We start from the raw sequence: 70730 nt of genomic DNA on the forward strand, positions 1-70730 counted from the left end.
GCTGATAAAATATCCAAAGTGGGCTGTGATGATGAGTGTGCAGCTCTGTACATCCACAAAGCCCCACTGAAGAGCAGCCTTTTAGTGAATGCATGGTAAGGCATCTGAACCATATCCTATATTTAAGAGAAGCAAGAGAGAAGTGAAAAGATAAAGGCTCGTGAGGAGTAGGAATGTTACTCATAAGGAACCTGGGCAGGGGTTCAGGGATGAGAGTGTTTGATGTTCAAATCCCCAGCACCCAAATAAAGAACCGGGTGTGACTGTCTGGCAGCCTGTAACCCAAGGCTGTGAGCAGCAGCTAGGGGATCGTGTGGGTATTTTAGCTGTCAGCTTAGCTCTAGGTTCGGGGAGACTCTGTCTCGAGGGGATAAGGTGGAGAGTGATGGAACAGGACACTCGGCATCCTCCTCTGGCTTCCATGCATGTGGATGACTGTACCCTGCCGTGTGCTCACCCCCACATTATCACATATCACACACACTCACAACTATTCCACTAACATATATATTTAGGGGTACCTAGCTTATTTCAAGAGGGACTTTTGTCAGGTAAATTGTGACCAGGGCAAGTGATGGTTAATAATGAGAAACAGTGGTTTTCATCCTTGGATGTGGGCCTAAGCACTAAACTGTTTTATTTTTTTTTTCTGAGTATTTTAATGTAGTTTTGAAGCCCAGGCAACCCGTTGGTCTGTTTTCTCGGCTCCGTTTGTTTGTTTGGCTGGTTTGAGTTAGTAATGAGAGTGCATATGGCCAGGGACACTCATGACATCAGTACTAGCAGAACTACCAAAATTCTGCCAAGTTCCAGTGTCTTGCCCTAGGACTTGAAAAACCAAAATTGCAAAATAGCAGGAGTGGAAGACTTGCTAGCTGGTGTGAAGTGGGGAGGAAGTTTGTTCGGGTGCCAAAGCTGACAACATCCTGGCAAGGAGCTGCTTACTTCTATTGCAAGGACGATTTCAGTGGGGTTGAAACCCGGGCCATGCTTTGTTAGGTTCTCTGGGAAGAGGGGTCACAAATCAGATACTGGACAGGTAAAGAACGGCAGACAGAGGGCTGCCGACCTCATCCTTGTGGGGAGGGGCTGCTCCCTGGGAGCTGTCCGCTACTGAGGAGAAGGAAGGGCAAAGTCTCCAAAGCAGCGTGAGTTTTCAAAGGAAACCGAACATAGCAATGCTTACATACTGAAGTCTTCCTTTTAAAGTGCTGCCATTTAACTAGAATTTCAAGATTTATTATTGATTTTATTTTATGTGTATGTACATATGTGCTCCATGTGCGTGCAGGTGTCTGTGAGGCCAGAAGGGGGCGTTAGATTCCCTGGAACTGGAGTTGTAGGTAGCTATGCATGAGCCATCTCAGGTGGGTGCTGGGAGCCACACCCGAGAAGAGCAAGTGCTATGAACCATTGAGTCATCTTCAGCTCCTCTAATCTGAATTTGAAGTGCAAAAACCTACAGCAATTGATGGGAGCTAATTATTTGCATCACACACTTGATAAGAGATTTGCATCTAGAATATATAAAGCAACAATAAAATTGTTGCTTGTAGTTCAACAATACGGACGACAATAGCAATGATAAAGAATCAGAATTTAAAATTGGAAAAGGGTCTGAAAAGACACATCATCCTGCAGAGACACACATTAGTGTCAGGAAAAGAGAAACACAGTGAGATGCGACTTCACACTCACTAGGATGACTAGAAAAGACAATAACGAGTGTGGTAAGAGCCCTCGTGGTGATGCTGGCAACGTGAAATGACTTAGTCTTCCTTGAAAACAGAGTAGCAGTTCCGTGAAGGGCTAAATGGAACGGCATGTGATTAACACTTTACCTCCTAGCTATCTACCCTGAACAATCAAAATATATGTGCAAAGAAGAAGCCGTAAATGAATTTCAGTACCAACCTTGTTCGTTGTGGTAGTTCCTTTTCTATTGCTGTGTTAAAACACCACGCCCATGGCAACTGATAGAAGAAAGAGTTTATTTGGGGTAAGGGTATCAGATGGATTGGAGTCCATCGTGGCAGGGAAGTGGCAGCCATGGTGGCTGGAAGCAGGAAGCTGAGAGCTCACATCTTAAACTGCAAGCAGGAAGCAGAGGGGAAGCACTGGAAATGGGGTGAGGCTTTGAGATTCTAAAGCCTGCCCCCCCTCCCCGCCCCCCCCCCCCCCGCCATCCCCAATGACATTTCCTCTGGCACGGTCATACCTCCCTAACCTATCTAAACAGCTCCACCAATTGGGTATGGAAACCTTCAAACATCTGAGCTTATGGGGAAATGTGCTCATCCAAACCACTACATTCAGGTGCCCCATCCACTGGTGAAAGGTAATCCCCCATTAAATGGAATATTATTTAGTGCATTTGGAAATAAGGAGGACTCAAGTACTGGTCCATGCTGCAGCGTGGATAAACTTTAAAATGCCACTTTAGGGTGTTTCCCTGAAAGTCCAGCTCCAGGGGATCTGATGCCCTCTGCTGGCTTTCGGGGACACTTACACTCATAGATACATACCGCACCACAGACTCACAACACAAGCAATGAAAAATAAAAACCTAGCTGTGCCTGGTGGTGCACACCTTTAATCCCAGCACTCAGGAGGCAGAGGCAGGCGGATCTCTGAGTTTGAGGCCAGCCTGTTCTACAGAGTGAGTTCCAAGATAGTCAGAGCTACACAGAGAAACCCTGTCATGAAAAACCAAACAACAAACAAACAAAATCCCAAAACAACAAAAAACCAAACTACAACAACAACAAAAACCACACAAAACAAAACAAAACTCCCCAAATCTTAAAAATGACATATTAAATTATAAGGACCAGTCAAATATTATTTATCTACAGTACCTAGAAAAGACAAATTTACGCAGATAGATTTAGCAGTTCTTTAGGGTGTGGAAGATGCGGGTATAGTGGAGAGTGAGCACAAAGGGTATGGATTTCTTTCTGAGATGAAGAAAATTGCCTAAAATTGATTGTGGTGATGGCTGTGAATATCCCAAACCCAACAAGCTGCACACTGTAAACAGGCTAACTGCATGGTATGTGACTATTTCCCCAATAAAACTGTTACAAAAGAATCCAGTGAAGGCCACACATAGCCTATCTCCCAACTTCAGATTCTCTCCTCAGAAGGTCTAGAAGGGTTCCAGGAACAGACTGCTTAGGGAATCGGGGAAGAGAAGGGTTATGCCTGCTTCAAAGCTCTCCTTCCGTTTAGCGGCAGAACCAGGGCTGGAGATCATCTCCTGACCTCCGCTCTTGCCGGACTAACTGTGCACAGCCATGTGTGTAAGGGTAACCAGGAAGGGACTGTGAGAATTCAGCATCACGAACAGATGGACATGCTCGATTCCCTCTCTATTTGGCAAAGGCTTTCCTCCCTCCACTCAAAGGCTTCTTGAGAAGAGGATAAAATATTGTAAAGAAGGACACCCCTTAGAGGGAAGAGACAGCATACCTCCCCCAGCCTTACCCACCAGCAGCATAGGAGGGTCTGTGTGCTGCAGAAAACACTTACTCTGAATGTTTGGGATTCAGTCACACTTAGCTCATCAAAATGCTGTTTTCGCAACAGCCATTTGATGTCCAAGAAACCCTGTGGGCCTCATAAGGTTTAAGAGAATTTTTTTTTTTATTTGAACCAGAGTACTGAACTTTGCCAAGAGCAAATGGAACTCAGATATCAAAAGGTCCGAGTTCAGTTTTCACTGAAGACAAAGGGTGAGCAGATTGCGAACTGAGCCAAATGTGCTCTCCCACCCTTAATTTACAGTACATTGTTTTGGCAGACTCTACCATTCTGAAAGTTGGCTTTTCTTCTCCCATTCCTCTCTAGGGTGTAACCATAAGCCTATCTTTTAGTTAAGTTTCCAACAAAAAAGAGCATATTATATCAATTTGCGAGGGCCTTGCTCATCCCAGTTCCTATGACTATCAATTTCACGAGAGCACATAGAAACATTTGGAAAAGTTGAAAATCTTCTCAGAAGCTGTATTTTCGTTCCATCTACTGCAGGGATTTCATTTTCAAAGTCCTTTCATGTGGGAGTTTATTGAAGGAATTTTGCCGTAGCCCCCATTGTCAGGATACTGACCTCTTAGCAACTGGACACCTGGAGAATCACTATTGGAATGCTTAAGTTTGGAAGACGCAACTCTCTCCCACTTTGCTTTCCAAAGAGAAAGGCAGATGAGGAATTCTTATATTTTCTTCTTCTTCTGGCATCACTGGAGATTGAACTCAGGGTCACCAATGAGATAAACTCCCAAGCTTTTACTTTCCAAAAAAAAAAAAAAAAAGGAGGAAGAAGAAGAGGAGTAAGAAGAAAAGAAAAGTCTATGTATGTGTGAGCATGTGCATTTGTCACTGGGTATGCGTAGAGGTCAGAGAACAGCTAAGAAGGGGTCATTTTTTCCCTTCCATCAGGTTGGGCCTTGGGCTCAAACACAAGCGTCTGGCTTTAAAGTAGATTTCTTCATTCTTTGAACTCTTTCTCTCTAGCCAGATATAAGGGGAAGAAAGAGGAAACAAAAGAAACAAATAACAACAAAACAAACAAAAAAGAAAGAAAACATGGAAAATAGAAACTGCTTCAGTTGCTGTCCCCCCCACGACAAGCTCCAAGACGCTATCCACCATTCTGCGTTGATTCTGAAAAACCATTGACACTATAGCAGTTTGTATTTAAATCTACAGCTATGTGTTGTAAAAATGGGACACTATGTTTTGTAATCTTTCTTAATTTGTTATTTCATGATTATTAATAAAGCTGAAACTACTCATGCATAAAATCCAACTGTGCAAGTGATTATTTACATGATTCAGTAAGGAGTCTTAATTAAAAGTGACAGAAAACCCATGTCAAAATGACTTAAGATCAAAGAAAAAATTTTGGCTGACATCTGAAAGGTGAAATGGGAGACGTGGTCCAAGGCCCAGCAAGAAGCAGGGCTCAGGTGTTGTTGTGAGGTCTGTTTCTTTCCTCTGTCCTTGCTTCCTTCTGCTGCCTTTGTACCTTTGGAAGGTCGCATGCAGAGCCAGCAGCTCAGAAGTACAGCCTCTGCTGATGCCTGGCAGAGGAGAGCAAGGTCCCGTTCCAGCCTTATCATGCAAACCTTACTAGGTTGCCCAGGGCCCTTAGCAATCTCTGCGCCTATTATTGTGGGTTCTGGGTCTGGGTTACATAGTGCTCCCTGGGATTCAATTTCTCACCTGGACCACACAGACTGAAAACTAGAGGGAGGCAAGGGAGACAGATGGGCTCCATGAACGGCATGGTTATGGAGCGAATGCTGGGCTGCCAAAACAACATGCAAAACACACAATTGGATTTTTAGAACTTGCTTTATGTTAGTTTTCTAGATCTTTTACAACAGACTACCATAAACGGATGGCTCAAAACCCAGAAGCTTATTGTCTCCAAGTTTTGGAATCTGGACATGTAAGGTCAAGGTATTGCCAGGTGGTGGTGCACACCTTTAATCCTGCACTTGGGAAGCAGAGGCAGGTGGATACCTGTGAGTTCAAGGCCAGCCTGGTCTACAGAGGGAGTTCCAGGACAGCCAAAGCTACATAGAGAAACTCTGTTTTGAAAAACAAACACAAACACAAACACAAACAAACAAGCTAAAAAGATCAAGGTCTCTATGGGGTCACTTAATTTTTTCTTAGGGAGAATCTGGCCGCACGCACGTCTCTCTTGGTTCTGTGCAGCTCCTGGCAATCTCCATACTAGGCTTTCCGAGCTTGACTCTGATTCCCCTTCATGTTCACATGACATTCTGCCTGTAGGAACCGTGTGTCCAGATTCCTATTTTAATCAGTCCTATCAGAGTAGGAACCTGTCTGTTCTGAAAGGATTCATTTTAATTAATCACAGACCCAAATAAGATCAGAAGAACTGGAAATAATCTATGATTTCTTTTGGGGTGGAGGTGGGCACAATTCAGTTTACAATGGTTCCACGCCCTTAGTGTTTCTCTTGTATCTAATGCCCATCTGCTCTGTACTCAAATGCTACAACCAGTGACTTCCCTCTTTCCACCGAGTACACTAGTGGTTTGCATGAGGTCACTTTAAGGGCCTCTTACTTAGAAACTGTTGGTTTTGTGTGTGGGAGCTAAGAACATCCTACTGCCAGTATGCACACTGTAATTTTCATCATGTATGAGCTCAAGGACTTTAGGCAATGAACTTGACCGCTGAAAACCTCCGTCTTTGAAAACAGTAAAAGGAACATGGATGGTCCTCCTGGTTCATAGGGTTGCCGTGGGCCAGACAGATAGCGATCAGTTTCTGGTCGCGTGTCTACCTACAAAGATGTGAGGTCTACAGACCCAAGCCACACTTAACCCTTCCTGCTCTCATCCTCTGGCACTTATTCTCAGAATCTTCTTCCTGGGATTTCCCCAGACCACGAAGAAAGACCACGAAGGTGGCTTTGTTGTCTTACAAACAAGAATTCAAGTCTAGTTCAGGGAATAGTGCTTTCTCTTGCCTCGAAAGCCAACGGCATAAATTCTGAGCCAGCTCCTTTCTCCTTGGCAATATGACTACGAAACTGCTCACTGCTTTGGGGTTTCACTTACAACCCCTACCGGTACCTCTGGTTTTCTCTCTAGCTACTCTTTTCGGTGTGGGCAGGAGCCAGTCACTCTGTTTACAATCTTTTTTGGCTCCATAAACTTGAGGAAACGAACAGACAGGCTCTACCACATACATCCTTTTCTGGCTTGTCCAGGTGCTTGCTCAGCCTGGGCTGGAACCTTCAGTACTGGAGGAGAGCAGAACCTATTCGACACAGGTGTATTAGGACTTGGGGGTACTGATCAGCTTTGAAAAAATGTGGCCAATTTCATTTAGTGCCCAGTGTTGTTATAAGCACTAGGGACATAACAACAAAGAAGAGAGCCACTGTCCCTGCTCCTGAGAAGTGTGCAATCGGGGGACATTCATTTCTGCAGAAAACATGAGAATTTACTCAATGCCAGCTATTGCTCATTTTTAAAGAACAGAAACAGCTCCTGCGTTGATGGCTGTGGCATCTGTGTAGGGTAGAGAGAAAGGGGGCAGAATATACTTTTAAAAGATAAAGTCATGTGAGCCAGGCGGTGGTGGCGCATGCCTTTAATCCCAGCACTCAGGAGGCAGAGGCAGGCGGATCTCTGTGAGTTCGAGGTCAGCCTGGTCTACAAGAGCTAGTTCCAAAGCCACAGAGAAACCCTATCTCCAAAAACCAAACCAACCAAACAAACAAAAATAAATGATAAAGTCATGTGAACAATGGTAAAAGCTGTGGGAAAAATATCAGGCGTTGGGAGACTGGATGTGTCAGAGGACTTTACAGCTTTCAGTAGGCTTCATTGAGGAGGTGACACTTGGAGGAAGGGGTCCTGATTGTGTTCAGCCTTTCCAAGGATGGCGAAGGCCAGCAGTGAGCCAGGTGCGAGCTGTGATTTCATCCTGAACGGAATGGGGAAATGTCTTACTTTCTTGTTGCTGCGAGAAAAATATTCTGACAAAGGAATTTGAGGGATAGAGCGTTTATTTGGCTTTCAGTCCCAGGTTATAGTTCATCATGGCAGGGATGTCACAGTGGACAGAAGCAAGAGAGAACAGATGGGTGCCATTACATCCGTAGTCAAGAGCAGAGAGCTTGCTCCCACCAATTTATATTTGTCTGGGATACCTTGCTTAGAGAGTGGTTCTGCCCACAATTAAGATGGGTCGTCACTTATTAATTAACACATTAATTAACAACCCAAAACAATCCTCATAGTCAGGCTTGGAGGTGTTTCTCCCAGTAAATTCTAGAGCATGACAAGTTGACTACAGTAAAAACCGCAGTGAACCTCGGGATAGGATCGCTCTGGCTGCTGTGCAGTGTCACACAGGTGCGCTGGAAGTGACATCATCAGATAGGGGACAGGAAGAGATGATGAAAAGTGGGTGGTTTGGGATCTAATTTTGAAACCAGGACCAAGCGGATTTTGGGCAGATGGGATATGGGCTGGTTAGAAGGCAGACATCACTTCAAGATTTTAGCCCCTTGAGGGCATGGAATAGCTACTGATTGAGATAAAAAAGCTCTTTGGAGAACGCTTTTGTGTATGGGGTTAAGGGCTAGGTTTGGACGCTTTAACGTTGAAGGGCTCAGTAGTTACCCAAGTGAAGTGAGCAGCAGGACTTGAAGCTGTCCGAAAAAAATCATTTGGGTGACATCTCTAAGGTCTCAGCAAATTATATTCTGATCCAGTGTCTTCAGGCCTCTAAAATAGGTTCTTGCAGAGCTGGCCACGACCCACTCGTCTTAGCTGACCTGAGGGTTGGACCACACCCGGGAAGCACTACAGCCTCTTTAGCAGGAAAACTCTTCTTCTTCCTCTTAGGGGGAGGTATGCGACGCGCAGGAGAACGGCGCCCTCTTCCCAACTGGTTGCACAGGGCACCACCCTCTCCAAGCAACAGCCTGCAGGGGTTCTGACTTCTGAAATGTGGCCACGCCTCCTCCCGCAAATAGGCGGAGCCTACAGCTGGGCGGGGTCCTGCGTGAGCACGCCACAGAGGGGGGCGTGGCCTTTCCGGTGCGCGCGCCTGGTCGCCGGTGATCAGCTGGTCTGCGCTCCCCTGACGTGGGCTGGGGCACGTCACCGCCGAATGGCAGCCTCCAGAAAGCCACCGCGAGTAAGGTGAGGGGACTGTGCCGGCTGGCCGGGCGCGCGAGCTGCACACCCGGGAGGGTAGGGAAGAGAGGGCGAGGAGCGGCGGGCCCGTGGCCGTCGGGGGATGGCCGAGACTGGCGGGAGCCTTCCGAACTGGAGCCGGGGATCGATCCGTGCAGCCCGGCTGGACTCAGCTCGCTTCCGGCGGGGCCGCGGGCACCTCCGGGTGGCCGGAGTCCGTCCCGGGACCAGTGTGCAGGACGAAGTGCCTCGCCCGACTCAGGCGGGCCGCGATCTTCACCAACCCCGACCCGGGGGAAGGCCCTGCTGTTGCAGGAAGTTGGTCCCTCTTGAATCTACGCCGGGTACCCAGAGGTGGTTCTGTCCCTTTTCGTATCTTTCCCCCCCCAGCAGCAGTCTAAAGTTACAATCCTGATCATTCTGATGTCTGCATTTTTACCTCTCGATTCAATCCCATCACAGTGATAGGCAGCCGTGGGGCCCTCCCCACACAAATGATCTCTGGGGCTGTATCAGGAAATAGATTAGCATAACCTTCCGGAAAATCCCACCAGGAACCTGCTCTGGATTCTCCTTGGACATAGGAAGTGCGAAAATATTTCTCAGCCTCCTCATGTTGAACATGCTTTAGTTATCCTCCCCCCAAACCAGGCACACTTAGCTATTAAAAGTGGGACATGATAAGTACACAAAGGCCAGAATGAAAACTGTGGCGATCCCCATAGGGTTACCCATCCTCTAAGACCAGCTGAGGCTAGAGCGAACTCATGAGACACCGCAGCCTGACTTATTCGTGGAATTCTGACCATATTATGCTTGTTTTTTGTGAGTAGACAGATCTCAATTCTACCTTGAGCTGGACCTGGTCTTGTGGCAGCATGCTAAGTGTGACCAGAAATTCACATGTGCCTGGTGGGCAACTGTCCACATGGATAGACCTTCTGGACGTTTTCTGCTGGAAATAAGGTCAGGCAGGTAGATAATGATGTAATACCAGAGGCTGAGAGGACCATTGAGGACCAGACCATAATCATTACTCGATCCATAGAGTGACAGTGTTGGGGGGTGGCGTTTGAACCTCAGTTGGCAGACTGAGAGAGGAGGCCTTTTGTTCCAGGGTGCTGTCCTGAAGTGGTAGCCTTCCAGTGCCATCCAGTGTACAAACGAGGACTCCTTTCAGTTTAGAAGCTAAAACTGAACTCATAGAAGGAGGTAAATAGAGCTGGACTAGTGTTAGTGAAGCTAAAGTCAGAAGAGCCAATACTGGCGTCACACTTAGCCAGAAGAGCTGACACTGGCATCACACTTAGCCAGAAGAGCCGACACTGGCATCACACTTAGCCAGAAGAGCCAACAGTGGCGTCACACTTAGCCAGAAGAGCCAACAGTGGCGTCACACTTAGCCAGAAGAGCTGATACTGGCATCACACTTAGCCAGAAGAGCTGACACTGGCATCACACTTAGCCAGAAGAGCCGACACTGGCATCACACTTAGCCAGAAGAGCCAACAGTGGCGTCACACTTAGCCAGAAGAGCCAACAGTGGCGTCACACTTAGCCAGAAGAGCCAACAGTGGCGTCACACTTAGCCAGAAGAGCCAACAGTGGCGTCACACTTAGCCAGAAGAGCTGACACTGGCATCACACTTAGCCAGAAGAGCCGACACTGGCATCACACTTAGCCAGAAGAGCCGACACTGGCATCACACTTAGCCAGAAGAGCCGACACTGGCATCACACTTAGCCAGAAGAGCCAACAGTGGCATCACACTTAGCCAGAAGAGCTGATACTGGCATCACACTTAGCCAGAAGAGCTGATACTGGCATCACACTTAGCCAGAAGGGCTGACACTGGCATCACACTTAGCCAGAAGAGCCAACAGTGGCGTCACACTTGTCCTCCCCCTTTCACTTCCATCTCCAGTTTGCCCAGCTCTTGCCTGGGCAGACCTTTTCCTTATTGCAGGCGATGAGGCTTATAGGCTGACAGTCACGTAGAGAGTCTTATTTCAGCATGGTGAGATGTCTAGGCTGACAGTCACGTAGAAGCAGTCTTATTTCGGCATGGTGAGCTGTGTAGGCTGACAGTCATGTAGAGAGAGTCTTATTTCGGCATGGTTGGAGCGGGACCTTAGGTCTTATTCTCTCCAGATTCCCTTGATTTTCACTGTTATCTGAACGAGCCATCATGACCAGAGACCTGTACTAACCAAGCCTGCATCCAGGATATGGCGCATTAGTGAACTATTCCAAACGTTGGACTGAAATGGAGAAGGCGGCCCTCAAATCAAGAGGGTGGGCTGTGTGTGGCGGAGGACAGCGTTGTCCCGTTTGTTTCATTTCACTGGGTAAACTGAGCACTTGGTTATTTGGCCTCAGCACCAGCATTAGAGCTGTGTTATTCTTCTCACAGATTGGGAATGGAGTTTGGATGCGTCCCTAGAACTCTGTTGGGATTTCTTAGCAGGAGAGGGAGAAAGGGAGGCAGATGTATAGTTTTAAGTGGTCCTGGCCGTAACCACCGTCTACGAAGATGCAGCAGGGAGCACTCTGCACACTGTTTCCCATGTAGGCCCTTTTTGGCTCATGATCTGTGGAAGGTCTGGGCTTCATGAGTTCTTAGCTGGATAGACACCGAGGAGGGAGGTGTTGAGAGCCTGGACTCTGATTCTGTACTACTTTGACTGAATAGTTGGACGGCTTTAGTAATCACTGAGTTGTGTAACTGCCACTGATGTTTGGGACATTTTTACCCACAAATAAATGTTTTTTAGGTTTACTTTTTTTTTTTTTAAATTTTGTGTATGTGTGTGCTTGCATGAGTTTTCTGTGCACCGCATGTGTGCAGGAGCCCTTGGAGGCCAGGAGAAGGTGCCAGATCCCCCTGGAACTGAAATAACAGACAGTTGTGAGCTGCCATGTCAATCCGGGTCCTCTGCAAAGAGCAGCCAATGGCTCCCAGTCTAAGCATGTCCTCAGGACTCCGTCAATCCAGGTCCTCTGCAAAGAGCAGCCAATGGCTCCCAGTCTAAGCATGTCCTCAGGGCTCAGTCCTCATTTCCCCCAGCTTCCCATTCCCTTCAGCCCTTGGCAACTAAAAGTTTACTTTGTCTTTGTAGGTTGCCCATTCTGTCATTCATATAAACAGAGTCATACACTTATTTTTTTAGGTACCTGTGACAGCTTTTCCCTTAGCATAATTTTGTCTTCATTTTTTTTTTTTTTTTAACAGCACCGGGGGTTGAATCCAGTGTCTTCCCTATACTGCATGCAGGACAAGTACTCTACCCCTGAGCTATACATATAGTTCTGTGAACATGTTTTTATGACGCTGTGTTTTCAGTTCGCTTGAGTATATGCCTACCAGTGGAATTGCTTGGGTTGGATAACCATGTTTAATTTTTTTCTTTACTTTTTTTTTTTTTTTTTTTTTTTTTTTTCCTGTGTAGCTCTGGCTGTTCTGGAACTCATTCTATAGTACAGGCTGGCCTTGAACTCACAGAGACCCAGCCACCTCTGCCTCCTGAGTGCTGGAATCAAAGGCGTGTACCACTATCGTCCTGTTCATATTTAATTTTAAAAGGAGCTAGCAAACTGTTTCCAAAGCCACAGCACCAGTTTACATGTCCACTAGCGATGCTCGGTGGGTCCAGCTTTCTACATCCACATCCATACTTGTTCTGTTGGTGTTTTTAGTGGCCTGTCCTTTAATCCCATCCCAGCACTCAGGCCACGTAGACAGGTGGATCCTGTGAGTTTGAGATCAGCCTGGTCTATGCAGTGAGTTCCAGGCCAATCAGCTACCTAGGGAAACCCTGTCTCAGACAAAGTATATTTTATATGTGTGTTTGCATGTGTGCAAAGTATATTTTGGTGTGTGTGTGTGTGTGTGTGTGTGTAAGTGTATGTATGTGTAGGAGCTGGCAGAGACCAAAAGAGGGTGTTGAACCTTCTGGAACTGGAATTCCAGGCAGTTGTGAGCCTCTGTGTGGGTGCTGGGACTAAACCTGGGTCCTCTGCAAGAGCAGTAAGCACTCTGCACTGTGTGGGTGAGAAGTGACATCCTGAGGCCTCGTCTTCCTTTCTTTCTCTGATGCTAGGGGTGAAACCAGGTCCTCAAGCATGCTGGGAGAGTCACTTGCTTTTCCTGAGCTCCAGTCCGCCATCATTGTTCTGCAGACTTACGGTGCTGAGTGAGGTTGAGTTGCACACTTGAGTCCAGGCTGGGCTCCAATTCATGGTGGCCTCCCTCAGCCTCCTGAGTGCTGGGACCTCGTGTGTGAGCCACCACATTTAGTAGTGTTCAACATCGTGTGTGATCCACCACAGTCAGTAGTGTTCAGCATCGTGTGTGAGCCACCACATTCAGTAGTGTTGAACATCGTGTGTATCTTTGACCGTTTGAAGAAAAGTCTCTTCAGATTCTTTGACTTTCAAATTATGATTATCTTTTTATTGATGAGTTGAGATAATTGGGGCCCTTTTGTCTAATCTTGGTCCCTTGTATTCCTATATTTTAGGATATGCTTATCAAAATCAGCCTGCTGAGATTTTGATAGAGAATGTTCAATCTTATATTAACATTTTTTTTTTTTCTTTTTGAGACAGGGATTCTGCGTGTAGCCCTGACTGTCCTGGGACTTGCTGTGTAGACAAGGCTGGCCTCTAACTCACGGAGATTGACTGGGCTCTGCCTCTGAGTGTATCACTACACCCAGCGAGTATTATCTTAATGATAAGTAAGTCTTCAAATCCATAAATCTATATATTCAGATTTTATAGACTCATGTCATCAATCTTGTGTATATTTTACAGTAGACATTGTACACTTCATTTGCTAAGTGTATTAAATATTTTATTGTTTTTGATGCTATTGAACATGGATTTTTCTTTATTTTTTCATGTTGAGAGCAAGGGTATGGAAGTATAATTAATTTTTACATAGTATGTCTTTGGTGAGTTTAGTTACTCTATTTTTTTTGTGTGTGTGAATTCTTTAGGGTTTTGTCTATTCAAAGCAATGGCATTGCAAATAGAATTTTACATGTTTTCTGATCTGGAGACATTTGTTTCACTTTCTTGCTTAGTTGCTCAGGCCAGAATCACAAATGCAGCATAGAGAGCAGTAATTTCTAGTTGTTAGGTTGGGAAGTTTTTACTTATTTGTCTGTGTGTGTGCATATATGGAGGTCAGAGGACAACTTAAAGAGCTATGCCTATCCTTCCACTGAGTGAGCCGTGGAGAGCTAGCTAGCTGTAGGCTCTTTGACCTGCTGAGCCATCTTGTCTCCAGCTCATGGAATTTCTTTCTAGGTTCATTGGGGGTTGCATTTGTCAGATGATTTTCCATGTCTTGAAATGTTGATTTTGCTCTTTATTCTACTGACCTGGTGTCTTCCATTACATTTCCTCTGTTGGCCAGCCTTATATTTCTGGAATGAGACCTGTGTTTGCTCTTTTCTGGCGTTTTGTTGGGTCATCCACTCTAACGCCTGTGAGATCTCTGACACGGTTTACTTTGGACAGCAAATTCAAGGCCTCATTCTGTCCTAGTAGAGGTTTCATGGCTTTGTATATGCTAGACTCCCTTTCTGGAATGTTCCTCCTCTAGAACTGCCCATAGCTTGCTTTGTCACTTTTTCTTTTTAAACTCATCTTTGGCTAAAATGGCGAGTGTTATCAGAAAGACCCCCTGAGCGGTCTCACATGGAAGCCGCCTTCCTCCTACCTCCCGGAGGCCATTTCTGCCTTGCCTGACCTTCCTTTCCCCGCTTGCAGAACAGCGTCTATTGCTTTCTCTCCCCTGTCTGCCTCCCCTGCCCCACCTCACAAGTCAGATGTCTCATCCACTGCATGGTCTACACTAACATCTAGGTACTGGGAGGTTCTCAGCCAATCCTGGAGCGAACGTGATAGAGAATTCTCAGGTGCCACAGATTTAGAGGGACCTAAAGCTTGCCTGGGATGCTGGTAAACTTAGCCTGGGAAAGTATCAGATCCAAATGGAGACCTTTATGCCTGAGAATCCAGGGTCCCCATGGAGGACTTGTCTAAGAAGTTAATGTGAAAATTGGCAAACTGTGGCAGAAGTGCTTGTATGAACCAGGACCTAGCTTTTTTAGACAGTTTCTGTTCAAGAAAAGTTTACACCCCCTCCTTTTTTTTTTTTTTTTTTTGAGATAAGTGTTCACTTTGTAGGCCAGGGTGTACTCGAACTCTCCCCTCCTGCTTCAGCCTCCTACGGAGAGCTGGAATCACAGGATCAGGTGGGTACCACATGCCTGGCTGAAGATAAACTTCCTTGAGACAGACTCTCACACATCCCAAGCTGACCTTGAACTAAGTAGTATAGGACAACTTTGAAGTTCCAGTTTTGAGCATGTTCTTCCGTGCCTGGTTTGTGCAATGCTGGGGATTGAGCCCGTGACTTCCTGCATGCTTGGCAAGGATTCTGCCACCTGAATTCTATCCCTAGCCCATGAAGGTAACTCTCCAGGGCCACCAACAGGGAGGGAGAAGCATCACAGCCAGCGAACGAGAGTCACTGTCCTAGGTGGGAAGTGAGGTAAATGCCTGAAATGATCACAGAAAAGGGGAACGGAGCTAAGCAGAACCTTGTACAAGTGAGAAATCGTCATTGAGGGCCTAGTAACGGGAAGGAAATCTTCGTCTAGTATGGGATTAGATGGAATTGAAGAGAATTCACGAATTGGTGGTGAGCTGAGGAGGTCAGGCTGCCGTGGGTGTTTGACAGTGGCAATCTGACATGCCCTGTGGGAAGTGCTCCCTGCTCTGGGGTGCACAGAGCGGAGGGTGGTTTATCCGAAACTGGTGTGCCATCACTGATACCAGGGTAAGAGTTGTGACTCACACGGGAAGAGTGCTCAGCCAAGCTGACGCCGCCTTTGACTGAGCCTTGCCACGTTTCCTGGGGCCAAAGTCTGCAGCATTCTGCTCTTTCTCTTTAAGGGCGATTCACCAGGATTTCCAGCTGAGGAATTTAAGAATAATTGAACCTAACGAGGCAACACCCTCAGGAGACAAGAGTGTGGAAAGAGGTAACAACAATTTTGCTTATAAATTAGAGGGAATATCATAAGAGTTTCTGTCCTATCCTCAGGTTGATTGGGAAGAGAGGTCAAGAATTTGTCACTGAGTGAGGCTAAGATGAGGGTCTGGAAGTTGAAAATCGTGGTGTCCTCTGGCTTCCTGGGTGGTCAGTTACAGTTTCTATACACTTATCACTTACATTTATCGTACCGTATTTGTTTATTGTTTATATGTAAGACTGTACTTGTCATGGCACATGTATGGAGGTCAAGGGACAACTGGTGGGGTTGATTTTTCTTTTTCTACCATGTGGATCCTGGGACTGGAACTCAAGTCAGGCTTGGTGGCAAGCACCCACCCCCTGGGCCATCTTCCTGACTCCATTTTTTTTTAAAACTTGGTAAACCAGAAAATGATGGTGGTGGGTGGAGGAGACTGCTTTTGAAATGTTTTTGATTTTTCTAGTATCAACCTTTGTCTCTAATATAGTCCCTATTGATGGTCTTAGAAATTAGCTTTCAGCCTTTCGCCAGATTCTAAGGTGAGAAAATATATTACTGTGCTGTATAAATTGAGTATGCAATTAGGAAAAGTTTTTTATTTCTTTGAAAATTTCCAAGGTCAGCCTTTTTCTCTTAGGACTTGTTAGTTACTCATCCAATGGTTGCTAGGACGCGGAATTCTGACAAGGAGTTTCTCACCGTACCCCTGTCTAGGGCAGCCTCACTTTGCTGTGCCTGCCCGAGCAGCGCTGCAGTGTGCCCTCCACCCTGAAGTGGCTATGGGAATCATGTGTGATTTCACATCTAAAAATACAGATTGTCCAGCTCCTTTTGAGCTCTATTAGGAAGAAGAGAGGAAAGAAGACGACGAGAAAGGAGGGCATAAGGGGCTCAAACAATTGAATTTGTAGTTGGGAGAAAGCTTCCAACTGTATGAGGGAACTAGAGTTCCTGGGAGCTAAGGTGGTAGGTTCCAGCCGGAGATCAGCCCAGGTATCTACTAGTTCTACTAGTCCGAGGCCCATTTAGTCCTCCAGTAAGTCTCCTGGCTGTGTTGGTAATGGAGCATTAACTAGAGAATCGCATAGACATTGAATTCTGGCTCTCGGTGGTTCATCTTGGCAACTCGGGCCACTTCTTAACTGCTTTTCACCCCCGTTCCTTTAAATGGGAATAATGGAATCTCCCTTGGAGGAATGATTGTGAGAAACAAGCATTAATGCATACAAAGCCCTCAGCTGTCTCAGCCATGCAGGCAGAGACACAGACTGCTGTTTCTAGATGTTTGCAGGAACATCTGGGCATGATCTAGGATGCTGAAATTGGAGGGTCTCAGTTGTGTCCCCCTCCCCCATTGTTACAATAGGATGGGTGGGAGTCGCAGTTGGAGCCCAGGTCCAGGTTCACGTGTTTGGTGAGTTCCTTCATGCGGCGCTTTCACATTTGTTCTTGTGTTCGGTGCTCGCCACCCCCTGAGGGAAATGTGCCGTGCCTTCAGTGTGAGCAGGGAAAGCTTTTGTGATAAAGGCTTCAGGTTTAAGAACTTATTTCATATGCAGGAGACTGTTCAGTGAGTCATTCTCTTTAAGGCATGATTTAAAAATACCTGGCAGTGTAGGCTAATGTTACATCATGGCCTGGTCTGTTGCTCTTGGCTTTCCACTTCCCTGCACACTGCTCAGCTCTTGGCAGCTGCTAACATTTCTAAAAATTAAAAGGATGTGGAGTGAGATGCTATAATATGGCATCTTCAAGTTCCTAGCTTTTTCTTTCACTGTTAGGAAGCTTTTTTCTGAGAAGATCATAGACACAACATTGTGATATTCAGCCGTCTAAATGTGCATAGTTATGCACGGATGCAGAAATGATCTGGCGTCTGCTTTAGAGAAAATCAGGATACATACCCGTTACATGATTCAGCCCATTGCATTTCTTCTTAATTTATTCTGCATCAGACTCTAATAATTGTAGATTCTCACAATGCTTCTAGAATAACTGGTTTTCATCAGAACTACCCGTTGAGGCTTTCCAGCCATGAGTGTCGCGTCCTTGCTGCCTGGCCTGCTGCTGCGCCTTAGTGGCTGGGGTTCACAGTTGTGCCAGTCTTGTCCCTGAGCGTCACCTCCTCAGCCGTCAGTCACTTCCATGGCTAACGCCATCCAGCCATTTTCCTGTTGTCCGTACCCCAGTCTAAGTCGTCTTTGACTGAGTTGACTTCGACCATTGTCTGATGTTGTGGTCTCTACCTTCACTGCCTTTACCTTAGCTGCTGTTTGTACTGTTGGAAGTTTTTCATCATGTTCAAGGATGCAGATGACAAAGAAGTGGGTGCGTTTGACCCAAAACAACCACCAGTGTGATGAGCCTGAAGGATAAGAAGGCAGGAAAAGGGGAAACGTTGAAAATAGTGATGGGGGCTGAGGTCAGGGTGGGTGGAAGAAAATTCACTTTTGTAATAAACTGTAATAATCTGATGATGCTTATGGTTCTAAGAAGAACCCGATGTGCCGGTCAAAGAGAAGGACAGCAGTGGTGAGACAGGAAGTAGTGTCGAAGTCCAGGGTGTGGTGCTGAGGAGATGGAAGCCTAAGGTGACTCTGACCACACCCACTACATCTGTCCATAAGGCTTGGAGCCTCCAGGGCCGGTGCATCTGGTGCTGTGCTGTAAACTCCCAGGTGGGGCCAGCAAAAGCCTTATATTGGAATATGCCCGAATTAGCTAAATTCTGTAAGAAAGTTAATGGTCTTGAAAGAAAGGGCGGTTGACTCTCTCAGGGTTTGCTTCTCAAGGTTTCATATGCAGGCCAGTGAAATCCCAAGTTCCCAAGGTAGTTCTAGTGTACAGCCAAGGGTGAATCAGTGCTCCAGAAGTCTTTATGTTGGCCTGGTGTGAAAATGTTGACATAGACCGGGGATGGGAGGGTTGGGGAGAGGGGGAATGGGTGGGTGGGCGGAGGCGGGAGTGGGGGGTTTAGGAGTGGGTGGGGATGGTGCCTGCTTGCAATCCCAACTGTTCAGAAAGCTGCACTGGGTGGCGCTCTTGAGTTCAAGGGGTTGGACAACAAAGAGAGACACCCCTCCCCTGACCACAGTGGGATAGAGTTTAGTTTGCTCCAGAATATAGTTTAGAAGCATAATAATCTGTTCTGAAACTCGGGAAAGTGTCACGGCCAAGTTTTCAGGCATTCTCAATCCATGGTGGGCTTTCCTTTGGCTCCAGGAGAAGTGCTAGCATCTGCACAGGGGAGTTTGATTTCTGGGGAGCGGAGCAATGTTGGGGATCGAACCTAGTGCTTCGTGGTGCTAGGCAAGTGCCGAATACCGAGCGACACTCCTAGTTCTAGACAAATCCATGGCAGTTCAGATACTTCCTGTGTGCATCTGTGGTACTGGGCATCCAATCCAGAGCCTAGTGCATTCTGGGCATACTTGCCCACCACCGGACTGTGCCCCCTCCCCGAGCTGCACCCTCCTGAGCTACACCCCCTGAGTGCATCTACAGCCTTCTTTTTATGTTGAAGCTGTGTATCAGATCACTAATTTGCCCAGACTGGCCAGGAACTTGTGGTCCTTTTTTGCCTTATTCTCCTTTAGACTTACAGGTCTGCCTCCAGGCTTGGCTTCAGACCAGATATTCTGATCACTGTTTCTCTGAGATGAGCTGATATCGGCTAAGCAGATGAGAGAACAGGAAGGGAAGGCCCTCGGAAGACAGTGTTCGGGAGCAGCTGTAATGTAAGGAGCAGGGACATGAGTGACGAGTAGGACAGTCTCCGGCAAGTCTTCCTTTGGGTCTCCGCTCTGAGACTCCTCTGAGTTGGAAGTGCAGCTGGTAAAGTGCTCAGTTTCTCAGTGACTTATACAACTGGCGTGAGCTTGTAGGGAAGTCTGTTGAGAGCCGGAAGAACTGAAGTGTGAGAACCTAAGGTGCTGGTGGGGATGAAGAGAAAGACACACATGGACAAGTTAGAGTGTAATCAGTTGTTTCCTTTCCGCCCGCCTGTTCCCTAATCTCCAGTGGCCACTTCCCAAATAATTGACTCGGAGGCTTAATATTACTTATAAATGCTTCACTAATAGCTCAGGCTTGTTACTAGCTAACTCTTACATTTTAGGTTAACCCATATTTCTTATTTATGCTCTGCTACGTGGTGGTACCTTTGTTAGCATGGCATGTTTATCTCCTGCTCCCTCTATGCCTGTCTGGTGACTCCTGACTCTGGCTTTCTCCTTCCCAGCATTCTCAGTTTGACTCTCCTGCCTAATCTTTATCTGCTCAGCTATTGGCCAGTCAGCTCCTTTATTAAATTAATCACAGTGACAAATCTTCGGCATGTACAAGAGATTAGTTCACAGAATCGGGGTGTGTGTAGGCTGCAGCAATCATGTCGGTCCATGTGGCCTCATTGGAACCCCCCATTGTTGCACAACTGTGCGTCAGGCTGTGTCTTGATAAATAAGATCTTTCATTACTTGCTTAAAATGAATTGCAAAATTCCAAGCACCAACATTGTCTAATGCTGGCAAGGATATGGAGCAACAGGAAGTCTTGTTCATTGCTGGTGAACCATGGCCAAGCCACTTTGGAAAGCAGTTTGACAGTTATTTACATGCTAATAAATGCCTGTCATGCAACTGAACTATCACATCCCTTGGTATTTACCCACGTAAGCTGAAACAGTATATCCACACAAGACATGATTGTTTAGGCAGCTTCATTCATGGTTACCCAAACTTGGAAGCAACCTACATGTCTTTCAACAGGTGAATGACAGCTAGTTACTAGAATATCATTCAAAACTAAAGGGTTGAGATAGCACCCCCTAAAAAGATATGGGGTACTCTTCATCTACGTGAGCAGATGAAAAGGCTACCTATCGTATAATTCTGGCGGAATAATATTCTGAGAAAGTCTAAACTGGAGATGGTGAGAAAGATCAGAGATTTCCAGGGCCTGGGGGAGAGCAAGGGATGGGTAGGCTGGGCACAGATGTTTGGGGAGGGGGTCAGTGAAAATACTGTATGTCGAGACATGGTGGGACTTGCCTGCAGTCCCAGGCCTTGGGGACTTGAGGGAGGAGGGTTGTGAATGTGAGCCACCCTGAGTTACATAGTGGATGCTGGATCAGCCTGAGGTCTAGAGAGATCCCATCCCCAAAGCCAAGCACTGGTGTTCTAGTTTTCTTATCTGTTTCTGGGGAAACCCTGTACCAAACACAACTTGAGGAAAAAAGGATTCATTTCCGTTCACACTTCCAGGTCACAATCAGTCATCCAGGGCAGTCAGGGCAGGGACTGAAGCAGGAACTTGGAGGAGCACTGTTCCTCCCAGCTCTTGCTCAGCCAGCCAGCTTATACACACGCACGTGCGTGCACACACAAACACACAAACAAATGTAATTTAGAAATTAAAAGGACGACTTTGAACTGGCTTTGGTGGTACATGTAGTTCCCAGCACTCAGAAGGCCGAGCAGAGTTGTGAGTTCCAGGTGAGACCATGTCTCCAGCAGCAGCAGCAACAACAACTCCAAGAAACGAATCCCCTCTCATTCCACTTTGACTTCTAGCATTCTAGGCATGTTTTATGCTAGTAACGCATGGGCTGAGGACCGTGTGCTCAACCACAACTCTGCTGGCTTTTGTGATGTCACTGAATAGGTTGCCGTAGGACCCTGACTAAGGCTTATTCAGTGGATAATGTCAGCGTCTGTCGGGTAAAGATCCTTTGAAGAACCTGCTAAGCAGGGCCTGGAGAGATGGTTTAACAGTAAGAGCTCGGGCTGCTCTTTCAGAGGACCTGTGTTTGATTCCCAACATGCACATAGTCACTCACAGCTGACTTAAGTCCCATTTCAGGGGTTCTGCCACCATCTTGTGACTTCCAAGGACACCAGGCATGCATATGGTGCACATACATACATACATGTATGCAAAATGTTCGTATATATAAATAAATCTAAAAAAATTGACAGTTTTATACATTTATAAAATGAATTTTGGTTATTTTTACCACCATTACACTCATTGCCCCACTTTCTCATTAAAACCTTTCTTCTCATTAAGTTGCCTCCTACTTTGTACTTATGTGTGATCTACTTAGCTTAATTAGGAGTTGCTTGCACAAGTGTGGTTGAGTTACTTATCGAAGCTTAGATAAAACTGAAGAAAACTGCAGTCCCTCCCAGAAACTGGCGGTCACCTCTCGGAGTCGGGTGGGGCCTTTTGGGGGATGAACTGCTGGCAGGCCCAGCCCTGAGCGACTCTTGTGTGGATAACCACAGCCACAGCGAGTGTCTGAGTGTGACGGTGATGTCGGATGTCACAGCCACAGCGAGTGTCTGAGTGTGACGGTGATGTCGGATGTCACAGCCCATCCTCGAGTGTCTGAGTGTGATGGTGACGTCGGATGTCACAGCCCATCCTCGAGTGTCTGAGTGTGACGGTGATGTCGGATGTCACGCTGCTCTCCATCCTCTGGCTCTTTTGTGCTTTAGGTTCCCTATTGTATGATGCTCTCTGAGCTTCGGAGTGGGTGATACAGTTGTCCCGTTTAGAGCTGAGCACCTGCCATCATGGTCCTTGGCACTTTGGCATCTCTCAGAGCAAGCTATGAGGATAGCTTACCAGTAAGCAGCATCCTCCATGGCCTCTGTATCAGCTCCCACCTCCAGGTTCCTGCCCTGCCTTCCTTCAGGGATGGGCTGTGAGGTGGAACTCTAAGCTGAAATAAACCTCTACCCCAGGTTGCTTTTGGTAACGGTATTTTATCACAACAATAGAAACCTCAAAATTAAGTCTCAAAATTAAGACACTTCAAAGTAAAAACTCTTAGCATGTGTACATTTTAAAATACAGTTTTAAAGTAGAGCAATCTACATATGCCCTTGCAAAGATGTTTTTAGTTACCCACCAGGCCTAGATATCTTTCCAATATACATTGCATATGTACACCTATATAATAATTTTCTATGTCTACATAGTTCTTCGTGGTTGCTTACTGTTCTATGCATTATAGTTTATCTAACCAATAATTACTGTTTCTTCCACAGCTATAAACAAAGGTTGACACCTATACTTTTATATTACCTGTTAATTATCTTCTTGGAATAATGTCCTAGAAGTGCAAGATAATCAGGAAACGTGTCTTAGTGGCACACTTTTTCTTGCCACCTAATGGCTGTTTAGAAGTAATATTTAATAACTATAAACATAAGTGTCTTTGGCTGCTTCAGTCCTGGTCTGATGGTGGAGTCGTCAGTTTGAAGATGAAGTCGCAGGAGGATGGGATGCGGGAGGATGGGATGTGGGAGGTACCCTCATTTAGCTTGCTTTGAACCACTAGTCAATTCAGTTGCGGGGGCGCAGACTGGTTTTGGAACAAATTCTCCTGTTGTTGCAGACCACAGGATGGCTCCAAAGGTGACATCAGAGCTGCTGCGGCAGCTGCGACAAGCTATGAGGAACGCCGAGTATGTGGCAGAACCAATCCAGGCCTATATCATCCCGTCAGGAGATGCCCACCAGGTACCAAGTGGAGATGGCTGAAGAAAGGGCCCATCAACCCTCCTTGCCTTTTAGTCTTCCCTCGGCTCTGTCATGTTTATAGAACTCTAGTTGTGAGCCCATAGTAAATGTGTCTTCTGGGGCATTTGATGGAGGAAGGTCATCTGTTTATTGTGTTACTTTCATTGATTAATAAAAAAGCTGCCTTGGCTTGATAGGTCAGAATTTAGATAGGCGGAGTAAACAGAACAGAATGCTGGGGAGAAGGGAAGTGAGATAGACACCATGACTCTCCTCTCCGAGACAGCCACAGGTTAGAATCCTCCTGGTAAGCCACCACCTCGTGGTGCTGCTACACAGATTATTAGAAATGGGTTAGATCAATATGTAAGAGTTAGCCAATAAGAGGCTACAGATAATGGGCCAAGCCCGCCGCTCCTATTACTACAGAGTGGCGCCCAACTTCCTTGTTCTCAGGGAATTTAGCTCTTTCAGTAAATTGTGAAGAAATCAGTGAGCAAATTAAGGGCATCCATTCTGGATTTTTCCGTTGCTGATGTCTTCTATCCATTGCTTCTGCTATGCTCTGACCCAATCAGAATTGTCTCTTGCCTCCCCGTGTCTAAGCAGATGGTCCTACCAGCTTCTGGCATTGCTAGAAGATAGGTAGAAAGCCGTCATGAGCTCCATCTTAGTGGTAATGAGTGAAGTCTGGGACTAACGTGATGTAGGTAAGGTAGCAGGTGTGATGTCCACCCTGTGACGTCTGACTAAAAGGCTACAAAGATGGGAGGTTGGTCCCCTGCCGTCACCGTGGTTCTGGTTTTAATGAGAGAAGAAACAGTGCACAAAGTGCTTTAGTTTCCTAGTGAAGCATCTGTGTGTTTGTTTTTTCCAATCTCTGCTTCTGTGCAAGGCAACTACCTCAGCAGTCGTGCCTCATGCCAGCAGGAGAATTGTTCTGCCTTGAGAATCAGTTAGCTGGGAGGTGGAGGCACACACCTTTAATCTCCGCACTTGAGACAGAGGCAGAGGCAGAGGCAGCCTGGTCTACAGAGTGAGCCCAGCACAGCCAGGCTACCGAGAGAAAGCCTGTCTTGAAAGCCAAAGGAAAAGAATCATTTCAGTAGTGGGGTCAAGATGTCTATCTATGGGGCGGGGGGTGGTGGCTCAGTGGTTAGGAACAGTAGCTGATCTTCCGGCAGAGTTAAGCTTGATCCCAGCTCCATGCTAGGGGCTCCTAACTGCCTGTAGCTCTAGGTTATCTGATACCTCTGTTGCCTCTGCAGGTGCCCATGTGTGTGCATAATCACCCACAGACACACACGTGCAACTCTCGTAAGACTGAGAGTAACTAACTCCTGTGAGGAAGGCTAGATGAGGCTGTGGCCGCGGGGGGACGGGAGAGGAGGATCATGGGGGATCTGTGAGACAAGACAGGGTACATACAGTGTGGGTCATGGAAATAGGAAGAAGGGCAGGGGGTCTAGGTAGGAGGGTTACGAGGAGCACAACCAGGGAGGCAGACAGCTTCCCTGATGAAGTTTTAGGAAAGTAAAAAACAAGCATCCATGTGAAATAAGGCTCAGTTGTGGATTCCTCACGTGCAAGTGGCTGAAGCTGCTTTGAGACACCGTGGACATTAAAGAGGCTTTGCGAGAGTTTAGTCCAGTGGTTCTGGATGTGCGGGTCACAACCTTTGCTCTACATCATTTTTCTGGGCCAACGGCAGGCTATGGAGTAGGGAGTATAAACGGCTGGGCCTTCATTTCCTTATCCCTCACTTCCAAGACTGAGCTGCCGCCTTCATCCCAGGTCAGAGTCCCAAGTAAGAACGTGATTGATTGCTGTAAGTCCTTGGTCCCCCTCTCCCCGTCATGTGATGCTGTAAGTCCTTGGTTCCCCTCTCCCCGTCATGTGATGCTGTAAGTCCTTGGTTCCCCTCTCCCCGTCATGTGATGCTGTAAGTCCTTGGTTCCCCTCTCCCCGTCATGTGATGCTGTAAGTCCTTGGTCCCCCTCTCCCCGTCATGTGATGCTGTAAGTCCTTGGTCCCCCTCTCCCCGTCATGTGATGCTGTAAGTCCTTGGTCCCCCTCTCCCCGTCATGTGATGCTGTAAGTCCTTGGTCCCCCTCTCCCCGTCATGTGATGCTGTAAGTCCTTGGTCCCCCTCTCCCCGTCATGTGATGCTGTAAGTCCTTGGTCCCCCTCTCCCTGTCATGTGATGCTGTAAGTCCTTGGTTCCCCTCCCCCGTCATGTGATGCTGTAAGTCCTTGGTCCCCCTCCCCGTCATGTGGAACAAGCAGTGATGGGGTGTACCGTGAGGGAGCAGGTGGCGAGTGAGGGTGTGATTGTAAGCTGCTGAGATCCAGCACATACAGCACGTGCTCTTTAGACGTGCTCTCCACATGTGTTCTGAGGCATGTGTCTTGTCAGATGTGTCACAGACACATGTTATGTGATCTAAAGTGATCACGCAGAATCTACAGCATACACACTTAGAATGTGCATGCTGTCTGGTTAGCGACACACACACATGTTGTTTACACAGCAGATTGCTACAAGGTTTTCATCTTGCAAAGCAGATGAAAACTTTGCCCATCAGAGGACCCTTCCATCCTGTTTCCCTTCTTCCCTGCACCTATTCTTTGGACTCTAGGAGTTTAACTGCTTCAGACACTTTATGTCCATGGTCTTGCCATTTGTGTAACTAGATTGCTTTCCCTCAGTGCCCTCAGGGCTCCACTGCGAATGGCAGGAGGTGACCAATGATAAGGGCTTCCCCTCTCCCTCTTGTTCTCATCCCCGTCTTTCCCTTTTCCATTCGCTCTCCTCCCCTTTATGTCTACTTTATTTGTGACCCGTTACCTCCAAGGGTGGCCTAGTGCAGAAAGATCTGAGCCTTAGTATGCCTCCAGTTAAATTAGAAGGGCTTGGCTCAGGCTGTGTGTGCAGTTGTGTGTCTGTCTGGGCTTCTGTTTCTTTAGCTCAGTGTTAGGCTATACTCTGTTCTATCTGTAGAGAGCACTCTTGCAGCTAAGCCAACCCAAGTTTTTCTTACTGTTTTCAGTCCTGGGTGCTGTTCACGAGAAACTATCACAAAGTTGGTCTTTTCCAAAACCCATTGAATTTTAGACGCTTTTGCCTCTGCCTTTATATGTGGCTTAATATGCCCTCCGGGAATGGTAGTAAGACTGCCCAAGAGACAGGCTGGTCCTGGTGCAGGTTTACTCAGCCTTCAGCTTTTACTGGCATGTCATTATTGAAGGCTGAGGCTCAAATCCCAGGAAAACACCTCATTTCATGGCACCCTAAAAACAATAAGTCAGGCTTGCTCAGTGCTGGTCACTGATTGCGGAAGTTGCTGCCTAGAATTCATAAACTTAAATACTTATATTCCTTTTTTTTCTTTTTATTGAGATCAGGTTTCACTACACAGTCTTAGCTGGAACTCACTATGTAGCCCAGGCTGGCCTTGAGTTAATTTTTCATTATTTTTCAGTGTGTGTGTGTGTGTGTGTGTGTGTGTGTGTGTGTGTGTGTGTGATGTATGCACGAGAGTGCAGGTACCCACAGAGGCCAGAGGTGTCGGACCCTGCCCCTGGAGCTCAAGTTACAAGGTGGTTATGGTTGTGAGCTGCCTAGCGTGGATGCTGGGATTGAACTCAGGTCCTTTGCAAGGAGCAGCAAACAATTTCAGCTGCTGAGCTGTCTGCCTAGTCCCTGGCCTCGAACTCTGATCCTCAGCTCTTGGCTTAGCCTCTGGACTGCTGGGTCACAGGGAGCAGCACCACACCAGCTGTATCCCTGGCTCTTGCTGTCCTCCGTCCTCCCGCCCCTCTGCCGCTGCTGTTTTCCTTTTGCACTGACTGTTTTTCATTGCTGTAGCTTAGCTACCTGTCAGGAATTTGTAGGGGAGGCTGAGCTTTGCCCTTTCTGCTTGCCTGTCCAGGGACTGATACCGGACAAGTGCGAGGGCAGGTGACTGCCATGTGGGGCCTGAGGGACTATAGTTCAAATGCTGGGATGTCAGATTTGCCACCGACCCAATCAATCACTTAGTGTTAGACTTCGGTCTCAGCTGAAGAAAGGGACCTTTCTTGCCTGCAGACAGGGGACTCTGACGTGAGTCACAGGGCCGTTGTCAGTCCTTCAGGTTTCATCATGACCCGCTTCTGTTTTGGTCATCAACATTGTAGAAGCTAATGAGAGTCCCCTTTGAGTAAAGAAATAGACGAGCCGCAATTAGAGATGTGAAATCAAATATAGAACCCCACATGTCGCGGGGAAGGGTTTAGCCAGCACCACCCAGGAGAAATTTGTAAGGCGTGTATAATTTTAACTCTGTAGACACACTGTAAGGTAGTAAAATATTAATAAATTATTTATTCTGGTGTATTGGAAGAATTAACATTTTCATATATCAGTATAAAGAGTATAGATTACTTTTTATAGGAACCATTCAAATATGGTAGTTTATAAAACACTTCAATTTGAATACATAGTTTTGAGTATTTGGTCTGTACTTACCTTTTTTAAAATTTATAGTTGACAAAGTAGACTCACAGATTCAAGTTGTTCTAAGCATATCTAAAGATTTTCTAATAATTGAATCTAATAATTGAATATCTGTTTTAAAATTCATTGCAATTTGCCTGGTAGTGTAACATTTAATCCAAGCACTCGGGAGGCAGAGACAGGTGGATATTTGTGAGTTTGAGGCCAGCCTGGTCTACAGAGTGAGTTCCAGGATAGCCAAGACCATGAAGAGAAACTGTCTCAAAAAAAAAATTACATTGCAATTGATAAAAGTGAAATAAAATGAAATACTTAAATTTTCAGTCAAGTTTTTTAAGTGCTTAGTAGCCACATGACGCTGGAAGCTGCTGCCATTCACGGCGTAAGCTTGTGTAAGTATGGAACGCATTCCGAGTGTGAGAGACCTTTAAGAGTTTAGGATTCAGGAAGGCTTCCTTGAAGAAGAACATGTAATTGGACTGTGGGCAGTTAGAATTTGGATGCAAGGAGAGAGGTAGAGAGGGAAAAGAGAGAGAGACAGAGACATTCATAAAAACATACCATGGGCACATTTAGGTCAAGGCCGTCTGTCAGTCATTCATTCCTGTTTATAACCTCCATTCCCATAGTCAGGAGCTTTTAGGTTTTTTTTTCTTTTGTTTTTTTTTTTTGAGATGCTTTTATAGCCCAGGCTAGTCTCAAACTTGGTGCTGTAGTGGAGGATAGCTTTGAATGCTTGATCCTGCTGCCTGCAAGGGGGTTACAGTGTGCCAACATGTCTGGCTGTTAGCGCTCAGTAGGAATTTTGGAACAAGAAAGTAACATGACCAGTAGGGGCGTTATTGAGTGTGGATTGAAGGAGGTAGACTCCCAGAGTCTGGGTGGAGAGCACTGGCCTTATAGGACAGAGACTGAGAGGAGAAACAACAGGGCATGCTTTAAGGGTGAGCATGCAGGCGGGGGGCAGAGAGAGTCTGCAGGTGTCGAGCTCCATGGGGGATGAAGATGGCGGCAGCAGAACCAGGCTCCTTGCTTCAGATCCTGTGAGAGGCTCTACACTTGGGGTCACTCCACTAAATGGGGCTCTGGGTCCTTGCCAGGACTTTGAGGACAGGGAGAGAGGACTGTGACTTGTTCAGCGGCCTCCTCAGCAATAGAGAGCCTTTGTTCTCTGTGGCTCTTGATCCTGACTGTTTCACTGCAGCCTGATTCAAGGTTGGTAGAATTCCTCCTAGGGTGGAGACGGGAGGGCATTAGAACTGTGAAGGGCCTTCTTGAGTTCTGTCCTTTGTGTCCTTTGTGTACTTCCCAGAATACAAACACACGTTCCCTGTCAGAGATGAAACAACACCGAATGCAGGATCATGCAAGGATTTGGCACTCCGGTGGGCGGCCTCTCTCTGTCCTCTGTTGACTTAGGGGTTCTCTTTAATCCTGGAACAAGGCCCAGGAGAACTTTCACAGTGGTAATCTGGATGCTTTCATGTACTGTCTAGGCAGACACTGGGATTCCCGGGCGTTTCGTGCTTCAAGCCAGGACAGTCTCTGAATGGGGCCAGGGCTTTCTTTCAGAAATCCTAATTCCTCATCCTTTTCATCTGAAAGGTCCTGAGTTCTGCTTTTTGGTGTGGCTTGGTCAAAAGGCCACGTTTTGTCAGGGCGAATCTGCTAATGTGAGTGTTTGGCCATGGTGGTTCTCCAGAAAGACATGAATCAGATTTTCCTAAACTCTGTATTTTTTTCCATCCCTCCTGAAATCAGCCTCCTGTTTTGTTCTGTTTCTTAAATTTAATCCTGGGACAGAGTAGTGATTTTACCCACTAGTTTATTTGAGCCCATGCCTGTGGGGTTAGTGCATCGTGTAGCTTCAGGGGCCTGGTGAGGCTCCGTTCTGTAGTACAGAGTTCCTGATTGATGAGGGACTTGACCTGGGCTCCCTTTTTAGCCAGCAGAGGGAGGAAGAGTGTGGAGAGAGCATACGTGTCTTTAGCTCTTGACCCAGCCATCTCTTCCTATCATGTGATAGTAGCAGGGGCACCTGGGAGATGAAGTTCTAGCTGGGCAACCACTGTCCTGAAACCCATCCACACTGCGGCAGGAGTGCTAGTCTCTGGGCGGCTCTACATCGTCCTCACGGTGACTCTTCTGTTTAGGAGAGAAGTGCCAACGCCAGGGCATTGAGTACTTCAGTGTTTGGGTGTAAGGAGCTTATGTTTTCAACAACACGTGGTGTTTTCTGTGTATAGACATCCAAACACTCAGTTTCACTTCCTTTGAGAATTTCACGTGTCTGAGGCATGTTCCAGACACGAGTCTTATAGGCCTGCAGGGTGGAGGAGGGAGATGCTTCAATGTGGGCTCCAGCAACTTTAGTCTTGCTGTCTTGGCGTTTGGGCATTAGTTGTCTTTGCCCTGGTCTATGTGCGCGTGGCCATGTGACAGCTCTTCTTAAAACTCAGCACTGGTTACGGCCCTGTTCTCAACCTTAGTGTTTCTTCAGAGCTTACAGGGTTGGGCCCGAGCCTTTCAGGGTAATGTCTTCAGACTGCTCCCAGAATTCTCTGCTGCTGCCTCTGTGGGGCTCTGACTGAGTCTTCAGACTGCTCCCAGAATTCTCTGCTGCTGCCTCTGTGGGGCTCTGACTGAGTCTTCAGACTGCTCCCAGAATTCTCTGCTGCTGCCTCTGTGGGGCTCTGACTGTGTCTTCAGACTGTTTCCAGAATTCTCTGCTGCTGCCTTTGTGGGGCTCTGACTGTGTCTTCAGACTGCTCCCAGAATTCTCTGCTGCTGCCTCTGTGGTCAGGCCCATGGGTTGGCCGCACCAGCCCTTCTTTCTCTTGATCCAGCCTTCTCTAGCTTCCCCTTGATTGCTCTCCCCCTCCTCCTCACCTGCCCGTGGGGACCCAGGTTAATCTTTCCAGTGGGGCCTGATGGGGTTGAAGGCAGATCCAAGCAACCTTGAAGCAATAGCAAACTGTACCCTGTGTGTTTGTAGCTCGTGTCTCCTGCGCATCTGGGAGGCCTGGTTAAGTTCCCCGCATCGTTAGTGCTGATGCAGAGAAGCCAGTGCTGCACCTTATTAGTGCTGAGCAGCAGCTCATGCTCTGCCAAGCCTGTCGTGTGGGCACCATGTTCTTCCCATTTCACAGGTGAGCAAGTGGAGCCCAAGGCTTACCCAGCTAGTAAACTGAGTTCCAGGCTTGGCCAAAGGCTTGAGTTGTCGATTGTGGGGTTATTGAAGGTGGAGGTCTCTGGGGGCATACTTGTAGTCCTTGTTCCTTCTGAGTTTATAATCCATTTGCACTGTACATATTATACGTAATTCAGAATTGGAGAGGGCTTTTGAGACAGACTGGAGTTCAAATCTTCTCTCCCCACTTTGTCATGGCGATCCCTCGGGTGGAAGGGAGTAATTGGCTTCTGTGAGCTTCAGTTTTTTCCTCTGTAGCTGGGGGAGGTGGTTCCTTCTGGACCTGCTCTGGTATTTGGAGGAAATTATTTCAGTCATTGGCAGCAATTAGGGTTTGAGCCAAATCCTCAGCCAGTGTTCTCTGTTTCCATCATTCGGGATCCACAGATGTGGGAGACCGCTGCAAGCTGGGGTCAGTAAGGAAGCTGTGTCAGAGGCTTCTGGAGCTGGGTTTTGAGAGATGACTAAGGTTCTGTCTGTGCTTTGTAGATGTGCTTTGTTTATGTTGTTGGAGTTAGACGCCAGCATCTAGAAATTGGGGGGTTTCTCATGGACACTTGCGTTTCTAGCTTTCCCGAATATGGAAGGCGGGCGTCGTGTGGCCTGCAGCCCAGCGTGGTGGCAACGTGAGGACCAGCTGCCCTGTGTAGAAGATACCCGTCCTGCCTGCCGGCCTCCTGCCGGAGCTGTGAGAAGTCCCTCCAGCCCTCTTCCTGTTTCCTGCCCCTGCTAGGACACATCAAAAGCACAGATGCATTCCCTCAGCGCTCAGGAGGGCTCCAGGTCTCCAGTGGACCAGCAGGACTGTGTTACTTCTGGAGGCTTCAGGAGGACCCACTTCCTTGGTTTTTTTAGCTCCTCTGGTGACCTTTGTTTCCTGCCTCACAGTCTCTTCCTCTATTTTTTGTAGAGCTGGCTAAGGTTCCCTGGGCAGAGGGAGAAAGCCCCTCCGTTCCTTCTGCACTGTTGGTTGGGGACCCACTGCACGGTACCTGTCCTGTGCTCAGGGGCAGCTGAGACCACTCTGATCTTGAGAGACATCTGGGGGAGGCGCGGAGGACCAGTGCAGCAGAAGTATAGAGTTTTCCCTGAGAAAAAGCTGCTTCTGTGTGACTAGGTGGCTGTGTTGTTTGGTAGTGCAGACAGTCTCGCTGTGGAGATGATATTCAGCACAAATGCGCCGATGAGAAGGCACTGGTTGGGGTGGTTAGGGAGCTCAGGGGACAGCAGGGCTTGGTTAGGTGGTAACTTGGGTACTGGACTAGGATTTGCATTTGATCCTAAACACGGCAGGCAGCCATTAGAGAATTTGAAGGCGGGTGGTAATAAGGTGTGTTAATATTAAAAATGTCCATGTGCTTGAAGCGCTCAGTGTGTTTGAAATGTGGGTTTCGGGGCAGTGGTCAGATGGAATGATGAGCTTGGTCCTGCGCCCTGTTATGAGGAATGCAGAGCAGCGGGAAATTTCGGAGGAAAAGCCAGCGGCTGGGTCTGCTTCTGTGCATCCTTTCCTTAGCCTGTTCTGGGAAGAATGTTTCTGGGCTCTGCCAGCTTCATGACTGGGAAGAACACACGCCAGGACTCTGCTCTCTGGCCTCCTAAGCCTTCATTCTGAGGTAATGCTGCTGCCAGTCCTTCTAGTCGTGTCCTTCTGGCTTGTTGACCACTTAGGTCATGTCTGGTTCTTGCCCCAGGCCTTGTCTGGGTCCCAGACAAGACATCTGCTGGAGAAATCTACCCCCCACCTTTCTGGTGGGGACTGGACGGATCCTGTGGTCTCCTGCGCACTCCCTCACCCCCAGGCTCACCCATAGAGTATTGGGGTCACATTGGATCCCTATGTGTCTGAGAGAGATCTAGAGTCATTAGCATTGTCAGGGCCGGAGGGCTCCATCCAGGGAGCTATGATGTCAGTGGAGAGCATCCTTGCTGAGAGGATGAGTTATTTCTGTTAGCTTTGTTGCTCTGGTTTCTCAGATGCTTCCTAAGATGGGCTAGCAGTCTCTTCTGTGCACATGCGTGGGTCCCAGGGTCTGCTGAGGCTAACCCGGTCTTCTGTCTGTCCTTCCCAGCGGGCCTAGGAAAGATGTTGTTTTTGTTCTCTGCAGCACCACTTTCTCCTTAACTGTTTTTAAAATTTGAGACAGGCTTTTTTTTTTTTAAATTTTTTTTTTTTTTTTAAGATGCCACAGTTATCTTTGGACTTGCTCTGTAGTCCAGGCAGGCCTTGAACTTAAGATCTTCCTGCCTCGACCTCCTGAGCATCTGATGGAGGCCTGTGTCTCTAGGCCGGGTGCTCCCATGCCTCTCTTTTAACAGCCTTTTACCCCGCAGTCACTGGTTAATTGATAAGGATTCTGCCATCCCTAAACCACTGGTGGCCATGTCTTCTCGTCTCTGCAGGTCTAGTGATGGTCTTTATGCTTTGTTGGCTGTGTGTGCTCTTTTGAGTTTGATAGGGGAATGACACACTTCAGAGATGAGGAATTGGGTGAGACACAGAGCTTGGACCTGGGCTGGGCTGGGTGTGGTCTGCGGCTCCTGCTTACGGTTTCAGGTTTCACAGCAGGTCCTTTGAGCAGCTCCCTGAGTCCCAGATAATGGTGACAGCAGCTTTGGTGAGAGGCAGACAGCAGGAGAGGAACAGGGTAATTTCCCCGAAGTTGTCCTGACTGTCCCCAAAGACTCTGGGCTCTGGCCAGCGGCCCCGTTCTCTACCCTAAGGTCTTTCCCTCCCTCTAGGGTCTTGCCATTCATGTAAGCCTGACTGTTTCTTGACTCATAATTCTCCTGCCTCAGCCTCTTCGATGCTGACATTGCAAGCATGTGCTAGCATGCCCAACATTGTTTACTGTACTGAGTCCTTCAGCATGGGAAAAATCAGCTGATGGTGGAAGGAGACTCAGTTCTGGACACAGTGGAGCTGACCTTGGATCCTGGTCTACTCACTACCAGCCCGACAGAGGGCAAGCTACTGACAGATTGTCTTTTTGAACCTTAGTATATTAGTTAGTTGTCTTGCTGCAAAAAATACCTGACAAAAGGTACTTACGGAAGTTAGGACTTGATACACGCCTTCAGGGCGGGAAAGGCGTGACCATAGGAACGTGGCTCCTAGGGAGATACTGCTGCTTAAGGAAGGACTTGAGGACCTGCTCATGCAGGAAAGGCGTGGCCACTGGAGCATGAGGTGGCGCTCACATCGCATCCGCAGTTGGAGGCAGAGAGAGACGGATGCTGGTGTTCAGCACACTTGCCCCCTTTTATTCAGTCTGGGACTCCAGCCTTTGGAATGGTGCTGCCCACAGTTAGGGTGGGTGGGTCAGTCTACTGTAATTAGCCTATTCTTAGTCCTCCCTCACACGCATTCCCAGGGTTTGTCCGCTAGGTGGTTCTAGAGCCTATCAGGCGACAGAATCAGCCATCACGCTGTGTTTTCTTGCTTATCTTTGATCTGTTCCTAGAGAGTCCTGAGGATGAGAGGTACTGTGTGGTAGAAGGTAGCCTAGCATAGGCTTCAAAGTTGAGGTTCTGGGGCTGACTGCCCAGGTTCAAATCCTGCCTCTTCTAATTTACTTTGTGCCAGTTACATGAACATTGCTTCTCTTGCTGCCACGTGGTGGTTTCTCACACTCCCTGTACTCCCAACCCCCTTTCCTCACAGAGGCAGGGGGATTCTCAGCAGAGGGGCCTGGTTTTGCTGGAGTCCCTTCATTAGAGGAAGTGCTTCCTCTGATTGCCTGACAGGAAGGGGTGGGCCTGTGTGGGAGACTGACACCACCGTGAGGGGACACAGACAGGATGTTCAAGGAGTGACTTATTAAACCAGAAATGCAGCTTCACTTTCCAGAAAAATAACAGATGCCCAAATGTCAGAGGCAAGGGAGGGAGAAAGCGATCAGTGTTTGTAAGGTCTTACTGAGGGAAGTAGTTTTGGGCCAGTTCTCTGTACTTGCTTTGTTCCTCAAACGGCGCTGTGCAGCCAAAGACTACAGCTCTGTAGCCTTCAGTCCGTCTCTCACAGTGTGTGTGTTAACTTTTGTTGTTTTGGTTTTTGAGACAGAAGTTTGCTGTGTAACCCAGGCTGGCATCAAACTTGAGATCCTTTTGCATAAGTGTTGGCATTACAGGTATGTGCTACCATGCCTGGCTAGTTTTGAAAAGCTGTTTGGTTTGGGTTTCTATGTGTACCTTTGGCTCTACGAGCGGCAGTACCGAGAACCCCCCACTTTGTGGTACCTACAAGCTTTAGCACATGACATGAGCTGTTGAGGTCAAACTCTCTCCTTTTTTTCCCAGAGTGAGTACATCGCGCCCTGTGACTGCCGGAGGGCTTTTGTCTCTGGATTTGATGGCTCTGCAGGTGAGTCCCTGAATTTTCTGTTTTTACTTTCTCTTTTTGCTTTTGATACCCTCCCAAAGTAACTGAATTGTGTTTCAGCCTATGCTATAAAACCAAAAATAAGATGCAAATTGGACGTTCCCCGACCGAGCCTGTGCAGGATGGCGTAGGTTCCAGTTTCCCTGGCTCGTCAGTGTCACCTTTTAGTGACCGTCTGTTCTTTTCTATGTCTTTGCTTTTTCAAGCAAAGCAAAACAGCCTTCTATTATAAGGAGCGGTTTTGAACTTTGTATTGCTTCTGACATTACACACAGAAAAGAGTATTAATTAAATTGAGCATGGCTGCCTAGGTAGTGCCCCAAACATGAACTTCGAGCTTCTAGCTTCCTGGCCCTGTGAGGTTCTTTGAGTAAGTCCTCCACTGCTGAGTCTCCGTGTCCAGTGGCGTTAGATCACAGTGGATAATGTTGAGTTCCCTTGGTGTCAGTCCCTGACTTTCCCAAAACTGTTTCACTCTTGACTTTTTGGGAGATTTCCCCTTTGGGCTCCTATCCCTTAAGCAAACTAGATGAGGTGGGAGCCCCTCTCAACTTGTGGTTCACCTCTGCTTCCTTTGGCTTAAGTGCTTGTGTTGGTTGGCACATCTGGGTTGGTTTTGGCCGTCACCTCTGCTGAAAGCTCCCAGGGCTGCCAGGTCTGTGGGAACTGAGGGTGAAGAGGTGGGAGGCATGGCCTTTGAGCTGGTGCCTGCTGAGTCACCGTGGACATGTACGGTCTGGGTCGCTGCTGCTGGGGCAGTGCAGCAGCTCTCTGAGGGTTTCTATTGGAGCGGAACCTTTCCCACCCTGTCTTGTTGGTTATGAGATTTGGCTGCATGGTCCTCTGTTCCAGCCTTGACTCAGGTCACACGTGTGCAGAGACCAGCGCCCTGGTTGTCCCGGCCTCACGACTGCTTCCCACAGAGGCTGACCCGCGTTTGCCGTGGCATCATTCTCATACCCGAATGTTGCCTTGGGTTCTAGGACCCCTCTGCCCCAGTGAGAGCAGGTGCTCCTCGCTTTCCTGGCTGCCTACCGCCATGTTCTGTACAGATTCTCAGGCGGTCAGAGCTGGTCTTTTCTCGCTGCTTTCCTCTAGGCACAGCCATTATCACAGAGGAACATGCAGCCATGTGGACTGACGGGCGCTACTTTCTCCAGGCGGCCAAGCAGATGGACAACAACTGGACTCTCATGAAGATGGGTGGGTGGACCATAGACTAACCTGCCTTTTGTGGTTGGCCCGGTCTGGGCAGGGGTGGAATGTTTCCGGCATCTAGGATCTTGATGTTTTTATCTGACATTTCCGATCCTTTGAAAAGTCAAGGAAAACAGGTGTGCCTCTGTGTACATGTGCCTCTGTGTGCATGGCCTTTGTTTGCGTGTGCCTCTGTGTGCATATATACATGTGCCTTTGTGCGTGTCCCTCTGTGTGCATGTATACATGTGCCTTTGTGCGTGTCCCTCTGTATGCATGTGTACATGTGTGTCTGTGTGCGTGTACCTCTGTGTGCATGTGTACATGTGTGTCTGTGTGCGTGTCCCTCTGTGTGCATGTGTACATGTGTGTCTGTGTGCGTGTCCCTCTGTGTGCACACTAGTGCGTGCTGATAGCAAACTGACTCTGGGCTCCCCGAGCTACAGCTGTAAGGTCTGGTAGCACTGAGGGGTCAGAGCAGCAGGAGAGCGAATCCTGTCTGCCTGTTAAAGTGGGGTTATGTCAGCTGCATGGCATGGAGGGACCCTTATCCCTCCTGGGCGCTCAAAAAAATATATCCCAAAGATATAGCTTGATTACAGAAACACTGGCTTATTGAAATAATTCTGCTTCTTTCTGGAATGGTTTAGTTCCTTATCACAGTGTTGTAGAAGTGAGAGGCTGTCCAGTGTTGTGGTTGGGAGTTCCAGGGCTGCAGTGGGCTCCTGTGTGCCCATCCCTCTTGGGCTCTTCCCTCAGAAAGATTTCTTTGTGGCCAAGTCTTAGGCTCGGTCCTTTCATCAGAGGCTGGCTATGGGCAGAGGGCTTTGCTCTTTGGTCTTGGCCTTGTAGGTGAAGAGAGGCACTTAGCAGTTCTGTCCTCCTAGGTTTGAAGGACACACCAACTCAGGAGGACTGGCTGGTGAGTGTGCTTCCAGAAGGATCCAGGGTTGGTGTAGACCCGCTCATCATTCCCACAGGTGAGTGACCTGGTTCTTTCCAGCTATCTAGACTTTCCTGTGTCCTCCTTTTTGCTACTTGGATCTGGGGCATTTGGGGCTCAATATGACTTGATGTTACAATCAAGACTCAGCTGGCAGACATTTCTGGGACAGAGGCAGGGGAGGCCATGGTGGCAAAGTTCTTCATTTTGCGTGCCTGGCATTCAGGAATGTCTTCCAGAAGGGCCTGGCCAAGGAGACAGGTGATTGTTTCATGGCTGGCTGTGTGTTTTTCTTCAGATTACTGGAAGAAGATGGCCAAGGTACTTCGAAGTGCTGGTCACCACCTCGTACCTGTGAAGGAGAACCTTGTGGACAAGATCTGGACAGACCGGCCAGAGCGCCCCTGCAAGCCCCTGCTCACACTGGGCCTGGATTATACAGGTCAGAGCTATAACTATGACCCTGAGACCTCGGCCTGCCAACCCATCTTGTCAAAGGTCATATTAAAGACCCTGTCATCAGGAGTTGGTCGGCCACATTGTATGTAGTCATGTCTGCAACACAGGCCTTTAGCGTGAGCACAGGATTGTGCCTCACCTGGTGGAGAGGGGCCATTTACAAGACTGGGGCTTTGCTGTCTGCTGCTTTCGCACCTGCTTGTCTGGCTTAGCCTGTCTTTGCAGTGCTCCTCTGAGCGTCTTTGTGGGACCCGGGAGGTGACTGAAGCTTTTCCATGGCTGCCCACTGCCACTCTTCTGGGTCTGGTACTGGGAGCAGCATCTGGTGACGCCAGCTTCATTTCCTCCGTGCTGGCATTCGTAGGGTGGCCTTACGGCCTCGCTGACTTGTACTATGCTGTGCAGCTTACATGTGCTTGTTTCCCTGGCCAGCGGCAGTGGGGGAGCCCCGTATTCTGTGAGCCTGTTTAGGAGAAGGGAGTGTGGGTTTGTGCAGACATGAAGGGCAGAGGGAGAAGGCTGGAGGTGGTACTGCAGGGGAAACAGGGAGGTGGACGGGGGACATCTGGAATGTAGGCAGATTGCCAGAGGGGGTCCTGGGAAGAAAGTATCATAGCTCAGATACCGGGCCAAGTTTTAAACAGCATTCCTGGGCTAATCTTCAAAGCAGCCGTTGGTTCTGGGCAGCCCCAGGCTTGCTTTCCTGTGCGACACCCTCATTGGGTGTGGTTTATTGGGGAGGATGGGTACAGTGAGTGACCCACAGTCAGCTTAATGTTTTCCATCAGCACAGTTGAAATTGTTTATTAACTGAAACAGAGCCTCTGACCTATTGCCGTAGAAGAGATCTCAGATATGCTGCCAAAGTTTCTGTTTTGCAAACAATTGCATGCCTGCTATGGGCAGGACACTGCTAGGTACCACACAGGTGTGTCTATGCTATTCATAGGGAGCTAGTGAGGAGCCAAGTTATAGATGCTACCTACCATGGTGAGCTGACTTCCTCTGGTGCCACATTGCATTCTGGAGGCAGCAAGGAAGGCCTTGGCTGTGCCTAACTGGGCCAGTATGATTTGGAAGTAATATAATAATAACAGTGGAGTTAGGTTGCAGGAGGCTCTTTGGTCATAGCACCAAGTCTCAGGGCTGAAGAAATGTAAAATGAGTTCCACAGGCAAGATCTCTGTGCCTGAGAGATTTGTATGTATTTCTATAGCTCAGTAGACCAGCATTGAAATAGTAGTGCACTTATTTACTGATCTACCTGCATGCATCGCCTTGTAGCTCCTAAGTCCACAGCGAGTAGGGCCTGGGTCTTTTCAGAGCCATAACTACATTGAGCAGCAGGACCCCTGGTAGATATCTTTGCCTGGCAAGTGTAGATGCTTCACAGACGTCGTGGGACACACACTGTACTGGGGAGGCAGTCAGGGCTCACAACAGGCAAGGCGCTTTGCAGAGGCATTTACGTCTCTTCTGTGGGATTGGATCTCGGCTGCTGCTGTGCAGTTCGCATGCTCGCTGTAAGAAGTGGTACTGCAGAAGTGTCTGGCACAGGCCCTCTCTGCAGCCTCTGTCTTCACGGGATCCCAGCCGAGTCACAGCATGCTTGTTTCTTGCAGGCATCTCCTGGAAGGAGAAGATTGCAGACCTTCGGTTGAAAATGGCCGAGAGGAGCATCGTGTGGTTTGTGGTCACTGCCCTAGATGAGATTGCGTGTGAGTTCTCTGGTTTCAGTGCTTGGGAGTTACCTGATCTCGTCCCTGGGCCTCTGGGAATCTGTGTGCTTTCTGAATGGTGAGGGAATTTGTAACAGACCGTGTCTCCAAATGAGAGAGCAGATGCTAGTTAGCCAATGGAGAACACATTACTGTGAGGTGGGCAGGGGATCACAGTCGCGCCATAGCCAGCAGTCTGCCGTCAGGGGCTGTGGTGAATCCAGGTGTGTGCCTGCCTCTGGCCCGACTCAGGATTGTGGTCTCTGAGGAAGAATATTTTTTTCTGAACATTTCCTGTGTTGTTCTTTCTTTATGCTTAGGTAGTTTTCTAATGTATTCAGAGAAAGAAACTTCTAGTAAAGTTTTTACCTCAGAAAACTCAAGAACTGAAAATTCTTCTCAAGGCCCTTTCCCTTAATCTTCAGAACTTCCCCTTCTCCTGTCCCCGGGTAATTGTTCAGAATCTGAAGGAACCTGATGGAAATGCTCCCTCCTGTCTCATTTTGACTGGATTTGATTCAGGGAAGCTCAGAATAAGTCCCTGTGTCGCATCTTCCTACTGGAGGAAGAAAGCCCACTCCATATGCCCTGCCTCTTCAGTCTGTCAGACTTTGTCAAATGTCAGTGATTGCTGTCTCTAATTAACCCCAGCATCAGAGGAAACACACACACACACACACACACACACACGGTTTCTTCCCTTGAATTTAAGAAAAACACATTTCCGTTATGGAAACCTGCAAGCTACAGAGGAAGTAGAAGAAAGCCAAAATCACTCATGATTCTGTTACCTAGTGACAACCATTGTTGATGTTTCTGTGTGTCTGTCATTCAGCTTGGTGTTCTAAATGTATGCGAGGAGCAAATATAATCGTAATTTAAGCTTTAAAAATTCCATCAAATGGTTATACGACAGTCTGCCTAACAGTTTCCATATGGAGGGCCTTTGGGCTGTTTCCAGTTTCTCTGTAATTTATTACGATCCTTCTATCACGATCGTGGCTCATACGTTACATCTTAGTTTTTGATCATTTTCGTCTTTGTATTTCTGGTTACTTTTTAGGGATAGTTTTGTGGGTTTAAGGGTGACTGTGTGGGAGGACTTTCAACCCATCCATCCTCACACCTCAGCAGCTCCAAGTACCTTCATTTAAAAAGGAGCGCTGGTAAGCCCAGTTTGGTGGTGCACTTGGGAGGTAGAGGCAAGTGAACCTCTGTGAGATTGAGGCCAGCCTGGTCTACATAGCAAGTTCCACGTTAGCCAGGGCTGTTCAGTGAGACCTTGTCTCCAAAAAATAAAAAAGCAAAAAGGAGTCAGTATGAGTGGTAAATAGTAAATAGGATGCCTTTCTACTTTGCTTTGAGATTTTTTTTTTTTTTTTTGAGAAAGGGTTTCTCTGTATCTTTGGAGCCTGTCCTGGAACTAGCTCTTGTAGACTAGGCTGGCCTCGAACTCACAGAGATCCACCTGTCTCTAAGTGCTGGGATTAAAGGCATGCACCACCATCGCCCGACTGAGAAATGATTATTTTAAAATAGAGGTAGCAACATTTTGTACTCGGCCCTTTTTGCTCTCTTACCTTTCCGAGACCAAGCATTAGAGCTGGCAACCAGGACCAGAGCTGTACTGTGTACTTGTCTATCAGGCTTCTCAGATGTGCTGTGACCTCATCAGACTCTGGTCCCTGGCTGAAGGCAGGTCCTCCACCCAGCCTGGGAACGGCTTGCTGTAGCTAAGCTACAGGCTTGTGACTCACTGCTTTTCCTCTGCCTCTAATGAGAAGCTCTACATCCACAGGGTCCTCTGCTCAGTGGAGCACCCCCTTCCATCCCATTTCAGTTTTCTGTTCTAGGTCATTTGCCTTGGACTAGAGAGAATGCTTGTATCCTGGTTTTATGTTGGGGGGTTGGATTTGCCAGAGTTTGTCTGCAGCAGAGCTGGGCATGGCAGGTCCCAACAACTGGGTTAGCTCTTTGCGCTTTGGGGGAACACTGCTTATGGTTTTTGATCCTACTTCCTCCTCTGTCTTGCAGTGTACCAACTAGAAGACAGTTCTGGTGCCATCAGGTGGTCGGCTCCAGCAGCTGCAGCCAGTCTTGTTGCGCTTTCCCCCGAAAGCTACCTGCTAAGCTTGACCTGGGAGTCAGACAGCTGACCAAAACCATTCTTAAGAAAATGCTTTCCTTTTTAGGGCTGTTCAATCTCCGAGGGTCAGATGTGGAGCACAATCCGGTCTTTTTCTCCTATGCGATTGTAGGACTAGAGACCATCATGTAAGTGTTCGACTCCCTCCTGAACTTTCTCCCCAGGCTCCGCTTTGCTTTCTGGTCTTCACCCCACTGTTATGGTAGTTATGGTAGTGTGATTCCTTTCTCTGGAGCTCCGCTTCACCCTGGCCTGCCTTAACAGGTGTTTGTTTTTATCCTGCCTTCCCTCTGAACCTCCAGATGTCTTGGAATCCACGAAGTATTTATAGTAAAGGAGGCTGAGAAGTGAGTAGATGAGGCCAGCAGAACAAAGCCGCATGAGGCTCTTTGAGAGGTTCCTGCTGCACAATCTCCCCAGGCCACGTTTGATCTCAGGTTTTCTGGAAGGCAGTGCAGAGGGAGCTGTGTAGACTCAGCTGTGCAGTTCTCGACCCCAGTTATTCTGAGTGTCAGCGAGGATATGGGAAACCCCCGTGTTTTGCTCTGTTGACTTGTCAGTTTATCTCTTCAGAGCATTGCTTGTAGGCTGGCGTTGTTTTTCTACTGTCTGGGGTTCTAGTTCTTCTCTCTTGTGCTAAAGCACTGGCCCAAAGTTACTTATGGGAGGAAAGGACTTACTTACTGACTTCTACTTCCATGCCATAGCCCATCATTGAGAGGAATCAGAGCAGGGACTCAAGAGGGAGCTTGAGGTGGGCTCTTGCTTAGCTGACTTTCTTACACTGCACAGGACCACCCGCCCAGGGAGGGGTGCCTCCTGCAGAGGGCTGGGTCCTCCTGTATCCTTGAAAACCAAGACAATCCCCCAGAGACTTGCCCACCGGCAATCTTTGTGCACTGTAGTCGCTCAGCTTAGATGCACGCCTCGGATGGTGGTAGCTGTGTCAGGTTGAGAGCTAAAACAGCTAGGACAGGGCCAGACATGCTGGCCCACATCTTTAATTCCAGTTCTTGGGAGATAGGCTCTGAGTTTGAGGTCATTGTCGTCTACATATTCCCAAGACTGTCCAGGCTACAAAGTGAGATTCTGTCCCAAAAAAACCCACCCACCAACCAACTAACCAGTCAGCAACAATAGCAACCAACAACCACAAAACCATACTTACCTATTCTCTTTTTTACTTAATTGTTTAAAATAGTGGGTTTCATTAAAACATTCTTACACATTTATCATTGTCCCTCGCTCAGATTTGGGCATCCCATTTATTGGATGCAAACTGTGTTAGGGGCTGATGTTAGGTGCTCGTATGAATGGCAGGGTTCTGGGTTATAGTTGCGAAGTTGAGCTCTCCTTTTCCTGAAGGACTCAGGCGCATAAATGGGACCGACCCTTTAGGAGTGGATATAAATGCATATGAAGAGCCTGCTTAGTCGTGTAAGAGGGGATGGTTGGAGAAAATTATATTGAATCGAAAATGAAGGGTAGGTGAGCTATCCTGGTGAATGGTGAGGTGAGGAGGATTGGACAATAAGAGGGACACACAGAGGGAGTGGTATTGAGAGGCCGTGGACAAGGAGCAGTGTGTGGGGACATGGAGTCGTTCAGCTGGTCCCAGTGTAAAGTAAGGCCAGAAGATGAGCAGAAAACACAGAAATGGAAGTTACTCAGTGACATGTCGAGAAGGGGCCGCACAGTCATGAAGCTAAATCAGAAAACGGGGTAGCTGTAGAATAGATGAATGAGGCAAGAATTTGGAGGCTGAGAGGTGGTGGTGGCCCATTTCTGGGTGGTGATGGGCAAGGCTGCAGACAGCTGGACAGATGTGATGCGGAGGTCTCAGGATGCTAATGAAGGTGGGGGTGTGAGAAGGGACATCAAAGCTGTGGGCCAGTTGCTGGCCTAGCATTTACAGGGACAGGAAATGCAGTTGGGACAGCAGGGTTTGGGTAGGCAGCAGAGACAGAGGAGAAGCTGTTTGGTGTTGAGTACAGAGGTGTGAGCCTACTTGTGTGTGGCCCCGGCAGGCTCTTCATTGATGGGGACCGCATCGATGCGCCTTCTGTGAAGCAGCACCTGCTCCTTGACTTGGGCCTGGAGGCCGAATATAAAATCCAGGTGCTTCCTTACAAGTCCATCCTGAGTGAGCTCAGGACTCTGTGTTCTGATCTCTCCCCACGGGAGAAAGTGTGGCTCAGTGACAAAGCCAGCTATGCTGTCAGCGACGCCGTCCCCAAGGTAAGTGGCCTCGCTCAGGCCCGTCTCAACGTGGTGGCCCCTTTGTGGTTCTCATGTTATGCACAGCTGGAGCAGAGACATGGGCTCTGGGCTGTGGTCTCTGCATGAGCCCAGAGCTGGAGCCTAGAGTGGAGTGTGTGAGGCCCTTTAAACTTGTCCAGGGTGTGGCTTGAAAGGTGACCTTAGGTATTTAGGCACACATTGGTACTTAGCTTACTTAAATACATCTGTGTTAGCAGCAGTTACTGTAACTGGGGAAAAGCTCTAAGTAGCGCAGACGATGCTATCGTGAAAATTCTTTCACATAAAGTACAGAACGAGTGAGGTGTGCAGGTGGTAAGTGGCCAGGGTGAAGGTAGCATAGGAACCTGAATTCTGGGGTACACTTCGCAGCACACACCTCTTCTCTTTCCCCATGTTTTAGATACAGAGGTTCAAGGCCCAGAGAGGCTGGGGAGTGGAGGATTTGTCCTAAGAACAACACATGGTAGTAGCAGCTGTGCCCTTCACTGAGCCCTTGCTGGGGACCTGTTGTTTCACTTTGGTTAGAATCTGGAGCAGGAACTGGAACCCATACCCCTTCAACTGCTCGTTCTGCTGTTGGGCCCTGGACCCTTGACAGATAAGAGGGCTTGGGTAAGCTCAGCAGTGGGCTTTCTTGGCAGGAGCCCAGATCTGCCATCAGCAGGTCTGCCACTGCGCCACTGTGTCTGTCCTGCCACTCAACTCCTCAGAGCTGAACGTCCGTTTCCTGAGGTGTGCGTGAGGACGGTGGTGTGGGCAGAATGTGCGAGCTCAGAGTAGCATGGTGGTGAGCAGGAGAGCGGGAGTCCTTTCGCAGATGCCCCTCCACTCCCACCCCCAAAACAACAGGATTCCTTTTCCCAGCAAGAGAGCTGTTTTGGTTAGCTCTGAGAGGACAGTGAGCTCCAGCCACAGCTACGAGGCCTGGACAAGCGATCCTCTACTGTGACAGGGGGGCAGCCGCAAAAAGCGAGGGGTAGAGGAAGATGCCCCATTTGATAGATTTAACTTATTTTGGGTGAGCGGTGAGCTCAAGCTGTGTTGAGCATGCTCAGGGCATCAACCAAAGTGGCAGGCCTCCAGGCTCCAGAGGACAGCAACCGGGTCCCGAATGATTTGCCTCCAAGTGTGTGCTGTTCTGGCTGTTGAGCAAACTCTGTGTCTCATCTTCCTGTGCCGTGCCCTAGGATCATCGCTGTTATATGCCTTATACACCCATCTGCATTGCCAAAGCTGTGAAGAACTCCACTGAGTCGGAAGGCATGAGGCGGGCTCATGTGAGTAGAGCAGCTGGTCCAGGAAATAGGATGGGGGGATGGTCAGAAGGGTTCTGCTCCCTCCTCATCTGTGTGGCCCCAGACCTGGCACAGGTTCAGAATCTCTCTGGACCTCTCTCCTTCTGGTCTTCCAGTCAGTGGGAGAATGGAATAAACTATTATGTTGGGCATGCAGGTCTGTAGTCCTAGCTACTTGTGAGGAGGATTATGAATTTGATGCCAGTATCAGGTGTACGGTGGACTCTGTCTCAAAAACCAAAAACAATAAAATTGGATGTATTAAATTCTTAGGAAGTGTAATATAAAATGCAAAGGAAGAAGGATAAAGAGATGGTTCAGTGACTAAGAGCGCTGACTGCTCTTTTGGAGGCCTAGGATTGAGTCCCCTGCCACCTTCATAACTGTCAGTAATTGCAGTTCCAGGGGTTCCAACGCCCTTTTTTCAACTCTGGGCACTAGGCACACATGGTGCATAGCCGTACACGCAGGCAAAACAACTATAAACGTTAAACACACAGTGTGCATGCACATGCACACACACAGTGTGAGGGCCTTGATGATAGTGTAGAGCTTGGTGAGGTTGTGGCGTATTGAGAAAGAAACAGTTTATGTGAAGGCAGGTCAGGGAAGCGAGATCTGAGGTTGGCAGAGGCTGGCCACAGCCATTGCTCCTGGCCCATGCAGTGTGGAATTCACTGGTTAGAGGAGCTGCTGGTGTGCTCAGACAGGGCCACACCTGACTGTGCCTTAGTTTTTCCCTCCCAGTAGTGGGAAGGGCTTCCTGCAGGGGGCTTCTGGGAACAGTGTCCATAGAGTGAGAACCTGAGGCCCCTGGATTGTTTGGCTCTGGGACGCAGTCCTGGGAGGGTGGCCGCAGGACTGGGCTCTGAGTCTGATCACTGACTCTCTGTCGTTTGCGCAGATTAAGGATGCCGTTGCCCTCTGTGAACTCTTCAACTGGCTGGAGAAAGAGGTTGGTTTTTATCCTTGTTGAGCACGTGGCTCTAGAACACTCCTAGATATCAACACTCCTTGATACAACCATGACCTCCTCAGGCCCTTGTGGCCAAAGGCTTTAGTTGGCTTTAGTGTTCTCCTTGGCACTGTGTTCTGTAACTCTGTGCATACACATGTTGATAAATTCTGTGAAAAAGAAAGAATTCCACCACTGTGGTGTTGTAGAGAGGGGCTCCTTTGTACAGAGAGTGATAATTAAGTGGAATTTCACTGGGAGGAAAAGTGGCCTTTCCTGAATTACAGGCCACCTACTTGTACTGGGTGTAAGCTGTCTTAGTGTGCACATTTTGAATTTTAAGCCATGAAACTTTTTATATTAAATTGACTCCTGCCTTTAATTTCTTGCTCAACCATGCATGGAGCTGAGAAAAGGTTGGTTTCTTTCCGTTGTTGCTAAACAACGCCATGCTCTAGTAAATGACAGGAGCCAGTAGACCTGCCACAGGGATGATACTGAGTTCTAGTGTGACCGTTTTCCTCTGTCCGGCCAGCTAGTCATCAACAGGGACTATACTGAGTTCTTCCATGCTGCCAGCTAGTCTTTGGAAATAACTTTTTGTTTTTCTTGTAGTATACAGATAGTTTTTTGTGTTTTGTTTATTTTACTCTTAGAACCATGTCGTGTGAGCATTGTCTGTGTGCTTTGTTGCCTTAAGAAAAACTCCACGTGGCTCTTGCATTGCATCCAGTGTCAGATTGTTTTACTTACTTTTCTTCTTGGTTTTGGTTGTTATAACCTATAGTATCTTTGCACTTATCCTTTTTCTTCCTCCAGGATAATTGGCTTTAGGATAGTTGCTTAGTAGGGGATGCTTTTGGGATTTTAAATGTAGATGTATGGCATTTTGGGAGGTTTGGGGATATAATGCTGTGACAGAATAGTTCAGGAGGAGTTAACTAGGAACCCTTCTTCTTTAGATAGCTCTGTTGAGAGCCTGCCAACGTTCCCTCCTTATTAGAGAGGAGACACAGTATATCCTGAAGTGTGGGCCTTTGGGGTGTGGGAATTGAGGAAAAGCCAAGCATCGAATGTACACTCTTCCCATGACTAAAGCGCGGGGCTCCCTCAGTGATGATTCATAAGCACGCTTACTTGTAGGTTCCCAAAGGTGGTGTAACTGAGATCTCAGCTGCTGACAAAGCCGAGGAATTTCGAAGGTGAGTATTTGTGGAGAAGACCGTGAACTGTGTGCTGGATGAGCACAGTGAAAGCCTCGAGTGACCCTGCTCTGTGTCTGCTCCAGGCAACAGGCTGACTTTGTGGACCTGAGCTTCCCAACCATCTCCAGCACGGGACCCAACGGCGCCATCATTCACTATGCGTAAGGCATGCAGACGGGCAGGAGCACAGGCCTGGCTTTGTACAGCAGCCTGAGTGGGGGAGCCTTGTGCCCACCGCTGTGTCTGTGGAGACCGAAGGAGGGGAGATAAGATCCCAGAGACCGTGTTTCCCGAGTCCTCAAGCCTCTGCCTTTTCGGGTTTCCTCTTACTTGTTTGCTGTTATTGTTAACAGTTTTTGAGATAGGTTCTCATCCTATAGCTCAGGCTGGTCTGGAACTTGCTACATAGTCTAGGCTGCGCTCCACCTCAAGGTGATCCTCCTGCATCAGCTTGAGATGACAGGGATGAGCTACCACACCTAAACAGATTTCCATTCTGAGGCTCAGAAATTGTCTCTATAACCCTTGTATCTTGACTGAATTCTTGAGCTTCTTTTCTGGTAGTAGCAGGCTTCTTGATGTTCTTGTCTATCTTGTGTGAGCACCACAGCCAACGTCCAAAGTGCACTGCTAACTGTGGGGGCAGCCTGTTGTGGGTCGTGAGATGCTGGGTAGCAGAACCATCTCTCCCTGACTCTGGCCTTGAAGCCAGCATCCCAGTCTCATTTTCCTTTCCTTTCCTTTCCTTTCCTTTCCTTTCCTTTCCTTTCCTTTCCTTTCCTTTCCTTTCCTTTCCTTTCCCTTTCTTCCTTCCTTCCTTCCTTCCTTCCTTCCTTCCTTCCTTCCTTCCTTCCTTCCTTTCTTTTTTTTGAAAAAAAAAAAAACCTTTCCTCTCTAGCATATGATCTGTGAGAGTCCATGGACCCACAGAGCTGAGGCTCCCTGAACTCTTGAGACAGGGGTATTGCTGTACTTCAGATCTGGGCCCTGCTGGTGATGTAGGAAATGTAGTTAAATGTGGATATCAGCTTACCCAGCTCAGTGCTTTCTCTTTGTGTAGGGCATTCGGCACCTGTCCTTCTGTCTTCATGTGCAGTAAAGGAAGGGCTCTCAGTCTGGCTCTGGGCTAGCTGGGTTAGACTCTTCTCTCTTTTAAATGATTGCTTTTAGAGCTGTTAGTCTTGGGATAGAGTTCAAAGCTGTGCATGGGAGATACTCGCAGATGTGGCTACCACTCTCTCACCGAACGCTCCAGCTCCAGATACCTAAGGGATTTCACTTTGACTAAAATGATGAATTTCATGGTGAATTTTTCCCCCATATGATTAGAGCAATAAAAATTTCAAAACCTTTTGCTCTTCTTTCAGTGTTTCTTCATTGCAGGCTGTTAGATGTCTGCCTAGAGACTGGGCTGGTGTCTGATTATCTTGTTATTGCTGGAGAGGGATTGGTGGTATCTGCAGAGTGTGAGCCTAGAATGCTGTCTTCTCTTTGAATGTTTCCCAGCACAGTGGTACTGTCTGGCTCACTTTTCACAAAGAACCTCCTGATCTTTGAAGAGTGTACAAGTTTCCCCACCCACTCCTTTCCCCTCAGGGAAGGTAGGGTCTCTTAGGAAAGAGATTCCTAGGCAGGGTATGGAGTCCTAAGAGTGGTGAGCCCATTCATGGACCTTGGCTCTTGCTTCCCATCCCTGAAACCCAAGCTTAGACTCATTGCTTCCTCTGTCAGGTTTTGTATGTTGTCTGTTTGTTGTTTGAGGTAGGGCCTCACTGTAGCTCAGGCTTGTCTTAATTTATAGTCCTCCTGCCTCAGCCTTCTGAGAATTGCAGCCACATGGGTTCTATTGATTGTTCTTTTAAAGTTATCTCTCACTTATTGTTCTAGACATAAGTACAACTGTTTCTTCTGTTCCTCTTTAAACACCAAAAAAAAAAAAAGAGAGAGAGAGAGAGAGAGAGAGAGAAAGAAAGAAAGAAAGAGTAGCTTACAATGCTCATACCCTCTCAGATTTACCAGGTGATTATGTTTTTGGAATAACTAATTTTTTGATTATTAGGCCTGTTCCTGAGACAAACAGGACCCTGTCCCTGGATGAGGTGTACCTCATTGACTCGGGTGCTCAATACAAGTAAGTAAACCAAGGCTGCTATCAAACTTGAGACTCAGTTCTTCAGTTCAAGGCCAAATTTTGAGGAGGTGGACAAGCTGTGCTCTGGCTGAGCGCATCCAGCTGCTCCCCCATCCCTTGCCGGTCACCGATGGAGGGGTTCTGTCGTGTTTCTTTGTTTTTTGACCTCTCATTGAGAAAGCCCAGTTGTGGCTGTTTCTATGAAGGACGATGGCGCTGTGTAGTCCTTGGCTGTAACTTGGTAGATTATGAAATCAGCACGTGGACTAACTTGAGCCTTGGGAGCAATTGTGAAGCTTTCTGCTCCACCCCAGAGAGCGGCCTGCCAGCTCCTGCTTGGAGCAGCCTTGGGGCCCAAGGAACTAAGGGCTAATTCTGAATGTCAGGCTGTGAAAAGGGGACCTGCCCCTAGACTCTGAACTTGTCTGGCCGCCTTTACCGCTATCCACTTTAGCATTTCCTCTTTTTCCCCGGAAGAAAGCTGAACTTTGCTCGCATCTCACTGCTGAATCCCGAGAGAGAGCAGCCCGAGTAGACACTGCGCTGTGTACTCAGAAAGGCCTTTCCCCACCGCAGCTGGAAGCCAGTTCCGGGGGACTGCAACTGGTCTTGGGACATGTTGGGATCTTTTGGTCATAGCATAAGTTCATGTCTTTTCTGAATTTTATGGGAAAATTCTAGAAATTATATTTTTGGTGTGATTAATGTGAGCTAGTGTGTGCTAAGAGATGCCTCTGGGCAGTTTTAGGGTCTCGGTTCAATAATCCCTTTGCTCTCCAGTAGCAGGAAATGGATTTTGTCTTTCTTGCTACAAGTACTTGCTACAAGCTTCTGTGTACTTGGTCTCTTCCCTCTTTGTCATAACCCGGTGATGGCTATCTCAGGAAATGCCTCACTGTGTGACCAAGAATAGTGTCTGTTGTGGCCCATTTGGTTCCTACTCTAGCAAGCCAATTTTGCCTTCACACTTTGTCTTATTTTTTATAATAATTTTATTGAGATGTAATTCACCCACTCAAAGTATAGCAGCAGCTTTTTATGTATCTGTAAGGTTGTTCAGTCATTGCCCAGACAATCCGTGTATGAGTGTTTGTACAGGCCCACCTTTCCTGTTCTCCTGGGGTATGTCTAGAAGTCCCGATTCAGATGGTGCCTGTTTAACCTTTCAGGCTAAGCGGTTTTCCAAAGTGGGTTTTTCCTGTGCTGTTCCCACCAGTGCTGTGTGTATGATTTCTCCATGTACCCATCTGTTTCACGGGTGAGAAAAGCTTGCTTTCACTGAAAAAACTGTTTTTTCTTTCCTTCTACTTTTGAAAGGGACGGAACCACAGATGTGACCCGGACCATGCACTTTGGGACCCCAACGGCCTATGAGAAGGTGACGTGAAGGAGAATCTCCAGGCCTTCGCCTTCCTAAAAACACATTACTTTTATCAAAGGGGCTGCAGAAATAAATAAAAATTATAAGAGGGTAGTATAGCGCTCATTTTTGTGGAGTCAGGCTTATTGGCTTTATGAGATCTGTGTAATTAATTATTGGCAGGTAAGACATTTGGAGGGAATTTAAAAGCATGCTGCTAAGGTCAAAGCAGTCTAGTTTAGCTTCATACAGCTCTCCCTTCTGGGGGAGGGGGCAAGCACAGCCAACAGTGTTGGATTCTGAAGCCACCTCTTATATTCTCAAGGTCAGCATTCCTGTCTACAGCTGCCCTCTCAAGGAACTTTGTGGAACGGTGGACACTGTTTCGTTTTTGCTGTGACCGGTTAGGAAGGCAGCATAGAACTGAGGTGGAGATATCCCTGCCAGGGCTCTGGACCCTGCTTGGATCTCCGCTGTTACCGACTCAGACTCAGTGGCCTTGAACAACTTGTTCTTTGTCTCTAAATGTGGGCATAGTAGTGGCCACTTCCTGGCTGCACATGAGGCCCTGGGAGCCTTGACCGTCTGCTCAGGTGGCACAGGCTGAGTCTCGGAGGGCTAGGTCTGTCTGACGGGAAGGGTTTTACATGGCGTACTGGGTCGCTTTTCTGGTCTTGGTGCCTTGGTTTACCATTTGCAGCCACCCCCACCTGGAGGATTCTGGGCCATGTTTGCTGTGATCAGATGGAGGAGGCTCAGGTACCAGTCCTCCTTTGCCCCTTCTGGCAAGCCCTTGGCCTTCCAGGCAGTGCTTTCCTTGTCTGGGCGCCTGAGGATAGCATGGTGGTGAGATGCCCAGAGACCTGGCTGCCAGGCCAGTGCTGCCAACTACGAGTGGTGGCTGGCGTGGTGCTGCAGTGCCTCTGTCTGCAGGGTGTGATGACTGCTGTGACTATTACTGTCTCGCGTCTTCCCGACAGTGTGCGTCAGAGGCTTCAGGGGAAGGCCAGGTCTTTCTCCTGCCACTTTTTTAAGTTTGATTTTATGATTTTTCTGGCAGATTGGCCTGAGACTGGGCCGTTAAGGTGGTGTTTTTGTTTTTGAAATCACTTTAATGTTCTCTGTGGCATTGCTAGACACTCGCAGGCAAGGTGTTCTGAAGTGCTGGAAGACTTGCAGGGTTTCAACCTGTCTCCTGCAGCTGCCTTCTGGGGTTTCAGATTTTTTTTTTCTTTTTTCTTCCTGGCAGGAGTGCTTCACATATGTCCTCAAAGGTCACATAGCTGTGAGTGCAGCTGTTTTCCCCACGGGAACCAAAGGTAGGTGGTTCGTTCTCTGACACGGAGGCGCAGGGCTCAAACATGTCTAAATTTGGGTGGAGAACAATGTATCCTTCATTTTGTTCTGTTAGTGCAGTTCTGGCCCAGCTAGGATATGCAGGATACTCCATGGAGTGAGTGCCTCCCACCCCTGCCCTAAGAGCCAGGCTTAGGGTGGTTTCCATGTCAGTTCTGACCAAAAACAGAAGTGGTTCACACCTGGGGGCAAACTGGGCACAGAGGCCTCAGGGCTGGCGTGGGGAGCCTCCTGTCTGTCTTCAGCATGGGGCCAACACCTCCCTTGATGGCCCTTGTTGGATTTATGTTGCTGAGATCCTGACTTGAGGTGTATTCTGCTCTAGTTACTGGTGGGAGGGGCCTTGGACTGCAGTTGAAGGATCAGACCTGGACTCTGGTGGGTGGGCACGCACTTGTCTACCTCCCTTAGACTTGTTCTTCTCCTTGTTCATGCCTGCCGTGCTTGTAGTCTGGGAAGACTCTCGCGTCTGTAATTCTGACACCCTGAGCTCCCAGAAAGGATTGGCCACGTCACCTATTGCAGCCTTAATCTCTAAGAAGGTGTCCATCCCCCCAGCCTGCTGGTGCAAATGATCCTCTGGCTTTAGACTGAGCTCTGACTGGCTTTTCAGTGTTTTCTGTTGTTAGAAAGTTCTTTCTTTTGCCGAGCTTAAACCTGGACTCTTCAGTAACTTTTGGTTTCTGTTTCACCTTCTTGAAGTCAAACATAATACATCTAATCTCTAAAGTGCTTTGCGAATATCAGGTGACCCTTTGCCTTCCAGGTCACCTGCTAGACTCCTTTGCCCGGTCAGCTCTGTGGGACTCTGGCCTGGATTACCTGCACGGGACAGGACATGGCGTTGGGTCGTTTTTGAACGTTCACGAGGGTCCTTGTGGCATCAGTTATAAAACGTTCTCCGATGAGCCCTTGGAAGCCGGCATGATTGTCACTGATGGTAGGTGCCCCTCGTGCACAGGGCATATACTTTTCAGTTATTTTACAGAAAATTGGTAGTAGGTTCCCCTCAGTGCCCCCCCCCCCCCATCACCTTGAATTAATACAGCCTTTTTCAATTATCAGAGTAATTTGGGTTCATTTTAGAGAGATTGAGGTCTGGATAAGAATTTAAGAAGTATGGTCTTTTATAGGGGTAGACATTTTGTTTGCCTTCAAGGTCATACTGGATATGCCCTCTTCTGTCTGCTAGCTCCTATTTCCCAGTGTTTGTAAACAGAGCTCAGGGCTGCATCACGGTGTTCTTTGGATACACAGTGTGTGTCTTATAGCAGATCCCCAATTATTGTGCTCTGCCTGTGGTCACGGTTTAGGATGCCTATAGGATGGGGCTAAGTAGGGGAAGATGGATGGGGCGGGCCTCAGAGTGGATGGGGTAGGCCCTTCCCCTCTCTCCCTCAGTGTGATGGGGTAGGCCCTTCCCCTCTCTCCCTCAGTGTGATGGGATGGGCCTTTCCCCCTCTCTCCCTCAGTGTGATGGGGTGGGCCCTTCCCCCCTCTCTCCCTCAGTGTGATGGGGTGGGCCTTTCCCCCTCTCTCCCTCAGTGTGATGGGGTGGGCCCTTCCCCCTCTCTCCCTCAGTGTGATGGGGTAGGCCCTTCCCTCTCTCTCCCTCAGTGTGATGGGGTGGGCCCTTCCCCCTCTCTCCCTCAGTGTGATGGGGTGGGCCCTTCCCCCTCTCTCCCTCAGTGTGATGGGGTGGGGCCTTCCTGCTCTCTTCTCCTTGCCTCTCACTGAGTTGTTTGTTCTAGAGCCAGGGTATTATGAAGATGGGGCTTTCGGGATCCGCATTGAGAATGTTGTTCTTGTGGTTCCCGTGAAGACCAAGGTGGGTGTTCATTTATTTATTTAACGATTTCTTGCTCTTATTGTGGGGAGATGAATATTTTTGTCTTTGGAACCAAAAATGTACCATAATGGGTCCAAAATGGAACTTCCTTTCACCCAGACCAGGGGATTTACCGGAAGCTTCTCTCCTCTGTAAAACCTGAAGGGGGCAGAGGCTGTAGCTAGGTACAAACGAGGTCCTAAGCCCACAGCACTGTCAAAGAATAATAATAAAAAGTCATAGTGAATGAGTGTGGGTAGAGGCCCCTGCCACCAAGCCTGGCGACCTAAGTTTGATCCCTGGAACCAACATGGTGGGGAGTCGTCTTCTTATTCACACAGACACAGAATTGGAAAAAAAAAAGCTTATAAATAGGACAACATAGGTCACACGCTAGCTTACTTGGATGGTTTATATCCCAGTAGAATCTCAAGAACCCAAGCCAGAGATTTCCCCAAGTCCAGACATTGCCGTGTCCTGTCCATGCCTTCTCCATCAAAACAACATACAGTAGCTTTATGGGCCTGCTGAGCCAGAGTGCTCAGTACCTCTGTTTGAAACTCAGAGATGCGCCCACAGGGCGGGTGGCAAGTGGTGTTATCTGCACTGTGTATCTCGTGTGAAGGTGGTGCCCTGGCGCCCAATGATCAGCTCGCACGTGCACATTTCTTTGAGGGGCGCCGGCTTGGTAGGGGAAGCTCAGCCATTCACTGCGCTAAGGGGAGTGTAACCTGCTGTTTCCTCTCTTGTCCTACAGTATAATTTCAATAACCGAGGAAGCCTGACCTTTGAACCTCTAACTTTGGTTCCCATCCAGACCAAAATGATAGATGTGGATTCTCTTACTGATAAAGAGGTAACAGGGCATCTTGGGGTGCAAGTTTGGGGGAAATGTTAGTAGGAGGGGTGGTTTTCCATGATACCGTATAGAGGTCAAGTACGTGTCAAGTCCTGCGAGGCTAGTAGCTGGTGTGTGCTGGTCCCTTAGCAGAGGTCGTCCTGCTCCACGGACTGTGGGCCCTAGTGCTCGTGGGCTGGCACAGTGGCTCTTGTCGTTCACGAGAAACAGCTCCCCTCGTCCGGCACAGCACTGAGGCAGGCTTCCAGCTACTTTTGTGTCCTCAAGAAAAGACAGAAACAGCTTCTGGAAAAGGTTTGCTTTGACTCAGTTTCAGGAGATTTCTGGTCATCCTATGGAGAGGGCATGGAGGAACAGTCCATGAGTGTGAGGAGCGGAGGCAGACTTCATGGCGGCTGGAATGTGTAGCAGAGGTTTTCCTTGTCACAGTGGACCAGGAAGCCGTGAGAAAGACTAGACCCAGAGACCAACCCATGACCTTTGGAGACCTTCCTGTAATGACCTGCTCCTCCCAGCTAGTGGACCCCATCTTCTGAAGGGTCCATAGCCGCTGAGAGTAACGCCACGTACTGGGGAATAAAGTCAAAGCAGGAGCCTGGAAGGGTAGAAACAATTAGTTAGACGGAGACAAACAGGTTTTCATCCCGGAAGTTGGAGAGCAGACATAAACTCCATGACAGGGTAGAAGTCCCAGCGAGAGCCAGGTGAAGACGGGGACATGAGTCAGGAAAAACACGAAAAGTCGCTGGAGGAATACGATGGTTGGCTCCTGAGGGAAGCTGCTGGCCCCTCCCCAGGGCACCGGTGCCCTTCTGGACGCAGGGCAGCTCTTCAGTGGGGTGTGCTTGGGCATCCTCGGCACTGAAGAGGAGGGAGCCTGAGGGCTCAGGTGCTCGCTCTCCAGGGAGGCTGCAGAGTGGGACTCACCCAGCTAGAAACCTCTGTTTTCATTTAACATGTGGGTTACTGAGGAAATCCATCCACTTCCTGTTTAGCTTAACTTTCCTGTGTGCTTGGGCTCCTCTCTCTGATCACGGTGCCTGTGGTTCAGCCAGCACTTGTGTTTACAGAACACTGAAGGGGTCTGGCGATCCTGGTTTATTCGGATCGTAGATAGCTTTAGAACAGGATGCTCAGCCAAACAGCAGCCTGTCATCCTGTGCTCTTCAGGGGGCAGAATCCATCTGCAGCTCAGGAGCCCTCTGTTCCCCAGTGACGCGGTGGGAGCAAGGGAGCATGAGCATGCAGTGGCCTGAGAGCCGCCTGCTTAGAAGCTTTGTGTCCCGTACGGACCTGTGTTTCTTGTAGCATCCTTTGGCTACACTTCCAGGGCCTTATTAAAGGACTCTCGAAGCCCAAGGCTTTAGTTTACGACCAGGTATGTAGGTTGCACAGTTGCCCTGACCACGTGTGACCAGGAGGTATCTGCCCCAGGCGATGCTCCATTTTATTCAGGGCAGTAGTGGATGAGGAAAAGTTAAGCAAGGCTATTTTTTCCTGAAAGGGTTTTATTAATAAGACTCACAACCCACTTCGTGATACTGGACACAGATCACTGGGATCTGCCGTGTCCGGTGACTATTTATACTCCTTGCCTTGCCAAATCACTACAGGATTATTGTGGACAGCTACTCTTTTCCTGGGTCATAAGCAAGTTTCCGTGTATATAGCCAACAGTGTTTGTCATAGCAGGCAGAGTACTGTCTCACTATTTTAGCAAAAGCCCCTTTCTTATATAGCATCTCACAGGCTAGGACACCATTTTTTTCTGAAGAAATGGTAATAACTCAAAGCAAGGTTTGTCCTTTGTGCTTTTAAAATACCTGCTCATTGTACTTTGGTATCAGCCTACCCTTGACTGTCCCTTTAGGGGTTCTTCGGAGTAGGTCTACCTTTTTTCACCAGATGGCAGCAGAGGACCATAATCTGATGTGAATTTGGTCACCTGCAGATGGCAGGGCCATGGGGTATTGCCCAGGTCCTGTTGAGTCAGTTTGCATTGTCTTGTCTCTTTCATCCCTCAACCAAAAGGGCTCTGGAGTGACCCTTTGTCCCCAAGGTTATAACAGGCCACCCCTTCCCTACTGAGCTGATCCACTGCCGGCAGCCTATAGCTGTTTGCCTGCGCTGCAAACGCAGGCACCCTCACTACTACTTCCCCAGCTTGTGGCAGGGCTAGTTTGCTTTTATCAGTGGACATTATGGCCCTGGCTCTGTGAGAGCCTGTTGACGACAGCACCCCATCTATTCCCTTTGGTCTCTCAGGCAGGTTTTGGTACCTGGTTCAGACCATTCCTGGAAGCCAGCTCCTTTGTAATAACACAGCCGCCCTGAACATCATGTTTCTCAGTTGATCCAGCCACCAAAGGCAGCGTTAGCCTCACGAGCCTTGGTCCAGTTAGGTGTATGGTCCACTCTGTCCTGTGGACATTGTCCTTACTTCCTTTATTTTCTTTCCTTTTCCCACCAGTCCCAGCAGGAGGGGGTTTCACCCTTTGTGCCTGCAACGGGCCTTCTGATATCAGGTTTTCCGACACCAAGTTCTGTCAGCATCTACTCTTTAATCCTTTAAAAAAAAAACTTTGGCTATGGTGGCATATTCTGCAGGGGCTGAAAGTAAAGCGTGTTTCCAGCTCTGCTCTGAAGAACCGTTGTCCTTGACCACCAGAGGCTATGTATCCTCTAGACAGCTGTGCAGACCAGAGCCACCTGGGCTTAGCTGATGCTCACTTGGTTAGCACTAGAGGGTGTGGGACAGGAAGCTGAGGAGCGTCTGGTCTCGGCAGGCATCTTTACAGTTGTCTGTCAGTACCCTGAGGTAGTTCAGGATTAAGTCCACATGGCTGGGAAAGCAGCTTCTAGCTCAGTGACATCCCATCCCTTGTGAGCATCTGTGGACATGGCTTCCAGGGGTTCTGACAAGGGGAAGCCCCAGTTATGCGTCGCTCTGCGAAGCCCAGTACCTTGGCTCGCCGCCAGGTTATTTTTGGTTTCCCCACAGTCATTGCTAGTTCAAGCTGGCACACTACACTCTTGAAGGATCATTTCACCAGAAGCAGTGCAGCCGGTCTGTTCAGGGAAGCAGACAGACATGGGAAATTGGACAAGGTTTTGTGTCTCTCCTCTCAGCTGTGACCATAGCACCTAGGTCTGTTGGCCTGCGTAGCTTCTTAGTGACAGTGTGGTGTCCTTCTTCTTCCCCGCAGTGTGACTGGCTCAACAGTTACCACCAGACCTGCAGGGATGTGATCGGGAAGGAGCTGCAGATACAGGGCCGCCAGGAAGCTCTCGAGTGGCTCCTCAGAGAGACAGAGCCTATCTCCAAGCAGCATTGAGGCCACCTTGCAGTTGTTTTGAGGATGCTCTGGGGGAAGGAGGAAACACGGCAGACCCCGACTTCTTTCTCCTTACCTCTTCCTCCCGACTCCCCTTTTTACTTTTAGACACTAAGAAGAACTGAAACTCTTCTTACCCACTTTGATATTTTCTTGCAAACAGTCTTTTATGAATTTTTAATTGTTGAGAATGAGCCAAGAATAAAATTGCTACACCAGAAGGAGGGGCCGCACAAAGCTGAAGACTTGACAAGGGGGAGGCACCCGAACCCCTGGCCAGTGATGGTGAACACTGAGTGCTCCATGATGGTCTTGTTCCAGGTGCTAGTGTATCAGTCATGGTCACCTTTATGTCCTTGAGACCCTCTTCCGGTCAGAATAAAAACATCTAAAGTCTGCTTTGTTTTGTCCGTCTTTCCCCAAGGTGCTTCTCCCAGTAAGTCAGGCAAACTGATTTCCACAGCTGCTGGTCAGGATGAACTCACAGACCCCCCACTCCACAAAAACACCAAAATGAAAATCAAACAAGCAAAAAGACCAATAAGTCAAAAAATGCCCAGACAAGGCCACAAGACACTGAAAGTCTGTAGAATGCAATTGAGTTCACTTTTTGTTGGTCAGTGATTTAGGCCTTGGGGAATCTGCAGAATGCCATTGAATCCACTTTGTATTGGCCAGTGACTTGGGGCATGGGGCCTGCCCTGAGCTGTGGTTACTGTACCCAGGGAGACTTTGTTGGAGAAAGTGGATTTTCCCTTTCCCAGTGGGTATCAATGGCAGATAGCTTCATGATTAGGGGTGGGAGCCCATGTCCACTTTGTTTCGGTGCCGAGACTTCATCTGGCTTGAGCTTGTGCAAGCCCTCTGCATGCTGTTGTAGTATCTGAGTTCCTATGTGCAACAGACTGATAATTTAAAACAATCTTCTAACATAGAAAAAAATGAAGTCAAGCCATTGTAGACCATTGTTGGAGTAACACCAACTTTTACTGTTGCCCATGCTCTTTGCCGACTCCTTTGGTTTCTTACATGGCAATCCGGTTTCTGTCTTGTTGCTCATTTTATCTGAAGGACCCCTTAAGCATTTCTTGCCAGGTAGGTGTAGTCTCTCTTTAAACCTATGACTACCTTAATTTCTCCCCTGTTTCTCAAGAACAGCTTTGCTTGATGGAAGTTTCATGGTTGACTTATTTTTCGTTGAGCATTTAGGATATGTTGGCCTACAGCCTTCTGGCTTTGAAAGTCTCCTGAGAAATGGACAGCTAATCTTAAGAAGGTTCCTCGTAGCTGATAGGTCAGCTTTCCACTGATTTCAGGTATTTTTGGGAGATTAGCTTTGGGAAGTTAATAATAATGTGTCATAGTGAGAGTCTCTGAGTTAATCTTACTGAACTTAATAATTAACTTAGACTATAATAATAACCTTAGATTTATATTTATGTTTTTTGTCAAGTTTAGGGATTTTCTAGACACCACTTCTTCAAATCCTCCCTCCACTTCTGTTGTCTGGGATGGATCAGGGTGTCTGTTGGTCTGTTCGAGGGGACCCTGTAGGCTTCTCTTTCTGCTCCTCAGACTTCATAATTCCCACAGTTCCGTTATTTCGCTTTCTGCTTACTCGAATACACCTTTGAGTCCTACCCGTCAAGTTTCATTTGGCTACCATAATTTTCAGCTGTGGAATTTTTTTATGTTACTGTTTGCATTTTGTTCAGACATGCTCTTGACCTTCTATGCACCCCCCCTCAACTCTCCTGGCATCTTAAGGCACTTAGTTTAAAGGCGTCTTGTAGGTCTGTCACCAGGCATTTTTGCTCTGGTTTGTTAGTCCATGCAGGTTTTTTCCCTTTGGAAGTATCCCACGTTCTGTTGTCTTTGTGTGTCCTGTGAACTTTTTATTGATAAGTTAAGCCTCTTCCTTGGGGCGGCCTGTTTTTTTTATTGCTGATTACTGTTCACCTTTGCAGTGGGCTTTAGGCCAAGGGCCAGCTTGGGATATGAACGTAGCAGTCTGTTCTGAAGGAACCTGAGCTTTTCCTGGGCGTGGGAATTTGCTTTCACATTTTCCCCACAGTGCTGCTGTTTTCCAATCTACTTTCGAGACAAATGCATTTCTATCATTTCAGAATTTCTTACATGCATATCATGTATTGTCATATTTATGCTGTGATATTCCCTTCAAGGCCTCCCAGATTCCACCCCCCCGGGGTACCAGGGTTTTAGTTTTTAGTGGATAGTTCCCAAAGGGAAAAAGAAAAACAAAGAAAACAATTACTGGCTCTTCAAATCTCATAGAAATTACTTTGGAGGAGGCGCCCTTCAGCTCTCCAGGGGAATGCGACACAGCTGTCCACCTCTTTTAATTGCACTTTTTCAGAAGCAGCAATTATTACCCACCGGAGCACACCTTCATCTAATCCGAAGTCTGTTTGCACACCGAAGCTCCTCCAAGTCCCGCAGTTTGCTCTAGGAACATATATGCACAGCTGTCTGCCAATGGGGAGAGACATTTGTGCGTGAGACAGATCGGGCCGGTAACTGCTACAGGGCTAAAGGCTGAAATTGGCCAAAATTAACCTCAGTTTGCTGTCAAGCCCTCTGCAAGTTCCAAGCCTTCAGTTGACTTTGTAGTTCTCAAGTGGTCCCGTCATACGGGTCCCGCCAGTGTAGGTGTTTGTGGGTGATGTGACCCTGCTTTGCCACTGTCCCACAACTCTCTCTGGACTAAACCGAGCCTTTCGTCCGAATGGCTTTGGCAGATGAACAAAAACAAGCATACTTGCTGTTCGTCAGAACATGGCTGGCAGTGTCTGTTATTTTTGCCAGCTAGGGGAGTGGAAAATAAAAGAACTAATTGATATTACAATTAGAACCAAAGTGGTATGGAGGACAAGTTTTACTAGAAGCGTGAGCCCAGATCCACAGAGTACTGACAGGCTTGCCAGCATGGCCTGCTTTCTTTTAGAGTTTCTGGTTCCAACCTGCCATGTGGTGGGAGCAAGACCTGCTCCTCAGGATATTTTTGTTACAGGATCGGAAAAGCATAGAGGTGATGCTTGCCAACGAACAGCAGGATACGTTTTGATCCCCCGAAGAGGAGTTCTTGACTGTCTTTCCCTCATACCTGATCATATTTCTAATATGTACCGTAAAGTGAGGCTTAGAGGAAATGTCTCTTCCCAAAAGATGGAACGGATATGGCATGTTTTTCATCTGTCATCTCTCCGGAAGGCAGGAGGCATCCCCTTAGAACTCTGTCTGTCGTCTCCTGATATCCCGAAAGCTTCCTTGTCTGTAGAAATGGGAACCGTGAGTCACAGCTGATTCAGTTTAAACAGAGCATAGCTCAAGTGTGACGGCAGCTCCACCATTCGTTCCTTCCTCAGACTCTTCAGCCTGCCGCTTCCCAAGGCAGCCTCGGAGCAGTTGGGCTTAATTGGCTCCAGCCAAGCTGACAGGTGCCAGGGCCTGAAGCCTCAGCCCGGGCTGTACTGGCTTAGCATTAAGCCTCTGAGACCTAAACTAGGTGAGACAGCTCCATAAAGACAGGACCGGATCCAGCTCGGAATGTGCCAGAGCTCGGGGGAAGAGATGAGAGAAAACGGCAGAACCAAAGATCAGTTTAAATAAGTGGTAGATGCGGAGTGGGAAAACAGCATTGCTGCGGCACTGAGAACTCCAGGGAACCCAGCCTCAGTTCTCTTCTGCCTGCCCTGTCCCCTGGTTAAGTCTCAAGTACAAGGCGGTGAAGATCCAGGAATGGCGCAGATGCACGGCCTCTGCATCAGACACCCCAGGGGCTGGCTTCTGTTCAGTGATACTGGCACCTGGGAGACAGCCCGCCCCTCCCCAAGATTTCTAGAATAGGGATGTCGGCTGGTATCTAACTGCCAAGTGACAACCTTCAGTTGTTTCTTGTCACGCCAACTCTGGATTGTGTTAGTGATTTGGAGGCAGACCCCCTACAGTGGTTTCTGGGTGGCTGGGAGTTTATACCGCTGATGACCTAGAGGCTCAGCGTAAAGTATCTTGTGTTTCTCAGTGTCCCGAGCACTTCCCTTCTGGGGAGATCAGTAGTGGTAGTAGTGGGGAGATTAGGAGGGCCTCGAGAGGAGGTAAGTATGTGGCAATCTTCATTCTGTGTGTGTAAATGTTAATGTGTATGTGCATGTGTGTTATGTGGAGGTCAAAGGTCAGTTTTCCACAGTGGTCTTTGAGATAGAATCTCATTAAGCCTGGAACTCACTGCTTTAGTTAGGCTGGTAGCCAGCCAGCCCAAGAGACCTTCTGTTCCTGTTTCCTGGCACAGGGATATAGGCATTTGCCGCCATGCCTAGCTTTTTATGTGGTTCTCAGAAATCCAAGCTGAGGTCCTCATGCTTGTAATGACAAACTCTTCACCAGTTGAGCTACCTGCTTTTTCAAGCCCATGCTGTGATTGCTAGCTAGTCAGAATACCCATGCTGTGATTGCTAGCTAGTCAGAATACAGACTAAGAAATTCAAGGAGTAGTTCAAGGCCAGCCTGGTCTATAGAGTGAGTTCCAGGACAGCCAGGGCTATGTAGAGAGATTGTGTCAAAATACCAACTAATAAAGCAAAACAACAAAACAAAACAAGCAACCCCCCTCCAAAGTCTGAGAGAGAGAAATTCACAGGATCTAGAGTTAAAAATGCAGCTTCTGACTTTTTGCCATAGTTTTGTATCTTTCCCATTCACTCTATAAAGCAGAGAAGCTGGGAAAGCAAATGCAGAGATGAGAGCTACAACAAACAGAAGTAACAGGCCCACAGGACCAGGACAGCTGTGTTCTCTTCTGTGATGGAGGGAGATGAAGGAGGTGACCACGTGCTCGACAAGCCTGTGAACAGACCAGGAACTCGGTCTTCAAGAGCTGGTTGGAGAGGTGTGATCAAGGAAAGGAAGAGTTGTACATTTCGGTGATGAGTGTGGGTTTTGTGGAAGAGAGGCAGGAGCCCCAGTGGTCAGAATCTGGGCAACGGGCAGGGCAAAGCCCTGTAGCAAGAAGAAACTGCTGAGGATAGACCCAAACAGGAGAAGCTGCTGAGGATAGACCCAAGCAGGAAATAATCCTGAGGATAGACCCAAACAGAAGAAACTGCTGAGGATAGACCCAAACAGGAAATAATCCTGAGGATAGACCCAAACAGAAGAAACTGCTGAGGATAGACCCAAACAGGAGAAACTGCTGATGATAGACTCAAACAGGAAATAATCCTGAGGATAGACCCAAATAGGAGACAGTGCTGAGGATAGACCCAAACAAGAGTGTAGGCAGAGGCTGCTTGTTTGTTTCCTGGCCACTCAGACTCCTGAAATAATCACACAGAAATTTGTATTAATTGCAATACTGTTTGGCTAATAGCTTAAGCGTATTGCTAGTTAGCTCTTACATTTAGAATTAAACCATTTCCATTATTTTATATTTTGCCACAGGCTCATGGCCTACCAGCAAGGTTCCATCTGGCAACTCGTGTCTTTCCCCTTTGGTGGCTCCATGGCGTCTCTCTGACTCTGCCTACTCTCTCTCTATATCTCTTCCAGTCTGGCTCTACTCTGCTAAGACATTGGCTGAAATCAGCTTCTCTATTAATCAGTATAAACAATACATATACAGAAGAACTTTCCATATCACAAGAGCAACTGCTGAGGAAAGATCCAAACGAGTCAATCCTGAGGATAGACCCAAACACGATTAGAACAGGCAGAGATGAGGGAGATTTGTCCTACTGGGGTCAGAGCCAGGGAGCTTCCAAAGTAGGTGCTTTGTTTTTGAACGCTTCACAATATCAACAGAAATGACTGTTGTGGAGTCCCAGATAATAAAAATGATCTTAATACAAGCCTCCTTTCCTGAAGTTTGGGGCAATCAACCATGGTTACAGAAATGTGACAAAAGATGGAGGCGAGAAGTTAGAAACATTTGAAAATTTGCAGGATTGTATGCCAAGAATGGAGGCACACCTCAGGGATATGCCATAGAGAGAGATGGAAAACACTTCAAAACTTCAGGCTTAAAAGAATACAAGAGAAGAGAAACGTCGCAGAAGGTGCGTTAAGCAAACATAAAAGGAATGAGGAAAATGCAAGCAGTTAGCAGGGGTGGGGATGTCACTCAAAGGCTCTCTGCTCCAAGCCCAAGGATCTGAGTTTGGAGCCTTGGCACTCACACTAAAAGCCAGGCCAGTCAGGGTGTGCCTGCAGCCCCAGGAGGCAGAGATGGGATGACCCTGTGAGAGACCCCGTCCAGAAGAACTGGGGTGGAGAGCAATTGAGGAAGATACCTGATATCAACCTGTGACCTCTCAGTGTGCGCAAGTGCTCTGGCATACACAAAACACACAAAAGTCAAAATGAATAAAAAGCACTAAGAGAATGTGACATCGATGGACAACAAACTAAACATTTATACAGTTTTCTCCAAAGACGGAAACTAAAGCAAAGGAATAGGACAAATGTCATCAGAGATTGCTCATTTGTTTCCTGGCCACCAAGATCAAAATAATCACACAAAACTACATTAATTACAACACTGTTTGGTCAGTAGCGCAGGCGTATTCCTGTTAATCTGTGTATTGCCACGAGGTGGTGGCATACTGGAAAGGTTCCTGGCATCTTTCTCCTTCGGCAGTTACATGGCATCTCTTTGACTCCGCCTACTCTATATTTCTGTTCTGGTTTCCTGCCTGGCTCTATTTGCCCTGTCATAAGCTGAAGCAGCTTCTTTATCAACTAATGGTAATAAAACATTTTCATAGCATACAAAGGGGAATCTTATATTATCTCCTCCTTTCTTTCTAAATAAAAGGCAGGTTTTAACTTTAACATAGTACAATATTTGGTTTATTTGTATTTAGAAAGTTTCATAAATTCTATCTAATTTATCCTTTTTTTTTTTTTTTAAAAATGAGACAGGGTTTCTCTATAGCTTTGGAGTCTGTCCTGGAACTAGCTCTTATAGACCAGGATGGCCTCAAACTCACAAAGATCCCAAGTACTGGGATTAAAGGTGTGCGCTACCACTGCCTGGCTCTAATTTGTCTTTTATCATGACTAAGGAAAACTATAACTCTGTCTTCAACTCCATAAAAAAAAAAACAACCCAAAAGGATATAATATTACGTAAGTAAACAGAAAGTACATTGAAAGCAATTTCCAAAACTCTAGAATTGACAGAGACATCTTGCTGCCTGGACAGTTACCCAGAGTTCTTCTGTAATGTTGGGGCATCCATCTTCAGCCTACATATTCAGACCATAGTATCTGGCAGACTTTTCCATGAAGCAGGAAGTTTGAAAGGCTGTTTTGCCTATATTGACAGTTTGTCAGTCACTTTCTTGTATCTTGAAGAATGCTTGGCAGTTTCCTCTGTGAAGCAGGAACTCTGAAGGACCATCCCACCACTGGGAAAGTTCAATAGTCCCTTTTCTGTGGATCCTGCATGTCCAGTTCATACAGTATACCATCAAGCAGTCCACACAAGAACATCTTCTTGCCCAAATGGCTATCAAACTCCATAAGGAGCCTCTTTGATGCCCATCATTCTTTTGAAGTAATTGGTGCTGCCAGGAACAGACGTGTCTCACTGTAGAGAAAAGTCTAAGTTCTTAAAACCTTTTAAATGATGTATTCTGTAGGTCTTTTATGTGTTGAAGAATATCTAACTGAAATATACCGCTGTGTATATAGTAAACCTAACTAATATAACTACAAGTTTGACTATTATAAATTACTATCTATTAATGTGTAATTTTAATTATACATTACATTTTAAAATGAACTGTATAAACATAATACCTTAAACAAGAATAGAAATATACATATAACAAAATTGATCTTAAATTTGTATCAATAAGCCAAAGTCCATACCAAAGTAAAGTATTCATTTCTATGTCATACCCCTTCTTTTAAAAAAATATGATTGTGACCATTAATCACTTCTAATCAACACACTTTAAATGAAAGCAGACATTTATAAACAATCATTTTGAAAATTTTGTTGTTATTTTCTCCAAACTGCTTCCTGCTATTTGTTGGGCAAAGTATTTTTAGGGTTAATGGAGACATTTCAGGGGCTCTTGTTTCATCAAACCATATTAGCTTGGAAGAAATCTACAGGCTCTCATCTTCTGTGGAGGCAAAAGCAGAACCTCTTTTTCAAAGCAACATATCCTTACACTCAAATTTTGAAGTCAAGATACCTTTAAAATATATGTTGGTTTAGCTTAGCAGCCCTCACAATCAAATGTCTCTCTGCAGTTAGCTCATTCACAGTCAAAAATTCAAAGAAAACACAATAATGTACACAATCCAGACTTTCTGTGTATAGTCCATCTTTGTGTGGCTTTTTTTAAAAATTTTTTTTCCCCTATACGATCATGGCAGTGTGGCTTATTTTTTACCCTATTGCCTTTTAATATTTATTATCTTTGCTCCTTTAATCTATGACTATCTGTACTCTTTTATATTACTTTTACTGTCTCTTTAAATACTTTGTTTTATTTTTTAAAACTGTTACTTCTTTTTATAAGTGTCTATATTCTTTCTCCCAAGCCTATGTACATTTTTTTTTAACATACTGTGTCTTGTTTAGAGGCCTTTTCTGTCTGAATCTGTCCTATTGTATATCTGAAATCCATTTTTGACAAGGAGCACTTTTAAAATGGTAAGCAATGTGGTCATGATGGCCCTGGATTCTGGCTCCACCTCTCTTGACCCTTAAACATGGCAGAGGCATGTTCACCACCACCTCTGGGACTGCCAGGTAGGAGTGTGCTCACCACCTCAGCTCTGGGAAGCAGTTGGCCCATGCCACCATCAAGTAGCTTGCAGGATGCTGCCCACAAACCCTATTCGAGCAGGACCTCCCAAAAGAGCCATAGCCATGGGTGCTGTCAACACGAACCAGGAAGCACTTTCTTAAAGAAGCTGCTAATGCTGAGTCAGGAAGCCTCTCTTAAAAGAGCTGCGCCTCTGCTCTCCTCTAGCAAACAAAGCTCACCAGAGACAATGCTGCTACCAAGAAGCTATGCTTAACTCTGTTCTTTTGTGTCTAGAATTCCTTCCCAAACTCTCTCAACTTTTGTGTAGATGTAGTTGCCCCACGTTGGGTGCCATTTGTTGATTGCACATTGGTTTCCTGGCTCCCCAGATCCGAATAATCACACAAAACCTATATTAATTACAACTCTGTGTGGCCTATTAACTCAAGCTTCTTATTAACTAATTCTTACATATAAATTAACCCATTTCTATTAATCTATGAATTACCACAAGACTGGATTACCGGTAAGGCTCCTGTGTCTGTCTCTTTCGGCAGCTACATGGTATCTCTTTGATTCTGCCTTCTCTCTCTCTCTCTCTCTCTCTCTCTCTCTCTCTCTCTCCTCTTGCAGAGGACCTGAGTTTGGTTCTCAGCACCCATCTTTGGTGGTTCACAACGACCTGTGGCTCCAGTGTTGGAGGGATGAACATCCTTTTCTGGTTCCGTGAGCACTTGCACTCATGGGCTCATACTTCCAGGATCAGTATATATAGATAAAAATATGCCTCAAAGAAACCAAATGTCTTTTAGAACAGTCTTAGATTTACAGTAAAACAGTTTAGAGAGATTAATTTTCTTCACAATGTAAAAATGTTGATGCACTATTAATAACCAGAGACCATTCTTCTTTCAAATTTTCTTGTACTTTTTTTGTGGTCTGCGGATTAGGTTTTGCTGTTGTTCTATGTATTTTATGTTGCTCTTATCTCTGGTCACAGTTCGTTGAGGGAAGCCAAGGCAGGAACTTGGAGGTGGGAACTAAAGCAGAAGATCACTTCTTGCTGGTCTACTCTTCCTGACTTGCTCAGCTTGCTTTCTTCTATGTCCAGGATTTTCTATGTCCAGGACCACCTGCCCAGGGATGGCACCTGCCCAGGGATGGCACCACCCATACTAGACTAGGCCCTTCTTCATATCATCAAGCAAGAAAACATCACACAGGCTGCCCACAAGGCAATCTGATGCAGCAGTGCCTTGAGATCCCACTCTTCTCATGTGATGCCATCTCACAACAGGGTGACAAAAACCAGCACCCAGCTGTCATGTCCCTGTAGGTTGTGACATCTTCTCTCTTTGTTTTGATGACATTGACAGTTCTGAAGAATACAGACCAGCTATTCTGTGGACTGTACCTATGTTGAGATTTTAGTATGGTTGACCTGTGGTTCTGTATTTTCCACAAAGATAAAGTATCCATTTTACAATATCAGATCAAAGGGACACACTAGCAAGACAGCCTGTCACTGTTGTGTGGACCTTGGCCATCGGACTGAGGAGGGTTTGCTCATAATTCTTCACTGTAAAGTTAATTCCTTCCTCGGTACTATATTCTTTTGAAATAAGTCACTACATGTAGACCAGACTTGAATGCAAAGTTACACTTAGCCTTCTAGAAGAGTGAGTATCTACAGAACTTGTTTGAAAATATTCCACATGGGAGATCTCTATCCCTGCCCCCCTTTTTTGTTTTTCAAGACAGCATTTCTCTGTATAGCCTTGGCTGTCCAGGTACTAGCTCTTATAGACCAGGCTGGCCTCAAATTCACAGAGACCCGCCTGCGTCTGCCTCCTGAGTCCTGGGTTTAAAGGCGTGTGCCACCACCGCCTGGCCTTATCTCTCTTCTTACATTTAGACTTGTTGATATTTTGTATTTTGGAGGGTAATTTATGTTCCGTCTTTGGTTATTCTCTTTCCATTGGTTTCTCTTGCCTCATTCCTAGAATTACACCATGCTTTCAGACTTACTTGTATAGTTTATTTCCTGACTAATCCTTGAGTCAGCCATTTCTTTAAGGAGTTTAAATTCCTATGGGAAGAGATACTTAAAACAGCTCTTCTATTAAGGATGGATTCTTGGCTATTGATTATTGGATTATCACTGCTTCTAGACCCTTTCAGCTGGTGCAGGGATACAAAGCCATATGTATACCTGTACAAAGCCATATAACATATTTCTATATTTGTACAAATGCTTTTACATGTAACCAGCTATATGTGACCATGTTAGGCTAAATATGATACAAACTGTTGTCTCCAACACCACTCCATGAGCAAGGTATGTCTCCCTGTTCATCTGCCACCTTGCTCATGGGTGAGAAGCTTGACTCACCATGGCCCACCATACATGCAACTTGATGCTCAGCTCTGGTATCTGTGTTATGATTGGTAGCCTGGGCCACTGTGAGGTTACCTTTGTTATTGTTTGATGTTCCTTCTTTTATTTGGCTTATCAGTTTCATTCTTTCATTTTAAAAAGTGGTTTAGACCCCACCTTTCCCCCCCTGCCATTTGAATATGACTGTTTTATTCCTTTGAAGGATCTTAGGCCACATTTTGCATAACTGGCCTTTGGGCAAGGAATTGCCCATGCCTCAACCACTGATAAAGCACATGGTGTCCATACTTGATAAGCGGGACACAAGGAAAAAGACTGGCAACCCTTGCCAAGACAGAGTAAGACAGTTCTAAAAATTTTCCTGCCTCTAAAAATGATCTGTCAGTTACTCTAGGCCTTAGCCAAAGTTGGTTGCTTCAACATTGCAAATGAGGCTTTGGGTGATTGTTCAGGTATTCCATTGTCTTTATCATATACTACACATTTTGGAAGCTGTTTGATTGCACTTCCTGCCTACTCAAGTAGTATTATATCCCTTCTCAGGCCTTCGATGGGGTTAAAGATTAGGTAGATATAGTTACCTTCCTCTTATGATTTAGCCAAGCCATTTTCATTACAAGACATAGACTCCTTAGGATAAAATGATTATTAAAACATTTAACATACGTTCCTTGCTTAATATTGTTTATGTTGGTTGTAATCCTAATTTTATACTTGATATCTGTTCCAAATATATATGTTTTATATTGGATTTGGAACTCCCTTATTTAGACAAAAGGGGGAGGTGATGGGAACCTCCTTCAGCCAATAACCTTTAAGAGGCTGGACCAGGTTAGGGCGTGACCTTTTTGGTACCCAGAGAAAAACTACCAGCCCGCTCAGGGCTCTCTCTCTCTGGTTCCTGTATCACACACCTGAGGTTGGACTTCTTATTCCTGTTCTGTGAGTTTACCCATTATAATAAAGAAATATGATTAAAATCTTTCGAAGTTATCTTGGGATTATTTGACTCGTGCTCTCACCCCCCTTTCCAGTAACAATCCTGGCTTATTTACTTATTGTTACACAAGTTCAGTCTTCATTCTGTAAGGCTCAATGGTTTGATAAGTACTTTGTGTTCTAAATCTATAATGACAGTATCTTACAGACTTGGTT

The 70730-nt window shown here is 47.2% G+C and overlaps 1 protein-coding gene across 5 annotated transcripts; it reads left to right on the forward strand.

Moving 5' to 3' along the window:
- Positions 1 to 8563: 8563 nt before the first annotated feature.
- On the forward strand, positions 8564 to 58792 carry Xpnpep1 (X-prolyl aminopeptidase 1). 5 transcript variants are annotated; one of them, XM_048423139.3, is made up of 22 exons: positions 8564 to 8702; positions 13306 to 13436; positions 15667 to 15755; positions 23152 to 23276; positions 35264 to 35327; positions 36444 to 36548; positions 37430 to 37522; positions 37784 to 37927; positions 39567 to 39662; positions 41855 to 41936; positions 43836 to 44046; positions 45258 to 45347; positions 46270 to 46320; positions 47464 to 47522; positions 47609 to 47686; positions 49585 to 49656; positions 50974 to 51034; positions 52266 to 52335; positions 53139 to 53312; positions 54124 to 54200; positions 54958 to 55056; positions 58266 to 58792. In XM_048423139.3, exons 4-22 carry the CDS (start codon positions 23160 to 23162, stop codon positions 58392 to 58394), a joined length of 1872 nt encoding a protein of 623 aa, XP_048279096.1. In that variant the 5' UTR covers positions 8564 to 8702; positions 13306 to 13436; positions 15667 to 15755; positions 23152 to 23159; the 3' UTR covers positions 58395 to 58792. The 5 variants fall into 5 exon arrangements, with proteins under 5 accessions (XP_048279096.1, XP_048279095.1, XP_048279097.1 ...); XM_048423140.3 differs by having other exon boundaries at positions 8576 to 8702; positions 13302 to 13436; XM_048423138.3 differs by lacking the exon at positions 13306 to 13436 and having other exon boundaries at positions 8571 to 8702.
- Positions 58793 to 70730: the final 11938 nt, after the last annotated feature.

Source organism: Myodes glareolus, chromosome 7 (assembly GCF_982192425.1).
Source record: "Myodes glareolus chromosome 7, mMyoGla1.1, whole genome shotgun sequence".
NCBI classification, from domain to species: Eukaryota; Metazoa; Chordata; class Mammalia; order Rodentia; family Cricetidae; genus Myodes; species Myodes glareolus.

Coding starts and splice junctions, on each gene's coding strand:
- Xpnpep1 (XM_048423138.3), top strand. CDS start 8,671: ATGGCAGCCTCCAGAAAGCCACCGCGAGTAAG. Junction 8,703..15,666: donor AGAAAGCCACCGCGAGTAAG/GTGAGGGGACTG, acceptor TTTCTCTTTAAG/GGCGATTCACCAGGATTTCC. Junction 41,937..43,835: donor GTAGGACTAGAGACCATCAT/GTAAGTGTTCGA, acceptor TGGCCCCGGCAG/GCTCTTCATTGATGGGGACC.